At 37.6% G+C, this 72,089-nt stretch overlaps 2 protein-coding genes across 4 annotated transcripts; both read left to right on the top strand.

Moving 5' to 3' along the window:
* The first annotated feature begins 17,267 nt into the window (after positions 1–17,267).
* nkx2.2a (NK2 homeobox 2a) lies at positions 17,268–19,787 on the top strand. Of its 2 annotated transcripts, none has more exons than XM_072690401.1 (2): positions 17,268–17,679; positions 18,333–19,787. In XM_072690401.1, exons 1-2 carry the CDS (start codon positions 17,424–17,426, stop codon positions 18,884–18,886), a joined length of 810 nt encoding a protein of 269 aa, XP_072546502.1. In that variant the 5' UTR covers positions 17,268–17,423; the 3' UTR covers positions 18,887–19,787. The 2 variants fall into 2 exon arrangements, with proteins under 2 accessions (XP_072546502.1, XP_072546501.1); XM_072690400.1 differs by having other exon boundaries at positions 18,303–19,787.
* Positions 19,788–49,291: 29,504 nt separating this feature from the next.
* On the top strand, positions 49,292–50,697 carry nkx2.4a (NK2 homeobox 4a). Of its 2 annotated transcripts, XM_072690399.1 has the most exons (3): positions 49,292–49,661; positions 49,997–50,426; positions 50,511–50,697. In XM_072690399.1, exons 1-3 carry the CDS (start codon positions 49,292–49,294, stop codon positions 50,695–50,697), a joined length of 987 nt encoding a protein of 328 aa, XP_072546500.1. The 2 variants fall into 2 exon arrangements, with proteins under 2 accessions (XP_072546500.1, XP_072546499.1); XM_072690398.1 differs by having other exon boundaries at positions 49,997–50,697.
* The last annotated feature ends 21,392 nt before the right edge of the window (positions 50,698–72,089 follow it).

Genomic DNA, 72,089 nt, shown 5'->3' with positions numbered 1-72,089 from the left:
GAAGAGACTGAACTCCAGAGGCTTGGTGTACTTCCTGTGGAGGGTCATTGCTGGGGGCACAGATCCATCCAGCTATTTCCAGTTCTTTACATTAGCTGGTAGTTTGCTGCGTGTTAGGTCAGTGCTGTTGGGACGGGGGTTCGTCACACAACAAGGCGGTTTTGTTGCACATCTAATTGAGTTCAGTGATGGCAGGCTTTGTGCGATTTTATTGTGGTTGCGCGTTAAGTCCATCTCTCGAGCTTGAAAAGACTCGCCTGATTGATGTAACTCAGTCGATGAAAAAAGGCCCAGAAATCGTGTAGGTGGGATAGGGTTCACGCAGGTGTCGCTGTGCTTCTCGCGTCCCCCCGCCCTCCCCATCCTCTCTGAAAGTCAAGCAAATCGTATGACACTGATCCTACTACTTTCTGCGCCTCCTAATTTCATTTCGGTCGCACACGGGAGGCAAAGCGGGGGAGCAGCCGCTATCTCAGCTCATCTTGACAGACAATTGTATTTACTATTTTCTTTTCACAAGCCAATAAAGGCTAGGCCGTTATTGCATCAGATTAAATGAAAAACTGTTTAATGATTCCAATTTATAACTCTAGAACGAATAATGCTACGTTTAAGAGCTGACAGCAGATGATAAATGGGGCCTCATATAAAACATATTCCGTGTGAAGAATGGCTGGAGATGAATTGCACACTGATACAAACCCCTGATAAAAAATCCCCCAAGAGCCACTAGAAGACTTAATAATGTGCTATTCATTTTGAAGTGATTATTCCTGCTTAATAAAAGTGCATATATATATATATATATATATATATATATATATATATATATGAAACAAATACAAACTGCACTAGTTACTAGAGAAAGCAAGATCTATAGGCACATCTCTCCAACACAACCTCTCTTGATGTATGACTGTGTGTGAAGGCTGGACCCCGTTCATGTGATTTAATGAGATGGCGATTTCCACCAGGCCATCCATCAATTGCTGGCCCTTTCCTCCGTGCTTGTCACAGCCTTCCCTACAACTGGGGTTTTGATCATATACTATGAACTAAGCACCAAAGCATCAACAGCATGGTCTCACATGCTAGGTGCGGGGGTTACAAATGAAGTTTGCATCAACACTGAGGACAGTGCATAGAGCTTCTTACATTCTTCTTTTTTTGCTTGTGGTTTCATATCTATGCTACTTCATTTGTAGTAGAGATTGTAAAGATTCAGTTGGAGGAAAATTACATTACATTAATTACATTAATTATGTTGGACATACAGTAAACTCCATTTTCAAACAGAAATTCCATTTTCAGCCAATGGACAGTCTATGAATCATTTTTGTAAATGTGGTTTATGAGTGGGAAGACCCTTTTAAAGTTTAGAGACTACACATATAATGTAAGGTCCTAGATAAAAGGGTTTTCTATATTATCTACATGCAAGCTAAGAATCATTTAGGAACCTTTACCCAAAACTTTACTCAACAGTGAAACATTTGGCACAGGATCAGGCAGCTTCAGTTCTGTAGAGTTCTGTCTGCCTCACGCCCCACCGTTTTGTTGTCAAGGGCAACCTGTGTTCATTGGTAGGACATGCGATAATCTACAAATTTGAATGATAAAAGTGCCTGCCTAATGAGAAAATGCTAATGCAGGGCCGTTTGATGAAGAAACAAGAGAGAAGGACCACTTTTTCTGTGACACCTGGGTGGCAGATGAGGATGGCAGCATTGTGAGCTGAAAGCCAGCGGTTGGGTCTCTCTGGATAGAGGAGAGGTGGAGGGTGAGTGGCCCTGCCTGATGTAAAAGAGGCCGTGTGTAGTCTTGAAGAAGGGCAGATTAAAAACAGAGAGCCAGAGGTTGACAGCACTCTGTTCCTTAGTGTTGGGAATGCCAGGTGGCAGCACCTTGGTTAAAAGGCAATTACTGCTGAGAACGGTGAAGGGTATTAAAGGACTGTTTCTTCTTAATCAGGATTGACACCTAAACTTAGTTGCTTACTGTGGAACAATAACTTGGTTCCATTTTTTTGTTTTCTATTTTTATCATTGGAAAATTAAAACTGCTCTTTTTTTATTATAATTGTATCAATTAAATTACTTGTGAGAGTCTTAAAATTGATCAATTTAGGATGCTGGTGTGTTTGCTGTTCCATGTGAATAGGCAACACCTATCTAGCAACCCCCATCAGCCATCCTTGAGCCATCCACAATAATTGCTTGACACCTCGATTGTTGCAAAGAACAAGAGTTGGGCCCTATATGTGTGCTACATCCTAGCAACACCCTGTGTCCTCTTTCCAGGACACTCGTATTCCTCTCCCAACACAAACCTTCCTCATCCCACCCACAGCCCCCTCTCAACAACCCTCTTAGCCCTTGTAGAAGACCCCTGGCCAGTGCTTGAGGAACGGGGTCCTGAATGGGCCTTGCCCTGCCTATTGTCCAGGGCCTCTTTCTATGTACACAGCTTTTACTCTGTGTGTTTTCGTCCCCTTAATTGCATCTCTTTGGTCAATCAATACACCCTGGGGGTGACATCACACATCTCCTTTCAGTGGCCCCTGGTCCAGGTGATAGCTGTGGAGGCTAACTGTGGGAAAGATTCAGTTAGGCCACCAACTTATGAACCTTGTGTGAATATGTTACACCCCTTTTACTCTTTCTTCCTCAAATATGCATACACACCTCCCCCATGTTTTCGTTCCACAGATCAGCATTCAGCAGTCTACAATATTGAAGATTAGAGCAATAAAATAGCATTTGTACTCTAAATATTATGTGACAGCAACCAATGATGAGTAATTAATCTACAGCATAAATTTTTAATTACCTGGAAACAATATGATTCTATAACACAAAATGTGGCAAAAAATGTTTAGTGTTCCAGGTCAGACCATATCATGTGTTTTAATGATTTCAATTATAGATGTTTTTATTTAGCATGTGTGGAATTTTATGAGCAGACAAACAATTAAGCTACGGTGTAGCGGCCTAGAGGCTTAAATAAAAAGAATGAAAAGAAATGTTGTCTGTTTAAAATGGGCAACAGGTACTGAAGATGCACAGTGTGGTATGACCCTTTGGGCTGACCCATACTTCAGCAAAAGATGACTTATATGCAGTCATACCTTCACAGAGAAAATAACAAGATGTGCTGTTGGAGCACAGTATTGTGTGACAAGTGACTTAGATACAACAGCAGAACACTTCTCATGGTAGAAAGAAAGCTTGTAACCTTGCCATCTCAGACTGGTATTACTATACCTAATACATCCATAACAGCATAATGTAAAATGCATAAATCTATGCATGGAAAACAATATTGACACCTAACGGATGACAGTATCACAGTTGGTCTCTTGTGTGATCTGCAAGGTTGAATATAAGGTGTCTTTATGTCTTCACGTGTAATAAGGTCATGTTTGTTTTACAACTACATACAAATGTTTTTTAATTCTTGGTCAGTCTTCACCAGTCTGACCACACTCTAAACCAGGGGGGCTCAGTCCTAGAGGGCCAATGTCAACCAAACCTAAAAATTAACAGATGAGTTTAGCATGGAAACCACAGAACTGTTGACCTCCACACTGCTCAACAGTTTGAGGCCCATGCATAACATGTAAAACAGTCCTGCCTTGAAACACAAGAATGCTCCTTTAACTGGAGTTTGACTGAAGTATATGACCATGTAGTGAGCCATTGTGTTGTTTTCATTGCAGCTATGAGCAATATTATACTAGCACTTACTTTGTGGTCAGATACATAGAGGTTAGAAACGTGTGGTCAAAAATCAAAGTCCTATGTGTAATTCAAACCTATCATTGCAGATGCCAAAAATACAGCAGTTTCATGTAGAAGGTATATTGTTTACTTTTCAGAAAACTGATGAAGGTAGAATCAAGCAAAAGTGAATATGGCAAAGAGATCTGCCCTATTCTGCTAAAAAAAGCTTGGAAAAAAGCTCACTGTTCAGCAGGACAATGGTACAGAACACAGTACCAAACTAACTTCATTGACTGAGAAATATAAAAGTGAACAATTTACGCTGACCTAGTGAACACAAACACCATATGCCTTGCAAAATGTTTATGTTGATTTTGGGAGTAATTTTGTCCCATGTGTCTCAGGAAATGACTCCCAAATACTTTAAAAACATATTTTAACAACTTTCAATGAACATTAACACTTTGCAAGACATATGACAGATTTTGTCTGTCTGCTGTTCTTATTGCCATGTTGTGTATGCTAAAGCATAGGATTATAGAAATATGGGAGTTGTAGCATCACAGGTAGAAGAAGCCTTCCATTATTCCCATTGTGTCTATAGGGACCTTCAAAGTTTAATATATATTGAACCCTGCATTATTTTAACCCATAGCAGGGCCTTTGTTTGTGGGACCTGTTCTTCTGTTCAAAAGCATCTTTGGCACTTGAGCGATTCAATGCACTGAATATTCTGAAACTGTCATAATGATTAATTGGTCGCAATTTTGCCAGTTGTAACATTGTTTCTTTTTTCCGAAAGGTTACTGCAGTAATATGTGAATTAAAAGCTACAACTGTGTTTGAAAGTGGTCTTATGAGTGGATTTACCACTAGGATAGCCTATGCCACAGCTTTACATGGCTATACTGTAAGTATACTTACAGTCAAAGGCTCCCTATATCTGTTGGTGTGAGCTGTATTCTAAATAAGCCTACAGTGTAGGTCCCTTCATGTCACTTATAGAATTACCAGCTATAAGTGCCAGCAAAACAATTTTCATGACTTTTGACACTACACAAGTGAGAGGGAGAGGGATCCAGACCTACTGTACACAGAAGTGATGAAGGGAACTGCTACATTATCTCTGAAGGGCCATATACTCGCCAGCTACCATTTCAGCAATGCCTTTTTAAGTACCCACCGCACCAACGTTTAGCAAGAGAACATATAATTATCTTTTTGTTTACTTTAATCAGGAGACATCCGAGTGCTCCAGCTTCAAGCACGCGCACACTCTCACACACTACAAAAATAAACCTAAACCAGCAAGAATTATAGTATCCTATTCATGTACTGTAATTAAAACATTAGTAATTAATTGCCCTTAACTAACCTAACTGCTATGCAAATGTGGGTGTCTGAGAGAGTTGCGAAACACAAAGATGTTTTTTTTTCCTCCCCTCTGGGTTGCGGGCCATTTGAAGTTCACCTCTGAAAATTTTGTTTAGAATGTGATGTGATGGTGCTGTTTTATTTCAAGAGGTACTTATCTCAAAGTCAACATCTTACCTCTGTTTTCCCTGATGCCATGCTTCGCCACGTTTATTAGGCAGTAGCCTGGCAACCACAAGAGTGTGGCTTTAGCAAATGGCTAAATTTGGGATGCGCCTGGCCCGATGTGACCCTGCAGCCCTGACCTTCGCAGCCATTTTGGCTCCCTTTTCTTTCAGTGCCCTAGAAGGTGTCAGTGATAAACGTTACCTTGTCTCGGCAGGTGTGCCCATATGGAGAGGCCCATCGCTCTAAGGGGGTCGCCAACCCCATGCCATTACCCCCATTTATTTAAATAATGGCCCATTACGTGGCAGCCATTGAGAAAGTGTCTGTTTGTGGCCTGTGAATAAAGGAAATAATTACCTGGGAGACATGGTGCTGCATGTAATACTTCTGCTGAGCAACAGTACTTTGGCTGAGCATTGGGCCCTGTGCTCAGAGAGTCTACAACCACTAGATGGCAGCAAAGAAGAGAACCCATTAGATACATCAAACGTCTCTATGGTGACCCAGACCCTAGTGCAGGAGACACTTTGCTTTGTAGGTGAACAATGAGCAAAAACGTGGTTATTAAAGGGTTTACTTGTTATGCTTACATTTCATGATCTTAGATTAATCTGAAAATTCAGGGAGCTAAAATGTGTTCTTCCACTGTTCTGAGATTTTTGATTGCTTGTTGAAACTCTGAATAGCTTTGAAAAGGTATAAATAGTTATGTTTTGAGAGATGCCAGTTTTAGAGTCCAGTCTATTGGACGGGACTACTGTGTTTCAGTGAAAAGATTCACCCAAGCTCATATTTCCATATCTGGGATCATCTAGGACCCACATTTTCACCCCAAGTATTAGTCCCTTCGAAATTTCATCCCAGTAGCTAGGTGTTCTACCAGTGCAGAGATGGTAAAGCATGTGCTTTCTTCAAATCACATGAATTAAACTGGCTCCACATCTTTTCAATCCGCCAATAATGCAATGTAATTGGACAGCTGACAGTGCTTGGAGTGGAGCAGTAACTAACAGATCTGGAAACAGACTTCCGTGCTATACATGATGGAGAAAAACGAAAGACCATTCCATTATGCTCTCTTGGACTTCCGGCCACGGATGGCTGTGGCATCGCCAAAATTGAACTATTGATAAAGATAGCACCACTTAGGAGCCCAGGTATACTCTTAAAGAAAGATTGAAGTGTCATGGCAATGTCATGACAAAGCCAAAATATAAGAAATCATATTATGAAATCTATGTCAAATAAATAGCCACATGATGCACCATTATAGGATCATAAGATTTATTTTGCAAATATTACAGTGTGGTTAAATTGTGTCATGGAGACATAGTGAGATACAAGTACCCAAAAGCCTTTACTGTTATTCTTTTTTATTTCTACTAATTGAGTCTAAAGTGTGCTTTGTAGCATGCTGAAGGGTAAATTTGGATGAGATATTTGGCCTTCATTGTGGAGTCGTGTTTATACGCTTTAAAATAAAGAGAGGGCCAATTAAGGTTGCTTGAGGATGAGTTCTTCATTGGTCCTTTGCAATTTTATTCTTCAATTGATATCACCTTATAAAAGCACCCTTTCAGTGTCGAAGAATGGCCAGCAAATTTGATTACCTTCACAAATGGACTTCTGTCATCGCAAATTGTCATCTTGACCGCTTTAGAGGAAAGTTTTCACCTCTTGACAAAACATGCTAATTGCCATCATAGTCAGAGTATAAAGAGTATATTTACTACACAATTATCCTGAAATATGTCTGCCCATCTGTAGAAGGCAAATTGAATTTCTAGCTCTTCTTCTCTGCTTTTATTTTGGATGTTTTAATTAAAGGGCTTCAGAAAAAGCAGATGGGTAATGCATGTCTTTCTGGGGTGATGCCTAGTTCAAGGTGAGTCTTACAACCGTCTTAATACCCTGGTCTTCTCCCTTTGTATGGCCCTCGTACCTGGAGAACACGAGCCCACCCTTGATTCAAAAGAGAGTACACTCTGGCTGCCTAACAAGCGGACCCAAGCTGAGACACAACCACAGATATGTCTACCCACCCACACTGATCCACACTCACACACCATCGAACACATAATATTATGTGCACATCATGATAAATTTATAAAGTCATATAAGCAAGTAAGACATTACCAACAAAGATTTATGTTTGTTTTTTAGTGCATGGAATCAGTGCTTAAAGTATGTTCAGTATAGAGAAAACTATACTGAAGAGAGATAATGGAACCTAAAAGCAACCATTGCCTCAGTGCACATTCAGTGCACCAATGCAGAGCAAGGGTAATGATTATTAGAGAATTTTTACTGCAAGTTTCCCGATCAGTCAAAGATTTGCCCCTCAGATTGATTATGTACTCTCTTAAGCTGGCAAGATTCTTTGTCAATCTTAGATGTGATATATCTTAGATGATATATCTCAAAAAACGATATTTTAAAAGTAACTTTGGAAGGACTTGTTGCATCTTTTGAGTTGAAATACTGTCAAGGCATTTGGTCCTTTGCTTAAAAAAGACTTTGAAAGAAGATTGATATATTCAAGAACATCAGAAGTGCAAGCTAGAGAAGCAGAATGAAAGCTGCTTTTGAAATGTGGAGTAAGCCCTTGTTACACTTTGATGGTGTGAAGGATGGCTACTTCACGTCTTCTTTTTGTGCCACCACTGCAGTGCTTTTTAATTTAAACATGAAACATAATTATTTTCCTTTTCACGTTTTAGGCTGCAGCATGCTAAAAAAGAAACCTCCACAACTATGGCATCTTCAGGAAATCTAACTGTCTGGACATTGGAGGCAGTTATATCAAACTGCCAGAGTACCTGCTTGCAGTCTGGAGGATTGGCAAGGGTGTCTGAGGGAGATCTATCCAGGCAGATGGAGAAGAACTGCTCTGTCTGCAGGAGCCGAAGTCTGCATCATAGTTTAACAGGAGCAGTGAAGATGCTGGGTGCCACTCAAGCCAAGGTAGAGTTGGTTTGCTGTGTGACGTGGCAAAAAATGCCAGGCCAGTGAATCCAGCAGCTCTGGCGGTTTTTGGGCATAGTAGATGGCAGACATAACGAAATGCTAATTAAAGTGGCATGAATTATGTAGTAGAATTGTTCATGATTCCTAAACATAAACAGGCAAAAATGTGACTGAAACTGTATCCTAAATTAGTTGTTTTTCCCCTCTATTATCTCACAGGTCAAGAAGAGGATCCAATATGAAGTGGTATGTACAGTACATTTGCAAAGTGCAAAATATTGTAAGTACTTGATTTGGACCATAGCTTCACTTGAATCTGTTGATGTGTGGAAGAGTTGAGTGTTGTCTAGTTTTCATTGCCAAAACTAACAAAACTGATTTGAAAGCACAAAATTGAGCTGCTTGGGGGTGATTGTAAGTAACCTAATTAATGGTTTAGCCTTATCCAGATGCTTACTGATGCATTTTTCTGATTTTTTTTTTACTGATTTTTTCCTCCTCAGTGTCAAAATGGTACAATCATGTCAGATGTCAAGTATTTGCAGCATTTTGTTTGTGTTGGTCATTTCAGATTTTTATATACAGCTGAAAAACTATCATGTTTTTCCTCTCCCCCCTCAATAATACCCTCTTTGTATAATTGCTCTGCACTGCCTTGGTCCGAATCACTGGCTTTAAATTGGCTTATTGCGTCTAACATTTTTAAAGCAGTGGCAGCGTACGGTACACTCTATTGTACAATAATATTCTACAGCAGTTGAAATACATTCAACATAACCTTCTTTGATGACATCTGAATAGTGATGTGAAAATCTTCTTCCACAAACTCAAACTAATTCATATTTGACCTCCAACTTCTATAACAATATCAGTTTAACTGAATAAATGTTATTTCTGGAGCTTTTATCAGGACCAAAATCATGGAAAGAAAGCTTAGGGAGAGAAATGAAGAGGAAAACTGTGTTATTAGGCTTTAAGAGAATGTTTTCAACAAATCCCACATATGTAGCAGCTGATAGTTGTGAAAAAGTAAATACATTTTAGTTTGTTACACTATTTTTTCCATTGGGTTGATAGATCACAACTAATGTGTAGTTTCCTTTATTTAACCTTTCAGTAGTAACTTGCTTTCCTGAGTTGCCTTCCTTTGACTCTTTGGTTTGTTTTGAGAAAATACTTCACCATTGATAAACACCTCTACTTTAGCAGGCATTCCCATGATCACCTCACTGGGATGAAGAGTCCTCTCTGGGCTTGGCCCCAACCAGTATGGATGCTCTTTCAGCTTTAGGCTCACTTTTGAATCCACCACTTTTGTCTGGTTCACAGAGAATCTGCTTTTCTGTTTGAGTCATCACTCTAGGCTCTATATGTGCTGCAGAATCCTTATTTACATGACCTGACATCTTGAGGCACCATTAAGCAGAGATTTCTTGAAATGTGTTTCAGTGAGCAGAGTAAAATGGTGCCTTTTAAGTGGAAAGTGGTGGCCATCACTCTAACCAAAAAAAGTAGAGTGAACAAGTCCCTAGATCAGGAGTCTCTTTCGCACTAAAAATGCACAAGGGTGCCCGGGTGTTAATTAAACATTTTTCTCCAGAGTACACCCTTGTATGAGAATGCACAAAGCTCTCAGTTGCATTTGTGTATAGAGGAGCATTCCTTCCTCATGAGTGTCCTTATTTGAGTGGCTGATATATCGAAACTTGAACTGATAGATTGAAGAATGGCACGCCATTGGTGTCTTTATGTGCTCTGTGTGCTCTATGCGCTCGTCCAGTCCATCTGAAGTGTCTCAGTCATCAGGCTTTGGGCAGGGATGAGTTCTAATAGCGTGACCGCAAGGGTCTATCTTCCCCATCCTCTCTCTGAAGGTCTTTTAGTTGGCCCTCTGAGTGGCTTTAATGGAACTCCCACAGCACAAGAGGATTCACACGCTGGGTGAGTGGAAGGGATTTTTGTACTGACTAGGAGCTGCATGAATACATTGCAGATCTTACAAGCTACTTTAGGTTAATGTGGAATTTGAATGCTGTAATGAGTCCAATTTATTTATTTGTGTTCAGCAGGCCTCAGCAATGATCTTAAGACGAGAGATAGCATCAGGCTAATCTTGGTCTTTCATCAGTAAAGTGGAGACCCACAAAAACGCAGTAATACATTCCTCTTTCCTCACCCGCAAAAATCAGTAATGTATTCCTCATTGATTGATGCTTGCCACCACATTACTTGGCAACACCATCATTATCGTGCAGGGATTCCAAGCTGTCCACAATAAAATCATTGATTCAGGTTGTTCTACTCAGTTATCACAGCAGCGCAGAGGATAGCTGTTGAATGTTCTGCTCTCCACCAAATATTGCCCAAGAAAACAAACAAATACATTTATATATATTTAGATACATAACGTTTTCTTCTGTGAACATGGCTTCTGGCCCACTGAAGTGACCTGCATAACTTTCCTTGAATCAGCATAGAAGGTTTAGGGAGAGATATTGGTTGAGTAGTACATATGACGGCCCCTTTGTATCCATATTTTCATCGTTACGGAAGCCTGCTTTTTAAACCTAGCGTAAAGAGTATCTAAAAGGCGACAGCTTTCATATAACGATTATATATATATATATATATATATATATATATATATATATATATATATATATATATATATATATATATAGCACGTATTTAACCACGAAAAAAACTATAAATAATCTGTGTACATGTTCATTTAATGCAAAAATACGAACTATTGTCTGTGCTACACTAAACTGTGAAAATGGCCTGGCAGCAAGATATGGATGACTCGACTGAATGATAAATGGCTCAAAAATTTACAAATTCTATACAAATAAATACCAAATATACAAAAATATTTAAGCATTGTTTGTACAATCCTTTCGTATGTTTCAGTTTAAGACCCGTCTACAAAAGATAATTAAATTAATTATATTGTAGTTTGCATATAGGCTAAACAATTACATAGAATAAATAGCCTAAAAGGCTAATAGTGTTACATTGTATATGGAGCCATCATGTACAACTAGGCTATTTAAAGCAAATATTACTGCGAGTATCTTATTGTTTAAAGTCTCATAAAGCTTTAAACCTTTCATATAAGATACTCATGTTTAGATCACCTTTAGTTAAGCAGAACTAAGTTGGCCTCGGATATCTACAATTAATTTAGGAGTGTCTTAAGTACACGGTGCTTTCCCTCAAAAAAAACATGGCACATCTGGTCTTTTGACTGTGTAACCCCATGGTAACCGAGCGATTTATTAGAGACTCTCTCTGTGGTAAAATAACAATTTATAGAAGGTGATTAAATTAGAGTGGCGTGTGTGTTTAAATAACATTTGTACGAGTTTACAAAAATGTAAAACCTCGATTTAAGAGTCTCGTGCAGAAATGAGAGATTTGAGAACTGGTGCGCCACGAGTTAAGTCGAATCGCCTAAAAGCCCAGTCAGGAGGCAGCCGTGTTTGCTCTCCTGACCAATTTATTGCCGATGAACATATGGCCAATATTTTGCCTCACGTCATTGCAGGGGGAAAACAAACATCGTGCAATGTTAGCGGGCAGCTAAAGCAGAGCCACTTCGCCAGCTATGCAAACGCACTTGGGCAAAATCAGGAGAGGAGCACTTGCTCCCTGGGTATATAAAGCACATCAGGCTTATCGGTGCGTGCACTCCTGACTTCCATTTGGAGATATTTCATTAACTGCTCAGTGTCTTAACTCGAGCTACACCACTTACCCTCTTCCGTCAGACGCCAGGTGAGCACATTTACCTTTATCACTCGACCTCTCTCTATACAGTGTGCTAAAGTAGTCTCTCTCTCTCTCTCTCTCTCTCTCTCTCTCTCGCTCTCTCTCTCTCTCTCTCTCTCTCTCTCTCTCTCTCTCTCTTTTCTATCTATTTATCTCTCTATATATACCGCTACCTCTCTCTTTCTCTCTCTGTCTCATGTGTGCATGGCTGCGATTTGCAGGTGTGAGTGTAGGTGTGACATAGTCTCCTATTAAATTGATTAGAAAACTAATTTATATAGATTGTAACTTTTCAATGCAGCAAAAAAAATGTAAATAGAATATATGCAGAAGTGATACTATTACCTCTAGTCCAGGCTGTCTGTTACAGCACACACAGCGCGTGTTTCTCTGTGAATTTAGCCTAGCCTATGATTTTATGTACTAATTAAATACATTGCCCTTCCATAGGTCCACAGGATGGGTGTTCATATGGGCTGTTATGCAAATAATACGTACAGTTCTTATACATTTTAGTAGTAGTAGTGGCAGTAGTAGTATTTGTTAATAGTTGTATTAGGTTAATTAGAGGTCAATGTATTTTGACACTGGTGCTGCTGCTGAACAGGATTGAGCTTTCTGCAGATGTGAGTGTAAGTCTGTCTGGTGATTCCACTTCTGTTACTCTCGACAAAACGGAGATTACGTTTCTTGCTTTTCCCATCAGGACAATACGCAGTTATGTCAGTAGAGTTCGCTAGAACACCAGAGATGCATCGGACTTGCCACACTGAAAGAATTGGTGTCCACCACGTTCTCCATGGCAATCTCAAAACAGATGGAAGGGTTGACTCTCTGGTGTAAATAGTTTTGGCCTAGTTTGTGAATATTTGCTAAGAAATCCACAGTTTGAGATGAATGGTGATTTTTTTTGGAGTAAAAAAAGATCTGTAATTAATTAAAGAAAAGGGCTGGAGAAACTCTAAGGCATTCCCGTTTCCACATTACGATATTGAAAACGGGAGTGATTAAAATGATAATCCTTAAACCAATTTGTTTCGGCGGCGACGATAAAGGTGCCAAGACGGCGAATTTAGCGCCATGAAATTCACCGTTACAAATAAACTGGTAGCTGAACAAATGAAGCCATGTCCTCAGGCCAGAGGCACGGCGTTAATCTCGTTGCGACACGTTTAATCATTAGACGGGTTGGGACGAATAAAGGCACAGCGTTTGCCTTTTAGCCAAAGGTGCCTGGATTTGGAGAATCAAACCGCAGCAAATGATTTGAGCCTCGGGCTGTTTTCCTGGGGCAGTGGCTTAGTCCCACAAACCACCGGCCATTCTGCACTGACGGCCTTTTAATCAGAGAGGGAGACGCGAGGAATCGCTCTTGTCAGTTTATACATTTGTCATGAGCACCTAAAGGGGAAAACGAGGTTATATTATCAAAGCCTAAATGCTTGCCCAAGGCGCAGGAATGCACTGAAATAGAGCGATTAAAGCAACAACAAAAAAAAAAAGATCAACGGCATTACAGGCTACACTTCTCCCCCGGCTTATTGAACGCATTCAGTATGAGGATTTACTGTTTAATCAAATGTATAAAGGTCTTTCCCCCATTTCCCATTCATCAACAATAGTTGCTTCAAAATTCGGACAGAGTTGATGTGAATTATCTGTAAATTCTTCTGACAGTTTCGTTGTTGTGGGAAATTAATTAGTGAAGAGCGTTAAACCCCTTTAATTCTCTCTGTTTCTCATTGTAACCCCCTGTATTCATAGATAAGCCCATACCGTTGCACTACCAGTCCGCCTGCTTATGTACATCCTTGCAGTAAATACATCCTTTCTGCAGAATTTCTGTAGTCCAGTGCTGTTCATTGTATTTGCACGTATATAAGAAACTTGAAGGCCGTGCTTCTTGTTGGTGTCATTTTAACACAATTGCACAATGCGCTTCACTGGGATAAACTAAATGTCTTTTTAAGTTGGCAGTAATATTATCCAAAGCACGCAGAGTCGTTTTCATGGCTTACATACGTGGTTGTCTTCTTAGCCTTACTAAACACAAACTATTGAAAGAGTTTACAAGTTGGCCCCGAACGGTTGCAATGCGTGGTAGGCGTATTTATTTGCAGTTGGCTGCAAGAAATATCTGTCCCTCAGCCTTCTCTCTCTCTCTCTCTCTCTCTCTCTCTCTCTCTCTCTCTCTCACTCCCTCTCTTTCTTACACACAAACAGGGCTGAGGGTGAATTTTATTAACCCAGTGCACCACTACCAGATTACTCCCTGTATCCTTACGCTAGTAATGATTGAACCTCGACTAATAATAACGAAACATCTCTCAGCAACACTAACGGAATGCAATAATAATAACAATATCAATAATAATAATAATAATAATAATAATAATAATAATAATAATAGTAATAATAATAATAGTAATAATGCGTTACGATTATTATTATTATTACTACTTCATATTGTTACTTCTGTCAGCTACAGCCCTGCCGGTGTGAAAGCCTAGGCTACTCACTTCCAAATGGTTCCAAAAGGCTATATGAAGTTTTTTTTTACAGCCTCCTCATCGTTTCGTGCGCGTGGAGCAGAGCAGAGCGGTCAACGGTGACCTTAAGTGGTGGGATGTTTGGAGAGCAGGCGCCATGTAAACATTGTTGAAACCACTCATCGGGATTTACACGAGTCGAACTAGTTAACTGAGCTGCAGCTGCTCTGTGAGGGTATATGTTCCCGGAGGCGCGGGGAGGAAGGCGTGTGGCCTGTTTGAGCTACCTGCGAAAGTAAACAGGTAAACAGAAGGAGATGGCTCTTGAAGTGAAGTATGGCCACTTAGCCTGTGCACATTTACCTCCACTAGCCCAGTCCTCGGTTCAGTTGTTCGGCTACGGCCGCGGAGTGCAGTGCAATACAGGGATGTTGTCTAAACTTGCCCAACGTACACACATACACAAAGATATACATACATATATACAGGGCACTGGTGAAATATAGCTGCTTTAAGACTGTTAGATCTTTCATTGCATACACAGATGATTGCTGAAAATGAAAGCAACAGTAGCGTTTTGTCGATTCCTGGACTGCGAGATGTGAATGACCATATTATTATTATTTTTCCCTGTCCAGAATGCCTTTGTATATTGGAGATATTTCTCCAGCAGACCTGTGTGGCTTTAGATGTGCTGGGACTGACCTTGCGAAAGCGCGCAGTGTTCGACTTTGCACCAGGCCCGGCCGGTTCAATGCTGCTATTGTCCTGCATATGTCGCTGCGTGATTAATTCCGAACAAAACTCTAGTGAAGCATTCACATTTCAGGTAACTGATTATAGGGCAGACTGAGTAGGCTAGAAATGCGGGTATTGTGTACAATTCCACAAGTTTTATAAAATGTATTGAAAACACATGGATTACATATTTCAGAAATATTATTGAGACCTTCAACAACCAATCGAAGTCACTGTTTAATAAACATATGCATTATTTTTTAAACGATCATTATTTTATTGTTATTATTGCAACGATTGTATTTTATTATTATGAATAATATATTTTTTGTTTGTTGACGGTGTGTTTGTGTGTGTGTGTGTGTGTGTGTGAGAGAGAGAGAGAGAGAGAGAGAGAGAGAGAGAGAGAGAGAGAGAGAAAGAGAGAGAGAGAGAGACAGAGAAAGAGACAGAGCGAGAGACAGAGAGAGAGAGCGAGAGAGAGAGAGAGAGCGATATGAAGGAGTTTCCTTAATATTGTGGAGGGGCTCAGAAATGAATGAAGAGATAGTCCATTGAATGCAGTTGAATGCCATGACAACTAGGAACAACCTCAGATTTATTCCAAACAGTTAGGACGTATTGTACAAGGGCGTCAATCATCTATTATTTCGGCCCTTAAATAAATGCAAAAACTGCGACCGCACAAAGGCTTCCAACAGGAGCCGGACATTTGTCTACATTTCCTCCATTGTCTGCAGCTTAGCAATCGGTTTGTATTTGTGTTTGCCCGGGTTCGACCACCCAGGATGAGCAGAGGACTGGCTAAAAACGTGCAACATTGTCACCCACATCACATACTAGATAGGAGGCACACAGGCTAGAAGAAAAGAGAGGCAGGAGGGGTAAAAACCGAGAGGAAAGGACACTGATCAACAATAATGCTCTGCTTTTCTGGAAGCGGGAGAACGAAAATAAGTTTAAGAAAAAAATAAAAAAGAAGAACGATTTAGCCTGGCTTCCCTTATAGCTTATTTGCGTAGTGCCGAGCGCTAATAATAAAATATAGGTGTTTTAAACTGCATGACACGGTTTTGTTTTTGTGGCGATTCAGAAAAAAACTGATTTTCATGTTACATTTGAAATTTTAGTTTTGTATTTAATCAGAAAACAACACGAGGATAATGGCGTTATTAGTAAAACTCAACCAACAGACCACAAATACAATCATAGAAATAATAATAAGTATTATTATTATTATTATTATTATTATTATTATTATTATCATTATTATTTCACTGCCTGTCCTACTGCATTGGTATTTGATGACTTAATCACGTCCAGTGAAAGCTCCATCATCGTAATCCCGAACTAAAATATTGACCTAAAAGGTTTACATAAATTACCCTATTGCCAGCTAAAGCGGTCGTCTGAAAGAGAAGCTGGTTGAAAATGACAGAGCAACAACAACAATATAGTCGCTAAAATCAAGCCTGGGCTGTCCCGGTGGTGATTTTTCAATCTATTTCAGTTTTATCACGTAGAAATATGTGATGATTATTTTCACGAAATGTCTTTTTTTCAGGGGCAGTTTGCTAAAATGCGCTTTCAAGTTGGTCCGTGTGGTGTATAAAGCTACTTGGAGGTCCTTTGTATGTAAATAGGGTGTAAAAAGGCCCTCCCCATCTTTGTAATTAATTGACACGTTATACCACTCATCATGTTCTGAAGCACCAATGGTATAGGCTCGGATCTCCCCAAAACCCACAATTTCACATCGGCAAACACTGTCTTCATCCACTTGACTCCCAAGACCCGCCCACACGTGGCCAACCTTTTGCGTTTTTAATGCTTTTTCACTGCAGGTTCATGTGTTGAGACCAACCTTATATGGACTGATCAGTCCGGTAATGGCTTATTTCCCCGTAACACCCAGCGCTAGCACAGTATCCATGAAACAGACATAGCTCTCCAGTCTCTTTGGCATTCTTCCTGGACTTACAGACCTGATTCCTCCGCTACTTTTTAGGCAATGCTCATCGACCGAGCCCCATGAGTCGCCTCCACTGTGCTACGCGTTGAAAGACGGCTCCGACTCATTTTTTCACCACGTTTCGTGTCTTTTTGTGTGTTTCTGTTTTTTTTTGGAACAGAGGATTGCCAAACTGGTGCAGCAACTTTACTGCGTTCCCTGCATCCACTGCCCCAGAACATGTCGTTGACCAACACAAAGACGGGCTTTTCAGTGAAGGACATTTTGGACCTCCCTGACACTAACGATGAGGAAGGATCTATCACTGGGACTGAGGAGGATACGGAGGGCTCGGAGACAGCCAAAACGCCCGGAGTGCTGGTGCAAAGTCCGCTTGAGAATGTCCAAAACCTGCCTTTAAAGACACCTTTTTATGATAACACTGACAATCCTTATACCAGGTGGCTTGCGACTACCGACAGCATCCAATACTCATGTAAGTACCGTTTAAGAATGCTGAAAGTGAATTTCTTGCACCACTTTATGTAAGTAGATCGAATGTTTAATGAGTGTCTTAAATGGTAGAACAGTTGTGATTTCCGCTTTTGGAGCCTTGGTGTTAGACTGAGTCTGATCGTTTTCACTGTCTTAAGGCGTAACCCCATTCTTAGGTGGGTTGCGAAGTAGCTTCAGTCTATGCGTGTTCTATGTATGAGCACTGTAGTTGGCTTTGTAAAGCACTGTGTACAAGCAAAGAGTGTTGAAGTGTAGGGGTTTAGCTGGAGTGTGTATAGTAGTATTTAGAAGGCTTACTTTGTCTTTGCTGTGTATGTGCCTTTTGTCAGTGGATACATGTTGATGCACGTTGATACACGTTTCATTGGATAATGAATCAGGAGACGTTATTGGGAATACGTTTTGTTTAGTTCTACTTGCGCAATAGCTAGTTTCATTAGTTCCATAAAAAGAAGCGAAATGTATAGTATTCATAGGGATGTATAGCTCTGAAGTAGGTTTGATTTAAATGACATTTTAGACAAATGCACATCACATTTGGTGCTAAAACGCACGATTTAGCAGTTAGAAATTACACAAATGTTGTTTATATTGTTTATATAGTGACGTTCCCTCTACTGTTCCACTACGCAGTGCATGGGCTCTCTGCAAACTCCCAAGACTCTTCTGCAAAATCCCCGGAGCCCTCCGCGGACGAGTCTCCGGACAACGACAAGGAAACTTCGAGCAGCGGCAGCGACTCTGGTAAGAAGCGAAAAAGGAGGGTGCTCTTTTCCAAGGCGCAGACGTACGAACTCGAGCGCCGGTTCAGACAGCAGCGGTACCTCTCGGCACCCGAGAGGGAGCACCTTGCAAGCCTGATCCGCCTGACGCCCACCCAAGTGAAAATCTGGTTCCAGAACCACCGGTACAAAATGAAGAGGGCTCGCGCAGAGAAAGGTATGGAGGTGACCCACCTGCCCTCCCCCCGGCGGGTGGCCGTGCCTGTGTTAGTCAGGGACGGCAAGCCGTGCCACACACTAAAAGCTCAGGACCTGGCGGCCACCTTTCAGGCTGGCATTCCGTTCTCGGCGTACAGCGCCCAGTCTCTCCAGCACATGCAGTACAATGCACATTACAGCGCCGCCACCACGCCGCAGTTCCCCACGGCGCACCACCTGGTGCAGACGCAGCAGTGGACTTGGTGAGCCGTTAGGGACTCTGCCAGGGCTGCATTTTAAAGACCTCGTTAGGGAGTTTTCCAAAACAAAAAAAGAACAAAAAAAAAAAAAAAAAAAACGAAGAAAAAGAAAGGGAAAAAAGAAAAGGACTTTTGGTTTCGCAGCTTGACCCATCCTCACCGTTTATTTTCGGGGTTGATGTGTGCGCCGTGTTTACATGTTTTCGTCCAGAAAACCGGGTCCAGCCTCTCTCCCCCAGATCTAAGAATGTTAAAGCTCTTGTGAAATTTTGTAAAATATGTTTGTGTGTTGTAGAAATGTTTTCTTTTTTGTCCCTCGTGTTATAAGCACGTACAAGACCACTTTATAATTATAGAAAATTTTATTTCTTGTTTTTTTTTTCCTCCAATGGACCGAATATATTTATGGCCATGAATAAAACATTGGCAACTTTTAGCATATTTTATTTGTTTTTTCTTTTCTCTGTAAATATATGTGGTAACTGTATGCAATGCAGATATATTTGGCCGCTCAGCTAGTCATAAAGATATAGTGCACCCGATATTTAGGGCAGGAAAAAATGGATCAGCAGTTGTAGATAAATATCCCTCAGAAATATGTTGATAGCAGTTGCAAAGCGCGTTGATGAAAGAATACCCCAATTTTTATAAGACTTTTAATAAAATTATGTGTTTCAGAAATTTCGCTTGGGGTTGCGTCTGGTTTTAACGGAAAGGGCGAACAGGAAAAGAAACAGAATACTGGGAACTGTATTGGGATTTTCACATTTTCACATAAGAGAGCTCTTAAAACTTGGACTTTAAAACGGCGCGACGTTTTTTTTTTTGTTTGTTTGTTTGTTTGTTTTTATCGAAATGCTTTCACTAAATGTTAGAAAGATATTTAACACAAACGCTGCCAGATTAAGTATAGATTTATCCCACTTTGCATTCATAAGCGGCATTAACTGCCTTCATTTTTCCGAATTTATCTGTATGATCACTTCAAGAATAAGAAGCCTAAAGTCACTTTGTGAGATGAGGGTAAAAATCCACTCACTTACTATAAGAGCTTCTTCAGCTAAGCAGCCTTTCATTCGCCTGCTCTCGTCTTTTCAAGGTCCGAGAGTGAGTGCTCCTCACGTCGGAGGCTGAAATGCCACAGCGTGCTCTGTGCCAGTCTGCTTTCACTTTTAACCATATTCCATTTACTCAGTCAGACAACGTGTTTTAGAGGCGCAGTATTTTGCGGATTGTTTTATTAGCTAACGCAACCGAATATCAATTGTGGCTGATGTAAAAATGCGGCTTCATGACGTAGGTATTGATTTATTTTTGCGTGTGTATTAAGCGCTAGGTTTAGAGTAGTCTGTGGGGAAACTCGGAAGAAGAGCGCAGTAAGATATTGACATATATACCGTCTCTCGCTCTCTCTCAACGGAGGATTATCTCCTATCTAGAGCAGCTATAGTCCACATAACTGCGCCTCGCAACATCCTAAAATGCTCGTTTCCCACCGCAAATAACAACAGATGTTAGAGCGACCCCCACTATCATTAAACAAACTTTAGAATTGACGCACTGTGCTAATTATTTACAGAACTCCATCTCGAGGGAGCAGAGAGCTGTTTCCCCTGGCGAAGTTTTACTTATGCAACATGAAACAATGTTTGTATTGCAAGGATTTTAGTCATAGTTCTAAAACAAAATTGATTCGTAACATGGATTCATATCATTTTAGAATTTTTGTCTCCTGGAAAAACAAACCAACAAACATGATGTAAATTCGTTTACAAACAGCATGGTTTATTGTGTGCGCTTGAATCTGGCGTTGTGCGCAAAATATACGAATGTATTACATTAAGATCAGAACGTTGAATAGTGATTCAAGTAAACAAGGATAATCCAAAATGTACTTGACTTGCTAGTTATTATTTTTATTGTCGTTGGTATAATGATATTTATTTGTTTACTTTGATTATTTATGTGCAAGTTTAAATGTGTAATTAATGCTATTTTTATAGTCTGTTGTATACAATTAAATACAACAATTTCCTTGTAAAATGTATTTTAAAAGGGAAAGCAGGAAATGTCTCGGTTATGAATTAGTGTATAAAAAGCTGTTAGTCTTCAATAATCGACAGTGTGACACAGTGTGAGATAGAAGTCTATCGTTACACAATATACTGTACAAGACACAAAAAGCACAAAGGCAAAGGGTCGGTGGTTGTGGATGTCAGAGGCGTGCATTTTAACAGGGGGAGTGTATTCTTTGTTGGCTAGAGAGAGAGGAGAGAGAGTATGTGTGTGTGTGCGTGTGTCTCTCGGAGTTTCTTGGTGCTATTCAGTCCCTTTATCTCGGCCAGTGCATCCCGAATCAGGGAGATACATCCTTGGTTTTTTGTGGGCCTGTCTGTTGGTGCCATTGTGGTCCTTGTTGTACACGTCCTATTCCATATGGACAGCTGGGCCCACGAGGAGAGAAAGGGATCCTTCACAAAACCCAAATTGTGTTCAGCTTTCAAATGCAGCATTGTTGTCTCTCAAAGAAAAACGAATTAAAAATTCGTGCTATATCTATTCTGGAAAGAGGCAAACCCATTCACAGATAACAGGGAGTCCTTCTTCCTTGATATAGCAGTGCTAACAACAGTTCTCTCATTGCTTCTCTCTCTTTCTATTTCTCTCTCTCACCCCTTTTCTGCCTGTTGAAAGAGAATGATTATTGTCTGTTCTGCAAAGTCTGCGGCACAACTATTTAAGATGTCAAACTGTACGGCTTTTTAATCGGTCTCCTCGCTGTTTGCCGTTTTGTGAGTATGGAACAATCTCTATTTATCTAATGTAAACAAGACTATTCATTTAAAATTGAGGATTTCACTTTAGTTTAGATCCTTATCTTTATTTATATTAATAGGAGTTACACTAATATCAGGACAAAAACGAATAGTCGTATTCAGACTACGTCGGTTTCATCATATCATTTTTCATCTATTATCTTAAAAAGTTGATGCGATTTGACACAAGTCACAAATATATCAGAAATCGATACCCAACATAAATGTATTTTTTTTTTTCATTTTCAAATGACAAAAAGAAACTGAAACATTGATTTACAATCATTCAATTGTAGTTAATAGTAACATAAAATGCTTCAGACTTTAAACGTCGAAACAGGTGTCGAAATGTCTAAAGTGGTCCTTAAAAAAAGATACACACGTTCCGAAGTAAGAAGGCAGCGCTCAGGTCTAGCTTACAGCATCACTGACCACTATTCACATGGAAAAACAGCACAGCTCGTCCGTGTCATCTCTTCAAATGCGCTTTATTTATCTGAAATTGGTTTCGCTTACGAAGTATAGGAGAGAGATTTTGTAAAGAAAAAAAGTCTCAAAAACATTCAAGCAAGCAGCGCCAAAAATGAGCTCGAGCTAACCCGTGGATAATACTATTTCATGCCTCAAAATAGATTTTTTCAGGAAATGTGCACTTGGGAGTCCATGCATCTCAGTAATCGTGCCCATTTGAACCTCAACATAAATCATTTTTATCACGAACATCTCCAAATAACGAGGGTTCTCAGTGCCATAATAAGAGGGACTTTTATTTAAAGGAAGTAATCTAGTCTTTTATTGCCTCTCAGAAGATACAGATTAGATTTCCCCACCGTCATGAAGGAGATATTGAACGCACTGCTGCAGTGGGCCTGCGTGGTACAGCGTGATGGAGGTAGGCCAGTACAGGACCACAAGATGGCGACAGAGCCCTTCACAAAGAGAGGTCTGGCTCAACGCCCCTGAAAATGCGGTTCTTCTAATTGGTCGAGTTGCGCTTCATTCATTAAACGATATAAAGAGGTCTTCAGTGGTCGTTTAAATGAGAACATTGCACTTTAATGGTGAAGGTGTTTTAAGGGTTAAAACACTACCCAAGCTAAATCCACAGTAAATGCAGACAGTGTTAATGACCGAAGAGAAAGCAAGGTGGAGGTGGACGGCACCTTAGCAGTGTAGATCCACAGAGAGGCGCAATTGGCTCGTGAAAAGAAATATCACTTACCTCAAAGAAAACTCATGCACTTAGCTAATTGTTTCCCCTCAAGCTACTGTCAGGAAATTGTTTACTTACTTGTATAGCTTACAGCTGTTTGAAGCGTCCGAGTTTCCTAACAGTACAGTAAAGGTACACAGTTTATGTTTATTATTCCAGCACCACTGCGCATGGTCATAGTAGACGATGATGGTGGCCTGAATGTGATTTCAAGATCACAGATCTTCTTGTAAACAAGCATGCATAACTTGGCCTTTATCAAATATTTTCTTAAGTGTTTTTGTAATGCTCAGGTTGCTTCCGTCTAAAGTGTCTGAAGTGTCTCAAATAAATAGTTGAAATTCTACAGTAATGTAAATGAACGCCTGTATAAAGTAGGGTGGCGCTCTTGTCACACTGATAGTTCACAACAAAGACAGCCTGTTCGTTGACTAGCTGAACTGGTTAACCTTACCTTTGAATGTGTTCATGCTTTGGAGCAAGTTTTTGCTTAATTGTCTGACGTATGTGGCTTCATTCACAGGACAAGTAACGTTAGAGCAACAATAAAGTAAACTAGGAAGGGCCTCATTTTACTTTTGACATGAAGTGTTCAGCATTTCACAGAGAAACATACAGTTTAGGCTCGTTGGTTGGAAAGGTTTAAACATTTTTTGTTAATATGAAAATAGTTTCTCAAGGTTTTATATGAACAGATAGAATTTAAGAATAAGGAAAGAAGTAGTAAATAATTTTTTTCTGAAAATACAAAAACCTAAATGTAGACAACAAAAAACAAACAGAACCTCAGAGCTGTCATGTGTCATTTTTACATACTATATATATATGTTCTTTGACATAAAAGTGTTAACAACAGAGTTTGATTTGTGAAGAACTGATAAAACAATCAGTCAAATAACTTGGGATGCACTCTTGGATGCTGGAAGTTCTCCTAGGTCAGACTGGTGAAGAGCTCTTGTCTCTGCAGTCATAACAGTCTCGTGGTTCAGTGATCACTCAAGTCTCCCCTTCTGTTCTGGGATCCATGCTTGGACCTGGTGATGTGAAATACTGAACACACACTGGACATCACTGATTTGTGATTTGTAGGTACATGCATGATATATGATATTGTGGCTACTTTTTTTTGTTGTTTTTTTGTCATAACCTAGAGGAAACCTATAGGATAAATGATTTAGAAACATTTATAGTTAGTTAAAAGAAGAAAACACTATATGACAATACACACAAAGTGTAATAAAACACCCATTTAATACAATAAAGCATTTTTTTAGTCTAATACTAGTGTATAACGAAAATGAATCATCATATAGCACATGCATTTCTTGTGTGTGTAAATTTCAGCCCAAAACGTTTATTAAATTGCATTTTGATATAAATGCTTTATAATCTAAATAAGACCAAGGATGAGATCAGGGAATATCAACATAATGAAAACGTCTACAGTAACCTGCTTTAGTGCAGACAATGCCATTTATGTACAGCTGCACATTTTGTCATTTTACTTCATTTTACATCAAGAAGTAGTGAACACTGTGCTAATGCACAGTCATTATTTCTGCCTTTCATAAAAATGACATGAAACATGAAAAGATATCAAAGTGATGTCTGTAGCATGTTGCCATTAGCAATTAGTAATGGTCAGCTGAATCAAATTTATAACCATAGGCTCCTCTAAGGATCTGAAAATTAAAGTATTGAGTTCCCCACAACGCAAGTGAAGGCTATAAAGATATAGCCAAGTGTATTCAGCTTGTGATTTCTACAATATTATACCATTAATGTTATTAAGAAATGGCAATTCAAGGAAACTGGAGGTCAAGTTAAGATCTGGAAGACCAAGAAGCCGAGGTAAGAGTGGTGGTGCACTTTTCCATTGTGCAGTGTTGCTTGAACAAACAGAATCTTCATGGAAGGAAGAAGGAATGTTTTTCTATGACTTCATTACATAACATTTAAAGTATGCTACAAAACATATAGACAAGCCAGATAAGTTTTAGAAATAATTTCTATAGAATGATGAAGTCAAAATAGAGCTCTTTGATCATTCATTTTTCTTCCAAAGAAACATTTGGAAGAAAAAAACAATTAATGAAAAGAACACCCTTCCAACTGTGAAGCATCATAGCTTTAAAAAAGTGTAGCCTTGCTAGTTCCATGTGAGAACAACAACAGTAAACATGTGGCAAAATCCAAAATATCTCAAAAATTGTGGCTCAAAATTGTGTTTCAGACAATATGTAAAGGAGGAGAGTAAAATTAGATTATTGGAGCTGTAAAGCATTATAATTCTAAAATAAGTGCTCCCAAATATGTTCAGGTGAGAACTGTTTGCTGAGAAATGTTCCTGATTAACAAAACAACTTTTGTTGTAGCGTTGGTGAATTTGTGTCACATAAGTTGGAATTTCAGTTATTATCTGAATTCCTGGTCATAACCTGCCCTGGAGCTATTCATGTAGTATTAAGTATTAAGCTAATCAGTGAACATTGATTCACTGTTAAATGACAGACAGTCCAGACTTACATTAAATTAACATGAATATATCTGGCTATGCAACTTTTCTGCCATGTTTTCACTACGTCACTATGATTTGACTACTGTTATTAATTGTAACAAATACATTTGGCCTCATGACAAATTAAAACTAGTCTTTAACTCAACATACAGAGTCAGTTTCATGAGTTTTCATGTTTTGATCCTGCAGTGCTCTAAATGTGCTATCTAACATCTCTAAAGGACATCAAATAGGCCTACTATTTTAGTGGGCAGCAGAGAGTCTGTGCATAAGTTTACTAACTAGATGAATGTTTTTATGTAAGAAAAAAGAAGCAAATACATACTAAAATAGACCTGAAGTAAAATAAGCACACAAAATGTTAAAAAATACTTTTCTTAACATTTTGGTATGTTTAAGAACCTAATACTTTACATTCAAATGTTACAGATTAACCACCAACATCAATCATGTTCTGATGGGTGTAATTTCTGCTCAATTAATCAGTTTTCAAAATATTTGAATCACTGTTTAACAGATATGAATCACTGTTTGAAAAGATCCAGATCACTGTTTAAATCATTTGGATCACTGGTCAAAATATTTAAAGAGCCCTGATTTAAAGAGATCCAAACGATTTAAACAGAGATCCAAATCTTTTGAACACTTTTGTGATTTGAATATTTTAAACAGTGACCAGTTTAAGAGATTTGTTTTGTTTTGTCATTGTTCTAAAACTTCACCGTTTGGGAGATTTCTTGTCTTCTAAAAATAACCACAGTTCAAATGATTATAGATTATGGTAAATGGTAAATGTTTCCTATTATGATATGTCTATGTCCTCTTCAGGATTGCATTTATTCCCAGAGCACATACAGAAGAGGTACTCAGTCTGGATGCACACTTACCAGAGGAAGATGACCTCAGTTAGAAATGTGCCCTGACTGCTGGCCCCAGAGGAAAAGTGTGGTGAAGCAGAAGGCATTTGCAGAAAAACACTGATATACAGAAGAATCATTTGAAACACTAACTATTTTTTTCTCAATTAAATCTTATAAGAAATAGATATTATAAAAGAGGTTTAAGAAGTTTAATTCAGCTAACTAAAATCCTCTATTTTCACCTAATGCCCAACACCTTACACATTATTGTTCATTATTGATCAAACAAGCTTGATTATTACCACACAAGGACATGCCTTATATAAAGCAGACTACTTTGTTACTCCAATTTCTAAGGTTAACTTACCAGCTAGCCATACAACATTCTTGTTCATAATCAGACAATTTTAAAATAATTGAATTTATGTTTTCAATTCTGTTTTTTTAAATGTACCTATTCAGAGTTATTTTGCCAATTGTGTTGAATATGAATGGTTAAATATGACCACTCATGTGTGAAGAAACAAGACCTCTAATAGATCGCATGATAACAACAATATGACAATGGCAATTATCTTTGTCCTATGTTTTTCACATAGGGGTAGTTCTCACACCCTTGAGAGGAAATTGAATGAAGCTTTGACCTCCAAGACTAGAAAATACTTGAAATAGTAAATTTCTTCTTTCAAAGTATTGGTTGTCCTGTTCTTAGTTTCCACTGAATATACTCACCAAGCTCACAAAGCTTATAATTAACTATACAATATGTTTGGGAACAGTTGTAATACTTCCTTGAAATGTTCCTTTAACATCAGTTTGTTAGTAAGAATGGCAACAAATTTGATTCCAGTAATGGCCAAAATGTTGTTGATGTTGAAATGCTATGAAATAGTAATTTAGCTGGGGTTAACAAAAATAGGTTTTCTAGTATAATAATGTGGCAAGACCATATAAAATATGTGCTGCCTTAGTTTTCAAGTCAGATTTCAAATATTATGGAGAACTTGTGGGACGATTCTGGGAAATGCTGGAGAAAAAAAACATTCATGTGAAGTCTGGTCAGACATGAAGAATGTATGTAAATCAATTATTTTAGAGCTAGCCTTTAAGAAAACATTGAGAAAACATGAAAAAGCAGTTAGTGAGGTGGTCCAGAGGGGGGTCAGCAGAATTTGAAGAATCTGATTTTCTTATTGTAAAATGCATGTATTATAAAATGCTCAAAATGCATAGTATATTAGTGGTATTACAAATGTTTATTGATTGTGTCTGTATGCAAGATACACACTGCAATACTTATGGTAGTGTGGTAGACCTTAGAGTTTGTTAACATTGCTAAACCTTGACCTTCGAAAACAGATTAGGTTTGGTTTGGTTTGCTGTTTAGTTCCTGGGTTTTTTTTTTTTTTTTCATTTTAAGGACGTTGAAATAGAAGAATTTAATTGGTGATATGTCCAGATGCTGTCAGCGGCTGCCAACAATTAAGAATAATGATACTAGTGTCAACACAACAACTAAGAAAAATAAGTCTTATTTGACTTACTATAGAGAAGATAAAACTTCATGGAAAGCAAGTATGTGTTTCCACCGTCCAAGGGTAAACATACATTTATGCAAATGTAGGAGTGAGCACAGTTAATGAAACCAAACAATTACAGAATAACTACTAAATCAATTCTCCATTAATTTGCCAAAGCACAGATGTGTCAGGTTTGAGGCCCTGCAGTAAAAATATTCTGAAAAATATATCTACTATTGTTATGAGTGGAATTAAACTTTATTAGATCTTGAGTTCATTAAGTACACTGGAAATATACTTTACAGTATATATTTTTAAACTTCAATCACAGAAGTCAATCAAAAGAATTTTATAAAAATCAATCAAAGAAACTTTATAAGAAAGCAGGGTGCTCATTCAAGTCAAGTCAAGTGTCAAGTCAAGTGGGTTTTTATTGTCATTTAAACTATATACAGAGTACACAGTGAAACAAAACAATGTTCCTCCAGGACCATGGTGCAAGACAGACACAGTGCATACAGAACACAAGTGCAACACAGTACAAGTGCAGACAGACAATTTTTTCTTGTGAACTGTAAACTTTTTGCACAAACCCTCCACTGTGAGTGTATACATGGGTTGATATCTGACTTAGCTAGGGACTGACCATGAGAAGGACGAGCAGAAATATAAATGGACTGAAGTACAATGGTATGTCTGTAAGGTGTTGTACTGGCGGTGTTGTATGAGCCGAAATATAAATGGACTCAAGTACAACGGTATGTCTGTAAGGTGTTGTACTGGCGGTGTTGTACGAGCAGAAATATAAATGGACTCAAGTACAATGGTATGTCTGTAAGGTGTTGTACTGGCATTCTGTTCACATAAAATATATCCAGTAGCACTGTAAAAAAACCTAGGAGTTGTTTTTGACTCTGTCCTCTTGTTTTATGCACACATCTGTTACATAGTTAAAACAGCCTTCATCCACCTACATAATATTGCCAAACTGCGAAATTTACTCTCCATACATGAGAAGCTGGTGCAGGCATTCATAACTTCAAGATTTGATTATTGTAATTATATATTAGTTCCATTCTCTCGCCCTTGCACTGGTTACCAGTAAAATTCCACAGTGATTAAAAAATACTCTTTCTGACTTATAAATCACTAAATGGTTTGGCCCCACAGTATCTTGGGGAACGTCTTAAATCATACAATGCATTGCGAACACTTCGTTCGCAGGATGCTGGCCTTTTGTCAGTTCCTCGCTTTCAATGCTGGAGGAAGTTTTTTTTTCTTCTGAAGCTCCCCAATTCTAGAATAAACTTCCTTCTGGTGTTCGGGACACACTCTCTGTGACTACAAACCTACCTTTTTACTCAAGCTTTCAGATAATACATCAATGCACTGTACTGTTATCCTTGAAGATGTAGCTTGTATGAATACTAACGCGTTATCCTTTACAGGATGTACATCAGCCTATTCAAACTCCTAAACACATCATATATTTTTCTTTTCTTTTCTCTCCCCTATGTGCTAAGCTATGTTCCCTGCTGACTGCTTGCTGCTGATACAAGTTAATACAAGTTAATTTATTGGATCCTATCACGCTATATCCCCCCCCCAACATTGTCCTGCGCTCCTCCTAACACCTTGTGTTTTTTCATCCTTTCTGTTTTCTTTCTGTCTCTTTTACATGTAAAGAGATGCTCAGTTTCAACTGTTTCATTCTGGTTCCGCCTGGCCAGGCTCTCCACTACCCTCCTGCCTGCTGTCCTGCTCTGGGGCCTCACACTGATTCAGCCTCACCTCACTGCATAGCTATGTTTCTGACTGTTTATCTGCATTATCATCTCACTCACATTTTCATCTTGTTTGGCTTGATGCCACATTTATCAATTAATTTTTCTTGATTCAGTTTTGTTTTATTGTTGTCCTTATTCCTGTTTTGCTTTTTATTATTATCCGGTGTCGACCTGAGGAGGATGGGTTCCTCGTTTAAGTCTTGGTTCCTCTCAAGGTTTCTCCTTGCCACTGTTGCCACTAACTTGCTCGAAAGAGGCTTGGACCTGAATCTCTTTAAAGCTGCTTGGTGAAAACATTTGTTGTAAAAAGTGCTATATAAATAAAATTGAATTGAATTAAAGATGAATATTTCTCCTGACCACAGTAATGGTGGCAAATTATGTTGAGTGGAAGTTTAAAAAAAAAAAAGATTATTTAAGCCTCAACTGTGATGTTCTAATGGTGGTTATTAAAAAATAACTGAAGAATGCTGTGAGGACATTTTACTTTGTCACTGTGGCTGTTCTTCAAGTGAACACAATAAAAAATCCTTTGTTTGATAGCATATATACAGCTGTCTGGCATCCTGAGAGTTAGGTTTTTTTGTGTTTTTGTGTTTTATAACACACACACCCAGTCACTTGCAGTTCTCCCAACACTAAGGGTAAGGACAAGTACATGCATGCATGCATGAAAGCGTTGGATCCCCCAGCTCTGATCTCTTTTGTACCTCCAAAAACCTCATGGTCTAGTAGCCTTTTGTGTTTTGTTTTATTTTAGCATGACGTTAATGTTCTAGAATGTTACAAAAATGTCTTTTTAAAATAAATATGTTTCAGAACATAACTTCCACATTCTAGTCCATACATGTATGAAACTTAAGTTGCAAACACAGTTAATTTAGAATTCATCATAATCCTAATGTCACAGTCATGAACATATTTACATATAATTGCTTCTTGTACAGTTTAGCCATTACTCAAATGCTAAAGAGACAACACAATCCAGAGTTAGAGTGGTAGATGTGAGAAAAAACATTGTTAAGCATTTGTTGTGTTGGTCCAGATGTTAAGTAGCAAATATATCATTGCAGCTTTCCAAAGGATCCATTTCTGATGTTTTTTCAGAATTTCAATCTGAACTAAAAAGTTAGATCCAGCCAATTATAACATAGGTTATTTATATACAGTATCTCAGTAAGAAAATGATAAAAAAGAAGGAAAGGTGGAAATGGTAATAACAATTCACTTTTGTTTACAATAAAAACATTAGCAGTCTCATTCACTTTTGAGGATAACACCATTTATAAAATAGGGCTCATAAGCAATCTAGTTAAGTGTTAATTATATTGTTTATAATGCACACACACAAATAAAAACAAATTTCTCAGATGTTTTTTTAGATTTGCAAAATTTAATAAATACAACAAATGACTAGAATGCATGTTTTAGTTTTAACAGATGTAGAAATAAACCAGTAAACCAATGGGGCTTTTGCTGACCACAAAGGACAGCTGTTGAAGCATGTACAGATAACATTCACACTTTAGATATGCAGCTAAAAATTGAGAATTATATATTTTTGTAAGTTTTATCTAGTAGTTTAGCCTTCTGATGTGACTGAATATGCATGTGCTCAAGTACTTGGTTGTGCATTTGGTACAAAATTCAACTGAACTGATTAGACTACAGCACTGTAGCCAGGGAAAAAACACAATTACCTTACAGTTACCTTTACAGTTAACTCCAGCCTCAACTGTGAAAAGCAAACTCATTAAAAAATAAACCTGCAAAGTCAGTTTACTTATGTATAAGCATGTAGTAACATAACATACAAAACATAGAATTTATTTACAATACAGACCGATACAGACAGATAATGACATTCATATACAGTGCATCTTAACATAAAATGGATTAACTAATTGGAAAATAAATTCAAAAGCAGGACTTTACAAAACTAGGGTCGGCAAAATGCTTAATGTTTGTTTTAACATTAACTCTTGTTTTTAGTAATTTTTGTATTATATATGTCATATGCAACATCAACATCACTGAGCATTTTATACAAAATACTCTACTTACTGTGTCAATTATTCAATGGAAACTACATTGATGTATGCTTAATTTTAAACAAAGTTTACAATGAGTGTACTAGAAATAGCCAACGATTTAAGGATTGTTCACTTTTGTTTTTGCCATGTAGAGTATTTGGTGCTTGTGGAATCCAGTGTTATCTGTCTGTAGACCACTGTCTTCAGATTCATAGCGGCTGGGATCATGAAACTAGGAGCCACTCTAAGTAAGCAGTCTAGTTTGTTTCTAGATGCGAGCTACTACATGATGAGGATGAGACTACAGGAAGAGACTGAACCCCCAGAGCTGAGTGCATGAGAATTAGAAAAATGTCTGATGTTAATGAAGTGACCTCTGATCTAAATGAGTATACTGAGGATGGTGTTAGTATTAGTATGGCTAGTTTGAGATATGGATAAATCAGGTCTTACATTTACATACCTGTGGAAAGACAAAATCATTAGATTGGTAAGAAACATTCCAGCAAATCCAACAGTGTTTACAGGACTACTTTAGCTAGGGTGGATGAAAGGAACGCAATATAAATACCTACTTCCTCAATTCATACTATAATGGCTACAGAGCCTAAAGATGTTTACCAACAGGTGGGAGTTGCACACTTCTGGAACCAACATGTTTGCCCTTGCCTAATGGCCTATGTCTGGTTACCTCAGTCAGTTGTACCAAGATCAGTTGGCTTCAACCAATCACAGGAGGACGTGTGATTACAACTTAGAACCAGGTTATAACTTGGTGGTATTCATGAGATAAAAGCAGAGTGGATCAAGGATTGACTATGTTTTCTATGTTTTATACTTGCAGATGATAAAATGGTGAAATAAATAAATAAAGATGCCTTCTACCTCAGTAAAGTATTACAACCCTACAGATGCAAGTTCAGTACAGAGACGTTAGTGAGAACATATCTTAACTTTGTTTTAAGGAAAGCTCTAGTGTATATGCTTCAACTATTGTTTTAATCAGAAAGTCTGATATTAGTCTTAGACATAGTGTATAGGACTATCTAGAATCAACTAGAGTGTTGATGCACCCTTGGGAGCAAGGTTCTTTTCCATCACATACTTCCAACAGCATTTACCACTCCTTTCCGGATCCAAGATGCCTTTTGGGGTTGTAATGGTCCTACAATGGAGGTCCACAATGAATAACATCATGTTACAGCTCATGTTATTATACTTAGATGACATATTGGTGTACCTTTTCAGTGAGCACTTGAAGAGGCGTGAGATTGTCTTGACATTGCTAAAAGAGACAGGTCATAATGTGAAGTGTCACTTTCAGCAAGAGCGAGTCTGCTTTCTAGGTTATGGAATATATTCCCAAGAAATTGGTTAAGATCCTGATAAAAGCAATAAAATAGGTTCCCAATACAGTTAAAGAGTTGTGCTATTTCTTACTTTCAAATGGTCCATCAATGAAAAAATCCATAGGCCTTCCAATCTATTATAATCAAAATGTATTGTCTATACAGACAATGATGCCTTGCACCACTTTAAAACGGCCAAGCCTGGAGCCCTCAAGCAGAGATGAATGGTCAGTTAGCTGTATTTGATTAAGTATTACCCAGGAAGACTAGTGACAGAGATATGTGATGCAGTCTTGTAACTACTGAAGAAAACGATCTACAAGACAACACCCCTACTACTACACTACAGTTGAGCTTTCAGGCTAGGGACCCCACATTGAGTGTCTTTAGAAATTCTGGGGATAGAAGAAAAAAGCCTTGTATGATAAATGATGAATGAACACAAACCAAAAAAAATAAGACATAAAAAGAGTGAGCCCCCACTTTAAAAAGAAAATCTATCAAAAAAATACAAAATATAAAAAAAATAAAGAAGACCAAGAAAATACAAATCAACTTCCACTTAAAAAGGAGCAACTAAAATATAAAAAACACTAATTAAAAAACACAAAATAAGGAGAGAGAAAACAAAAAGGGTTTTCACTTAAAAAAAAAGCTATTAAAAACACACAATAAAAAAATGAGAAAAGAAGAGTAAGAAAATCTAAAAAAAAACTTCACAAAAAGGAACAGTTAAATGTATGACTGAGCACACACAGAGAAAATAAAGAAAATAAAAAATAAATAAACAACCAAACAAATAAAAAAGAACCATTAAAAAGAAGAACTCAAAAGCAGAAACAAACATTTAAATAGTGAAAATAAAGAAAAGTAAATGAATTAATAATCAAACACTGAAATAAAAAGTACAGTACACAACAAAACCTTTTAAATTAAAACACAAAATGCACAGATACTGTTTCTCCAAGAAGCACCATGTTTCTGCAGAAAGTTGTTGCAATACAAACATAAAAGAGAGCAAGCCAATTGCCAATGGATTTTGGGAGTTTGAGTTTAGAAAGCCACAATGAGAAATAGCTATTATGGAATTTACTTCTCAAAGAAAGTATATTTCTTATTTAGAAAGTTAAGCAACATCATACAGTTTTACCAGACTTGTGTAGTTTAGTGAGGTGGTTAGTATACATGCTATTTTTGGTAGTTTTGGTAGAAATTAGAAGGTTAGCGAGCTCAGGATGTTTTGCATAGTTTAGTGAGGAGGTTAGTGAGCTGAGGCTGTTTTGGGTAGTTTAGTGGGGTGGTTAGTGAGCTGAGGCTGTTTTGGGTAGTTAAGTGGGGTGAGTAGTGAACTGAGGTTGTTTTGGAGAGTTTAGTGGGGTGGTTAGTGAGCCGAGGCTGTTTTGCAAAGGTTAGTAAGGAGGTTGGTGAGCTGAGTCTTTTTTAAGTAGTTTAGTGTGGAGGTCAGCGAGTGGAGGCTGTTTTGGGTAGTTAAGTGTGGTGATTAGTGAACTGAGGTTGTTTTGCATAGTTTAGTGGGGTGGTTGTGTAGTTTATTGAGATTATTATATTATACTTACCTGAGAAGTAATTTCAATAATAGGGCTTTCTCATGGTGGTCATGTTTGTTTGTATTGCTGCAGGGAAATTGTGTTTTTTATTCTGGAAGAAACAGCACCCCATCTGTGCAGAAAGAGTACTGCCTTTTTTCATGGCTTTTAAAATATGTTCTAATTTTAAGGTGTAATTTTTGTAGATGTTTAAAATAGATGTCTCTCTGCATTTTTGTTTGACTCTTTTTCAGTGGGGAACCTCTTTTTCTTCTTGTTCTTTTTTTTGTTTTTTCTGTGTGTATTGTTGATATTGGTGGTATTGTGTATTGGTGATATTGTTCATTGTACAGTGACAGGGTGTTTTCATGTGTTTTATTTGTGTGTTTGGTTTTAAGTTTTAATTGCTATAATAAATGTAATTGTTATTTTTTTTATATGTCTTATGTGATTTTGCCCTTCGGGGCCACTGTAGCATCTTAACCAGGATGCTCTAACCCAAGCTTATCTTTACATTCATTTGTGTGTTTTGGCATTGTGTGTTGACTTTACTGTTCTTAAACCAGCCTTAGATAGACATGAGAATGTATTAGAATAACTAAAGTTTTCAGTCTTCTGATCCTATTAACGATACTTATAGGATAAAGAGCTCTGTCTCAATCATCCTCCAGAGCTCTATATATGTAACATCTATGTCTATAATACAGCACATGCCATGATGGGGTATCACCATACTTCTTACTTTCTGGGATTATGCCTCATTTCCCAGATGCCTTGCTAGGTCATGGACAAGTGGTACACCAGAAACATGCCTAGCTACATATTCTCTAAAAAAGGTTAAGTGAAGAAAAGAATATATGGTGTACAAGCAGCAGAGAGAGAATATCCTTGTTCCCACAATATATCATGTGGTTGAGATTTAGGGCACTACACATGCAGTTGAGTCTGTTGAAGATAGACCTGGAGGAGGGTGCATAAAGTAGATTTGCATCCTTTCACGAGCCCTCACCAGGTTCAAAGAGGCAGTACAGACTCACTAAATCTTGAGTGGATTGCTGAGCCTGTACTAGGTCCAGTAGTGAAAGTCTTAATACCTGCACCAATGCTAAGTAAAATAAAAGTTATTGCATACAGTATAATAAGTGTCTTTAAGCTCTAAAGTGTTCCGCCAAGTCTTAACAATCATTGGTACTGTCATTGTAAGACAACAGGGGAAAATGTTGCAGAGTGGCAAAATATAATTTATTTATATTACTTGTTTCATTATACGGGCTTTTATTTTGACACTGTTCTGTTAAGTCTCTAATGGGCTGATATCATATGTGCACCTTAGACTTGTATTGTGGGAGATACAGATACAAATAACTACAACTGTATTTTTATTCTTACTGATTTTATGTGTTCATTTTAGTGCATAGTTCAATACTAATTTCACTCCTTTCTTGACTAGTTTTAGATGAATTGAGAAAAAAAAAACACTAACCTCCTTTCAACCACTACCTTTTTAAAAGGGTAGCCATCTTGTGACTTTGTGAATATACCCTTTCCAAGAAGGTTGGAACACTTGGTTTGAGATACAGATGGATTTACATAAAAAGAGACTGATATAGTAATGCTTTGTGAGGTATATTATTTAAGACAGCTCAGAGTAATCTTTACAATGAATGACAACTACAAACAGAATTCATACAGAATTCCTCCATGTTTAGAATATAAACGTTTTATTGTAACTGTAAGCATTACATCCATGTCTGTTTTAGGACTTTTAAATACATGACAAAGACAAAGAAAATGGCTTTAGTAAACATATATATTGAGCAGCTGTGTGGAGAATCTTGTCCATTTTGTGGTCCTGTATATCTGTGAAAATCAAGGTACAGCTTAATATTGTGCAGATTAGGCTGACAAAGTAATAGTAGAACAACAAAATCCCTTTACTAATATATCCTTTTCACTATTCTCAGGGGTTACAGCTATACACACATATTAAGCCTGTAAATACTTATCTTTTATGCAGAGCAAGCCTACATGAGTGGAACAGGGTGGCAGCTGGAATGCTTGAAATAAGCCTTGCCATCAATTCCACCGACTCCAAACCTCAGTTAATAAAAAAAGAATCATATTAGTGTAAATGCATATGTAAACATATATTTTGTTGTCCTCTTTAAGCAGAGCTGTTAACCATTTATTTACAAGTAAGCACACAGATGACACTGCTATTTTTTCATCTGACATGCAGTTAATCAAGTTAAGTGTAGACTTGCATAATGCATTATATAGCCTTGTAAGTTAAATATGCAAATCAATATATGTTCATATCTTTTATAATACTTTTTAATGTAAAATATCACTACCATTTTCTCAACTTCCTATATGATATTCACACTGGAACTAACTAGAAATATCATTCATATCACCAAGTGCTAATTACACAAGTATAATATCACTGTTAGTAATCATGGTCACTCTTGGAGTGAGCAGCTGTTCATTATTATTATTGAATGAAATTACCAACATTTAGTGTAAAATAAACAGATATGTAGTGTATTCACAAAGGAGGCACTGCCGTAATTACTGTATTTTGTGATACAAGTCATGCTGTCAAAAAAAAGTTGCATTTTACAATAAACAGTTAACGGTTGTTTTTCAGATAATATTGTGGGGCTTTGCACAGTCTTGAGCAGCCTGTCTCTGAATATTGTACTGGGGTGTAGAGTGTCCCAGAATATTTGTTGTATTCTGTTAATTAACTTACTTTTTATCTACAGTCATTCTTACATATATTTTGTAATAGACATTGGGTTGGAGTTCTAAAGGGCAGTATATGCATTCAATTGCTGTAATGTGTTATGTATGTGATATATTAGCTTATAATGTAAAGCTGTTCTCATTATTAACATGATCAAACTGTTGGCTTTAACGCCTTATATTTGTTCATATAAAACTTCATGTTTGAGAGCAATAAGACAATTACAATAGACTATTATATTACATACGTATAGCCTTGCTCTGAAGAAAGGAGTGTAGTGCAATGTACTTGCGTTTAAATAATAAATAATACTGCCCTATAAAATAGTACAGTTAACTTCTATAACAAAACATACCAATCTATATATTTATATTATAACATGGTTCTGTAATTGTGACTTGAACGATCAGTACTGCAAATAAACAGCATACTAGAGAAACTGCTGCCAGTAATTATTGTATTTTCACAGGTAATTGTGTACAGTGTGGACATGGATACATTGCATGAGGATTAAACCAATGTTAGCTTTGTCTAATATCGTATTTCAAACACAAACTGCAGGTATGTATTCATGTAATACATTAAAGGGTACATACCCTACATTGGTCCTGTATGTGTATTTTTCTTTTTAGGTTTTAGATGCAGTAAGTTATCTTTGTTGAAAAATATAAAATGTCAGTACCCTTTATTGTTTTTCAAATCTACATTCAGGATTTATTGTAACAAAAAAATAAGCTGCTGAAACTACTTTATAAATTATGTAACAATGGGCATGCATCTTTTTAAGTAATTACAACTAGAATGCTGTTAAGTTGAAACTACAAGCCTTTCCTTGTTAGAGCAACTCAACTACATTGCACACTGCCAACATGACAACCTTCAGTACCAGAAAGTTATTTTGAACCTACTTAATATTTATTCCAAAGTTTTGTTCGTTTGACTAACACAGCTAAATTAAGTTCCACCAACATTATATTTTGTTTAATATTATAAAGCTAATATAATTTGAACCTAATTAATATTAATCTCATTGTCCTGTTTGACTAACACAACTAAATTAAGTTCCACCAACATGATTTTGTATTGAACATTGTAATGCAAAATTAATTTGAACCTACTTAATATTTATTCTGTTGTGTTTGACTAACACAACTAAATAGATTTTGTATTGGACATTATGCAGGTTCATCAATTTGTCCATACCTAATAACTTAATTTAGTCTAACTTACTTTAGGTTGTGTAAATACACATTTGAAACTCTCAAAGGTCAAAAGCAGTAGTTTTGCATGTAATACAAGCCAAAATGTCACTGCTTTCCTTCTGCCAGCTAACTACATTATAATGCCACGTTATTCCTGCACAGCAGTTTTCTGGCAGCATAAAGTCATACCTAGCAGTGAAGAAAACAATATGCTCTTACAGCCTACAACACTGAGGCCAGGCAATCAAGGTATGTGAGAATGCTGTTTGAAGACTACAGTTCAGCGTTCAACACCATTCTCCCACCAAGGCTTAACATCAAGTCTTGACATCAGCTTACAAGGAAGAAGTTAGCTAAACTCTCTCTAAATGTCATTAAGACCAAGGAGCTGACAGTGGACTTCAGAAAGCAGGAGAGAGTGCACACCCCTATCTCCATCAATGGGATCACTGTCATCAATGGGAAAAAGGTCAGCAGCTTTAATTTCCTTGGTGTTCACATCACTGAGGAACTTACATGGACAGAACACACCACATGGGTGGCAAAGAAAGCAAAACATTACACCTCCTCTACCTTAGACGGCTAAGTTAGTTTGGTATTAATGCCCGCATCCTCAAGACGTTCTACACCTGCACTGTATCACCACCTAGTATGGGAACTGCACTGATTTTGAGCGGAAATCTCTGCAAAGGGTAGTGTGCACAACTCAGCACATGACCATGGCGCTGCTTCTAAACCTTCTGGATTAATACACCAACTGCTGTCTGACAATGTCCCCACCCAGGCCACTGCCTGTTATCACAACTACCCAGTAGCAGGAGGCATAGAAGTATGAAGACCAGAGACAGCTTTTACCCCAGGCCATCAGGCTGCTGAACAGCCTGTATTACAGTGTATCAGTCCAGTCACAAAGCTATCTCACTGGTCTCATCACACAAAATATCTGATCAACCCTTTACCCCATACAAGCACACTCTGCACCCTGCACTTACTTACTTATTGAAACTGTGACCAACAGCTCAGTCACACTGCACCCACCAAGACTTCTCCCCACTGCATTCAAATTTACATCATATCCAGTGTCAATATGTAAAAGTAATATAAACATCTCTGTATTTTACATAATATATATTAAACCTGTACATTATAAGTGCAATTATGTAATGCATGTATAGTGTAAGTTAATATGAATATATTCTGTACTTTTTTATGTATTGTGTTTTTACTACCCTGAGGGACTATGCACCTTTTTCACTATGCATGTTTGTCACTTACCTTTTTACCTGTGTTGATGGGATTTGAATAAATGTGATTTGATTACATTTAAATATGACTGAGCACCTAAAGAAATGTAGCCTGGGGGAAACAAGTACATACTGATGGTGAGTGGACACACACACACAGTTATTATTTATTTTAAAATTAAATGATGTCAGGAGCCAATAGAAAAGATTTATGTTTGTCTCAAATAGGTTGTATTGTACAAACAAGATTGCTGTATTTTACTGAAACGGCACAGCTGACTCAGTTACTGGACCTGTTGAGAAACATCAATTTGAGAGAAAAGATTAAATCCATCAAAGTGTGCTTTTAATAAACTTGTAAGGGCCAATCATCAATTTGCCAATGTTGACAGACTCAATAATAAACTATAAAAAAACTCAATAATTTACATTGACTTAGTATATTACTTTTTATTTACTAACATACTGAACCATTTCTGAGAGTATACTTAAACAATACAGATCTAATAATACATTATCTAACATTAATAACATTTGTCTACATTGAAGATTTCTTTGATTTTTAATTGTGGCTGTTCCTGATGCTTTGTCAAATAAAACAAATTGAGACCAGTAAAATGATTTACCTTTAGTAACATCTCCTCTTGTGAAACATTTTCCCTTAAATAGAGTAAACAGTTTTAATAATACAATAAAGTTACTCATCATAGATTATTCACCTTCGTGACCACTGGCATGCAGCACCAACATGGGAGAGGTAATGGTTGATTAACACCGCTGCACTCTCAACACTGTTGTTATTAAATGCTGGAGTGACACTGCAATTTGGCTTAATTGGAGCTGTGAAATGGTCATCCATGTTATGGTCCAAGTTATTTTTTTCTTTTCCAGTTCAATTCACATCTAAAATATTTAAAATGATAGGTTATGCAGCAGCAGAATATGTGTGTGTGAGAGAGATTTTAAATTTTGGGAACTTTTTAGTAACTTTCAATAAGGTATTTAATAATGTGACCATGGGCTTTTACAAATTAATGGAATTCAAATAAAAGGGTCAAAGCATTACATATATTTATCATGTTCTGTTTTTGTATTTAAGTTGTAGCTTTTAATCATAGCAGAGATCTTGGGTCTTGAGCCTGCATGCACAGCATATATCAATTTCAGATATAGATTTACAGGGTCTATTGTGGAAAATTATTGTGGAACTTTCCCCCAATTTTTTTGTTTAAATAAAAGTAGTATATAAATATTGTTAACATTTCAAATAATATTACCTCACCTGCTACTTAGTGTGCAAGCAATACTAAAGTTCTCAATTGTAGTCCTGGTTATACTGATGCTACTACTTTTCCTGCATTGCAAATGTATTTTTTCGTTTTGAAATCTTTCATTCAATTGAAATTATTTCAAGTTATAACAACATAATTTAAACAATTACTTACACACAGCCATTCATTTATTGACAGCATTTATATAAAGCCTATAGTTGTTTCAGTTAAGTGCTGAATAAACTGACTCTAGTTTTAAGACTGTAAGAAGTCTTTGGACGTTCACTTTGCTTTCTGGGGCAACTGTAGTGCTTCTGCACTGCTTCCTGGGTGAGGGAAATCATGTATTCTGACACAATAGACCTTTCCGTGCTTTGCTGTGCAATCTTTTATGAAGGATACAAGCTTCAGTTTTACAAGATATGACTTCTAAAAATAATATAGTAAAAGATGTTTAAGGTAAAAAGTATTAAGACCCTGCACTTTTGGACTTAAACCCAAGATGTTGCAGACTAAAGAGACTGAAGAGATGTCTGATTCAGTTTCCGTTTAATAAATGCTTAGAATTTGTGAGAATGTGCCATTACCATAAACATTGCCTCATACTATTTTTAAGTCAGTATGAAGTAGAATATTGAGGAAAATTACAGGGTAATCAGATCAATTTGTTGAGCTCATTTCTCTTGCTGGATACACATGGTCAAAGCAGGGCCTGTATTAAATGCAAAAGTGACCAAAGGGAATGAGTCTGCCTATATAATACATTTAAGAGGGAGGATGTTTAATGCAATTTAAATGCATTGACATGATGTTTACACAGTCAGGCTGCTTAGATTTATATTGCACTTTTTATATAATGCACAACCTATTTAATAGTTCATAACCAGATCCTGACACTTAGCAGTTTTATATGCTTTCATATACTACATATTTGTACACCACATATAGATAAAGTGGAGATATCATTAAGTTTAAAGATATCCCATCCAAATATCTTTAAACAACATTTATGATACTGACCATGCATAATATATTGGTCTCTTATTTATTGTATCATTTTCAGATTTATAAGCAAAGTTGCCATTTTTAACAACTGGGAGCATCTAATTTATTTACATTATACAACATGACATTTTACTGTATTAAGACACATCTCCCTACTCAGTCTGTAAATTATTACCATAATTTATTCTGATCAACACATAAACAATACTTACATATGTATTATACAGAGTTCTCTTTCGGTGTCCTTAATTTTAACATAGGCAAATGTTACATTAAAGACTTTTTGTTTTTTTATATGAAACAAGTTAATCCTGCTGTTATGAAAAATGTTGCACAAATTATTCAGCAAGCTACAGACAACAGTCAGATGCTTTGTTTATTTGTAGACCAAAAAGTGTTTTTGTGTTCCTAAACAGTTCAATACACAAATACCCTGAACAGTATACTTTTACTTTTTTATTGTATGAAACAGCACTGTAACATAACATATGCACTGCAGGTGCAGTATGTGCAGTACATAACCTGTAAACAGGGTTCTTTGACTCATATCATGTGAATCAACAACAGTGGAACCCTTTTTGTTTCATCAAATAACCTACAAAAGAATTCCACCAATCCAAATAACATTTAACCAGGCAAAGCGCCATGTGAGCATGAAAATGATTCTTTGAGTTGTCATGGTTCTAAATATAACAGGAATCCTTGAAGAACCCATTTTTAATAGTCTTACATAAATAAACTTTTTGTTCCACATTATTATTATTATTTATTTATTTATTTATTTTACATATTTTACATAGGTTTGGTTATTTTTTGTGTGAATACATAGCTTTAAAGATAGATTAAATAGAGATAGATGTTCTTGTGTAAGACGTAGGTAATAAATGGGTAAATAGTGTGGAATTTTAAAAATTCCAGCATAACCAGATTGTTCTGGAAACTAATTCTGGGATTAATAGAACAAAAATCTATTAATTTCAGTAGTAACTGTAATGTAACATCTTACATTGGGGTCAGAGCTGTCAAGCCTAGGATCTGCTCTGTAAGGGGAAATTAGTGAGCTATTAGCTCTGTAACCTATTATATTTATTGCAGGTGTTTCTTTTTTGTTGTGTAGTCAGTTAAAGGTGTACTTCTGCTCTGTTACATCAGACGTATAGTTTGCATTAAAAACATGCAGTGTGTATCAGTTCTTTGTCTTGTTTTTGGTGTCTTGCTCAGACCTTAATGCTCAAAAACATGGAGATGTAAATGTAGCTAGTCTGTTTGGAAATGCAGTTGGAATAGTGTACCTCTGATAGTCTATCGGAGCTCTATCACTGAGCTAATAGACTTTGAGATTTCATAGGATTCCTCTTATTTTCATGTTCTTTGGTGTTTTATAGCATTAATGTGATCCATTTGGTTCATAAATAAGACAATTGGAAAATTGAATCAATACTGGTGTTTTTGTGGACAGCAAATTTGCCAGTTTTAAATCAACATTGACACTGAATTAACTTTAATACACGAGGTGTTGCTTTAACACTCATGGTGTTCACTTAACACTGGCTAATGAACGCTACTAAGTTGTAATTGTGATATAGACCGGATTTTAGATCACATCTTTAATGCACAGTACTTTAATACAGGACGCATGAATGAAAATTATAATCTAATTTATTTGGAGATCTGTAATAAATCCACCTGTAATAAATAATAAACTTTTTTTTCTTCGCTTAAATATTACAGATCTTTGAATTGTCTCGATTATTTTCGTTAATCCGTTTAGGGAACTACTGTGTTTTGTTTAATAAATAATAATTTGTTAAGTTATAAACAATTCTGCAAACTGGTCTATATATGTATTATAATAGTCACAAATGGTGTGACATAACCAAAACAGTAAGATATCACAGTAATGGTCAACAGGATTTAATTGTCTCAATTCCCACTACAGTTGGAAAGTTAAAGTTACCTGTTGCAACAGTAGTCAGAAAGGGATAAGATTTGACATACTCACATAAATGCACACCATTGAAGAATATAAAAATATCCTCTGTGTAAAACAAGACAGTTCTTCGCATCGCAAACACACTCTGATCACTTTCCTCATCGCTAAGAGAAAACAAACAAAATCAATTCCTAAATTCGTCTCTGTTCGCTTTGCACGAAAGGCTATGTCATGCTATAATTTAAAAAAGGTCGAAAAGCTGGAAAAAAAACGATTTCATGTACCTAGATGTCTTCACAGATGTTTCTCTCTCCACACCAATGTGTTTTTTGCAACCTATTAGCATCATTTCGTCCATCGAGCTCCATTAATTGCATTTGAATGAAAACTTGGACTGAAGAATAAGGTTTTGGAGAGGCCTGTCAGATACTTGGTACTCTTGGGAGGACCTTTAACCTTCTTAACGGTGGGTATGCACTGCTTAAGGAGTGCTTTCTAGGCAGCCTGGGAGCTGGGACAAGCACCTGCCCGCTTTGGCACAAAATGGTTGACAGCATAATAGGTGAACATGGATTTATATGAAACCTTTTCCAATGACATCTCAATTAAAAAAGGAATTCTAGATTGAGAATGAAAATAACAACAACAACAACAACAACAACAACAACAATAATAATAATAATAATAATAATAATAATAATAATAACAATATTATTACTATCTGAGAAATAAACAGTTATTTTGACAAAATTAAAGCATGACCATACTGTGTTCAAAATAATGTCACTAAACGCTAGCGACGAATAAAAATCAGTCAGTTGGATAAAAATCAAATTGGAAAATAATGCACAGTAAGATAATTATTCAGATGTTCTTTAGCCATAATATATCAGGCTGTGCTTCAAAAGTAAATAGGGGTGTGTGTGTGTGGGGGGGGGGGGGGGGGGATATTTAACAATGTTTCAAGTCCACGCTGGAAAATGACTTAAAACGTCCCAGTCTAAATTTGGTTGATATTCCTATTTTTGTCTCGATATTTTATATAATATCCTTTTCTACGACATAAATAGCCCAAATAATCCAAAATAACTTTTAATTCTTTGTGTCAACATACATGCATAAAACAAATGTATATATATTCGCAAAACAAGGGACTAGCTAAAAAAATAGATATAGCCGAGACAATCCTTCAGCGTTAACAATTTGGTCATTAAATGTAGACTTTTCATTATTAGTATTATTATTATTATGATTATTATTATTGCATTTAATAAATGTGTCATTTATTTTACATTTAGAATCAAATTGTGACCATACAAAGACTAAAATTGGATATAAATAGTAGGTCTACTAGAAATATTGCCCGTATTGTGAATTGTATTGATTATGGATAAATAACGTGTATTTATGGCCAAACATTAAATTAGATTAAATTAAATTAGATAATGCACTGCAAATGGGTAGCAAGTACAATGTATTATTCTGAGCACAGGTTTACTCCACACGCGAAAGCTTACACCGCGCTGATTGCAAAGCATTCAGATACATTGCACCATTTAACCCGATCCAGGAGCAAATGCTCCACAAGCTATTTACATTAAGGTGCCTAATAAGATAAACGCGCTTCGGCCAAGAAGCAACTTTAGCATTTCGCCAAATGGGTCCTGTCCTCTTACGGGTTTCTTGCAATTAGAAAAGGTAACGGATTTGATATGACGATCTTAATTTATGTAAATTGTCCTCTAAATTAACAAAACAAAGAGGTCGGCGTGTTGGCTGTGGATCTTTGGTTCCGGATCCTCGCTGCACTTGGCACAAATTGTAGGATACTCCTTGAAGTGCGTCTGGATGCATGCACTGCATTGATTGCGCAATTCAAAACGATCAACACAGCGTGAGTTTTAAGTTATTGTTTTGTTTCCGTGGGTGTTTAGCTTATTGTGAAGAGGTTGAAGCCTGTTAGAGTCACGACTAACTCCGAGTGACCCGATATGCACCTTAATGCATATAATGCCTCACATTGTCTATAATGAAGCTGTGAGACCACGGCATGTTCGATCCGCCCAAACAAACATGTTGCTGCAAACCGTCGGTGTTTGGTTTCTTTTGAAATGTGCTGTTTTTTGCTCGATCCGGACCATTTGTTCCTATGTTGGATCTTTGAGATGGTGGGTCAAGACCCCAGCTCTCACTCCAAGCGCTCTTGCCCCTTACTGACCCCTCAAACCTCCCGCTCTTCTGGTTAAACTCACGCGCCTTCGTGCACATGGCACTTTATCAGACCGTGGTGCGTCCCAGACTTTTCCTTTAAAATGGGACGGCTTTCTTTGAAGTGTAACGCCGCGAGCCTTCATATCCTAGATAAATCAAAGCCGGCATACATCTGGAATAAAAACGAGCACCAGTGTTTTCAATTTTGATGGATGGCCAATGATGCTTAACATTTCTGTTGCCTTTCTGAAGCAGGAGAGTGAAAAAAGAGCTGGAGGTGGTCGGAAAATATCATGCCAACAACCTCAAGGTCAAGACGAAATGCCGCTCTCAGGAATTGTGCGGTTATCCATATAGTGGCCTCGGTCACGTCACTCTACTGCGTAAAGAACATGCCATTATTTGGTACTGGCTGACTGTTTACTGGGTATAATTAAAGTCATAATTTTTTATTAACTGAATGTTTATTTAATGATTTTAGGTTAACAAGACCAGCATACATAACACAAACGTGAACATACAGAGTTGACAATAACAGTGTCACAAAAAGATATTCCAGATGCAGCCACTGGTTCATTTATCCCAACATAAAGCCAAAATCTTCAGTAAACACCTTAAAATTTCAACTTCACATCTGGCAGGCATTCAGTGGCTTTATTGTATCAGATGTTGCACTCAAACATTAAGGTCTGTTTATTGTGAAGTTTGTGATTTCATTGTTTGTTTGTTTTTTGCACGAACGTGACAGCGCGCCTAAAAACACACGCACACACATACATACACACACAAGCACATACACACACTCATTCGTGAGCCAACTTGAGTACAAAGCAATAGATTATTTGCTACGTGGTAGTTGGATTCCATATATGACATTACAACATAGGCTACTGCACTGATTATATGCACTGTATTGTATGCTATATACTACCTTACATTATATATAGGCTATATAATGTGTACATTCTGTACCTCTGTGAATGCTGTCCGGTACGTCCCAGTCCTGTCTGCACTTGTTTATTCTGGTGCTCTGCTCCTTAATGACGCATGACTTGCACACTGGAGAATTAAGTAAACTAAACTGTTACACTTAAAGTCCTGAGCGGTGAGGCAGCCCCTGGCTTCTCCTGCAGCAGAGTGAGGCTCGCTGGCCCGCGGTCATGCTCTCTGCCTTAATATTCCACAAGGTTGAGTGGCCCGGCTCATTTACCTAATGGTCGAGACGCACAGATCCCAGCCAAGTTTCTGGGAGCAACCAAGCAGTGCAACTACAGTCAGACTGATACCATCGTTAAAGGCATAAACAACGGAAGTTTGTTAATCATTCCAGATTATATTAAAGAAATTCTCGGTACTTTGTAAAGTTTAAAACATATACATACATATATATATATATATATATATATATATATATATATATATATATATATATATATATATATATGCTTATATATAAGCTGTGCTCAGGATTATTGACATTTCACATACGGGCTGGGATCTAATAAGATCTATAAGAATATGACACGTTTCTTTTTGCATAAAAATCCCTCTTTTAAATTTACACTGGGAAGCAGTATTCCTTTATCGCGCGTGATTGTATCTCATTTCTGAACATCTAAGATTCATTCAGCACCATTCAGACCTTTTAACAAAAAGTGATTTACGCAGAATCGCACCACGCATAAAATGTAGGATACAATCCGTAAAGAGTTTCAGAATTCCATCTTTAAAAAAGGAAAACGTGAAAAACTGATATTATACTTACAATAAATAAATAACAAAAAAAAAAAAACACGGCAGTTTCAGGTTTAGGCCTGCCACTATTATTCATTCTGCCGTCTTTCACAAACATGTTTTACATGATGGTCTATTCGCAGTCAGTCCAACATGCCAACATATCTTAACTATAGCAGATAAATGCATATAAGCATGAACAAAGGGCGCGCCCTTTGTTCACGAACTTCTGTTTGTTGAAATAATTGTTTTGGCGTATTTTTTACTTTTACAACAGCAACACCGATATCATCAATTGCAACTACTGTTAGCACAAAAATAGTTAAATGCAGACATTTGTTTCTTTAGGCCTAAACGCTACAAACACAGAATGCATTATGGTAAGAACAATAGCTTAATAATACCATCAATATATCAGAATATATTTCATATTTTAATACATAATGCATGTAAATATGGCCAGGGATAATTTGCCAGCCTACTCGCTTTCAATGTTGGAATGACAAGTGTGAAAGAAGCTTCATAAACCTCAAGGAAATCCATAGGTTTTTCAGAATAGCCTATATCTGTATGATCCATCCACACTAATGACAGTAGAAAATGATACTGAAAGCCTTGAAATAAAACAAAAAAATAAAGATTTACAATGCTCACCGATTGTCTTTACAACGATCCTTCGATCTTTGATGCTTAGATGGAACATGTGAAAATGAACAGAAGGTGGTCTTACATATATAAGATTTCTAATGTCACTTTTCTGTAGTCAGGATTTTTTTTACCTTGAGTTAATTTGGAAGAGCCCCTCTCTGGTGGCGCAAAATGATGCTCAAGACGCACAAATTAGGTCATGCAGTGGAGGGGGCCTTCATTGTGCCTCTTTGACGGTACTCGCTGGCGCTTATGTCTCGTCAAAGTGCTCTCAAACTTGGGGAAAAGTATGGAAGTCCCTATTGACGCAGAGCAACAGAGCATAGAAGAAAAAAAAGAAAAAAAGTCGCACTGGACTGGATGAAAACAGTGGCTGAAAGAAGGGAACCCTCATTTAAATGATGCTACAACCAGTGCGGAGTTTTTTTGAAAAATGGGAATTGTGGGAAGGGAAAGGTTTCAGCTGGCACCAATGCTTAAGTTAATATGAAACTAACAGCATTTTTTCTCAATTATCTTGCTGAGATGTCAATGACTATTGTTTGGCGGTCCTGGACGTCGCTCCGCCCCTCCTGTTTGTCGTAAACCTGGCGCCTAGCTACAATAAACCCGAGCTAAAGAGTGGCCAGGGCTCGCCTCCTCCTCGAAGGCGATCAATCGGATCTCAGGCACACCACAAGCACTCTCTTACGTCGACGTTGCACGAGAACGGCGCTGATTACAACAACATCGGCTGAGCCGCACCACCAAACATCCACCTGCTCTCTGAACCATGTCGCTGAGCCCAAAGCACACGACACCTTTCTCAGTGACAGACATTTTGAGCCCAATCGAAGAGACCTACAAGAAGTTTGGTGGCATGGAGAGCACGGGGAACCTCGCGTCTCCGCTGGGAGCGTACCGGCAGCCTCAGGTGTCCCAGACGGGCATGCAGCAGCACTCCATGGGCCACAACGCCACGGTGGCCAGCTCCTACCACATGCCACACTCCGTCTCCCAGTTCTCGCACAGCGCTATGGGGGGCTACTGCAATGGCAGCATTGCCAACATGGGGGATTTACCCTCTTACCAAGAAACTATAAGAAACAGTGCTGCAGCGACAGGGTGGTACGGCGCCAACCCCGACCCGAGATATTCAACAAGTAAGTTGCAATTTGTTTGTTTTATTAAAGTCGTGTTTTTAGACTATGCTTTTGGTGTACTTTGCAGCGGTGCTGAAATGTAAACTATTGAACAGTTTTAGGCACCAACAAATACTTTTCACATACATCTTATGATATTATTGATATTTATCGGTCAATTAATGAAGCTAATTTCTCAGCTATAATTTAGTCTAGTTTAAATGCGCATATTCCACCTTTCAATCTAAAGAAAAAGAAAAAGAAATAAACTGCATACATTTGCACAGGTGAGATGATATCCGCGCTTATTCCTGCTGCTGATTGAAAGGCCGTACGTGTTTTATGTATATTTTAAGTTTCTAGATTCATGGGACCTTCCACAGGTATGAACATGACTGGCATGGGCACGCTGAGCGGCATGGCAGACGCCTCCAAAGCCATGACCCCCCTGCACGCCGCCCCGAGGAGGAAGCGGCGCGTGCTCTTCTCCCAGGCGCAGGTCTACGAGCTCGAGCGGAGATTTAAGCAGCAGAAATACCTGTCGGCACCCGAGAGAGAGCACCTGGCCAGTATGATCCACCTGACCCCGACGCAGGTCAAGATCTGGTTCCAGAACCACCGCTACAAGATGAAGCGACAGGCCAAGGACAAGGCGGCACAGCAGCTGCAGCAGGACGGCGGCCTATGTCAGCAGCAGCAGTCGCCCAGGAGGGTGGCCGTGCCCGTGCTGGTGAAGGACGGCAAGCCGTGTCAAAACGGCTCCAACACACCGACGCCCACCCAACAGCAGATGCAGCAACAACAGCAGCAGCAACAGCAGCAGCAACATCAGCAGCAGAACGGTTCTGGGGTCGTGCTTCCTGCTACGAGTAACCCTCTAAACCAGCACCAGAGTCAGCAGGTCAGCGCGCTGGTACAGGCCCAAGACCTAGAGGAAATGTCACCCAGTCCTCCATCCCTCCATTCTTCACTAAGCAACATGGGACAGATAGACACTTCCGTTGATTACACCAACAACATGGTCACGTCAAACCTGCTCTATGGCAGGACGTGGTAGGACTGGTCACCAATTAAACACTTTTTTATACAAACATTTACTCTAAAATTCTGAACTGCAACTAAGGCCAAAAGCAGACGAGGTGTGAGAAGGTGAAGCGAGTGGACGGATAAAAAAAAACAGGCTTTTGAGACGAGCATTGCCCCACCTGTTCTTTTTCGAGGGCATGATGATGATTTTTTTTTTTCTACACGAAGCCCTTCTGCCAGTGAAGGACAAGCTGTTTCTAGCCTTATTCTGTGCGTTTTGGACTCCCCTTTATTGTTGTAGTAGAAGGTTATATGTTATTGAACAAGGTCGCTGCTCCTCATCCATGGTTAAAGGCAGGGAACGGGATGCTAGGATATCAGGTACGAACTTAAGATCCACGGAAAATCCTCAAGAGGCCCGATCTCACAACGATCCTCTCGCAATGAACACCTGAACCTTTTTTAATGATATGACTATTGTAAGCTAATGTATCCATTTAGATTAATGAAAAGTAGGGACTGTATATTTGGCTAACACTTGACTTTCTGTTTTACTTGTAATATAAATGTATTTTTTCTGTTGTTTATTTTATTTCGTTTTTTTGGTAAGTTAAGACAAAAACACATACACGATGGCTGCTGTATATGTTTCAAACCAATTGAACGTTAACAATAAATGAATTGAAGTGCAAGCCCATTCTCCGGGAATTAATTTGGAGTGCGTTTTCATTAGGCCTTACACTGCGGCTCAAAACAAATGGAAGGGAAAAGCAAGGTCGAAGGAGGTGAAGTTAACATTGGCAAATGATGAATTTTAAGAGCTAGCAAAAGAAACATATGTGGCTGCCAGCGCAGTTAGTTTACCACAGTAAAGCTGAGCAAAAATGTCATGTCAAGCCCACGTTTTTTATACATCCATTACAAAGCAAAAGTTGCTGTATTACATAAATCAAATATTTACAAAATCTAGTGCGTTTCATATTATAGCAAAATAATACAATTAAAGTTAAAATTGTAATAATAATTATTCTGTCTCAGGTTTCTAGTTTTTTCATTTTTACAAAGAACTGCGCTTTTATTTAACACGTGTCAAGTTAATATTATCTTTTTAATAAAATAATTTAAAAAATAATTTACCTGTAGACTAGAAGGATAGAAAGAAAAAAACTGAAGCCACATCTGACATAATATTGAAATAAAAGTTATGTTTGTAACTTGAAAAATATGTATTTTTCCTTCATATTATATTACACCTATCATAATGTTATTCATTTTTAAAATGTATTTAAGCCATTAGAACATGAATACAATCTTTTTTTTCCATTTACAGAATATGTCCTACATAATATTTCCATGTTAAAAAAGTTCTATATAGGTCTATGTGAGAAGGAGGGAAAATATTGAAAAGTTATATCCATTTTATTATTCTCGCCTGCAGTATTCCTATTATTCTCACCTGACATTACTAAATAACTACTGACCTATACAATACAATGTGCATGCTTAGCTATTGAAAACTCTCTAAAACAGAGAAATAACCTCAATCCAAACAGTTCACAAAAGCAAACATTCTAAATAGATCTACATTACAGAGCCAAAACTCCACACATGCTGTGCTCGACGGAAATACATCAAGAACGCCAATGTTACAGAAGCTATTTCCCAGCCAAAATGCCTTCTGACTTACTTTTACTGAAAATGTATTGTAACGCAGTACTAAACAAGGAATACGTGTGTTTGTGAGATTTGTACATTAAAAAAAATTAAATAGACTGATGATGGAATTCATGATGTGAAGTGATGTAGAGCATGAACCGTGTCACTAGCGAGTTCACCTATCATTCAACCTTTGCTCCAACTTGGCCAAACAAAATAGACTCAAAGTCTAAACGTTCTGTTTTGACGCGTTGTGTGTGAATGATGGCTGTAAGTTGGCGTATAGGAAACCTTATGTTTCCAACAAGTATTACACATACGGCAGGTGAACAGGTAGGCTTATTTTCTGCAGCCATTGAACAAGCATACCAACCGAATGTTCCTCACTTCAGCTGCATTGAAGTTCATTCAGAAGTGGTGGCGAAACCTCGCCACAATAAGGTGTGTTATGAAGAGACTGGTCAATGGCAGTGCTAACTTCATATCTAGCAGCAAACTCGATGTTTTTGAGAGTGATTAGCGGCCATTAGGAATGTATTACAGTCCTTGAGCACCTTAAGCATCTTTCTCTTGATGGAAAACAAACTCGAGTCCAGTTACTACCTCACAAGGTTACGTCGTCATTATCAGGTAGCGGCTGTCTGATAATGGCTGTGCTGTCCAACATTTCTGAAAAGCATGCTTTAACCTGTTGCCAGCTGATTATGATATTGCTTTAAGTGGCCTTTGGAAGATTGAATGCATCTGCAAATTGCATCCAAATAACATGGTACTGGAGGCAGTTGCTGCATTTAAATGATAGATTATGACCTTGTTCTGGCCTCATTATTCTGAGTCTTTGGCATTATGCTGCAAGGACTCTTGAAGTTCACAAAACTGCGAGTGTTCTTACAGCATAACATACATTACACCTCTGTTTTGATATTTGCACAAAAGCGTTGGATTATTATGTAATCCTCATTTTCCATAAACAAATATGGGTTATTATTTTACCAGTCAGAATAGTGTGATTATCTCCAATGATAACCCCATGTAAACAAGATAATATTCATAACAATAAATAAAAGCGGAAACTGCATTGCTTTTAGAATTTGCAACTATGTATTATGCCACCATAATTGTTTATTATTTTCCATGTAAACATATATATCAAACATGAGTGGTATTAAATTAATTGCATTTAGGTCTGACTAGAGCTTGAGATTGTTATCCAACTGGTCTGCATCACATATGTTTACAACCTGGATGGGTGATTAGCCATGTTTCAGCAGAGGTGTCAATATGTCATCTCATGACTAGGTTTTACTACTATAAGTCTATTGTATTTTTTTCTTTCTGGCTATTCAGTACTTGGAAAGCATGAACATAAAGGTTCAAAGAGATTTTAGTATTTCTACTCTCCATTTCTACTCTGACCTGGATTTCTTGGAGCTCCATTCTTTGCTGCTAATTGCAGGATCCAAACAAATTCTTAACAGCGAGTAATTTGAATCCAGGCTAGAGGCCTTGTCTGTATTTTCCCCTGCCATTATTCTACTTAATATGTCAGAAGGTCTGATCGCAGAGAAACCTTTTCAAGTTCTATTGATGTGTCTTTCAATTGACCATGGTGACCTAGCAACCTGGCCAGCACTAATTGGAATAGGCCATCTGACGTCAGCATTACAGTTTTTGTGGGAACAAATGCAGCGCTCATGAAATAATTTACAAAATTATAAGGACAATAGCCTGAGATAATTTCTACACTAAACAACGATCATGATCCTGGTGGAAAAAAGGGAAAAAAATAAAACATTAAATACAGTGCTCAAATAATACATGCTATAGGTTTTACCGGAGCCTGGAATATAAATAGTCATAAAAATGAGACTTAAGAGGTGATAGCAGAAGGAATGAGCTTGTTGATTTAGTTGTTGATGTACTGTGGTTTGCAAAACATAGCATCTAATTATTGTACACCTGCTTGTAAGAAACAGTTAAGTTTGCAAAGTTTACATTTAAATTTGAAACATTTTATGGAATTGTGTTTTTATGTTGCTTGTTGTAGTTTTTTTTTTTTTAATTCCTGGAATCCTTTGGATTTTTTTTTTTTTTTGAGAGAGAGAGAGAGAGAGAGAGAGAGACAGAGAGAGAGAGAGTGAGTATGAGCTCCCCACCCCCACTGCAGCACGCTAAAGCAGACTGGAGGTTGTATGTCCCCAAACACAAGAGACACTTCGGTTACCACCAATTCAGGGGGTCTGAAAATAGTTTATTTCAGTCCTTGGAATGCACACCAGAAAAATGTGTTGAATTTTAAGACCCCTTTACACCATAATTTAACTAGCACATAGTATTTGAAGCCTAACTGTGAAGCTGTTAAGATGTGTTTCCTAAAAAAGTTAGTGTCTTTATTGGTCTCAGACCTTTTTTTTGGAACCCAATTTCGCATTTTCTTTGAAAACTTTGCCAAATTTAGTGCTGCCATATTGCCTCCTCAGCAACAATTGAAGAGGAAGCATTGCTTTTGAGAACACTATAGCCAAAATGGCTTGTCTAGGTTTTACCATTCTACAGACTAAGGCAGATATCCATTCAGGATCATGTTCAGTTAAAGACATTGAATCAGCCATTGGGTTTTTCAGGCTGAGTTAATGCAGGTCTATTTTATGCGACTGTGAGAAACTCTCTTCTTTTCCGGGCTCGAATGAGATTGTGCCCCAGGAAACACAAACTTTCCTAATTCTAGTCATTTCAAACTGGGAAAATAGCAGGCAAATAATCATCCTCAGGCAGAATGAAAACATTTCAAGGAGGTCAGAGGACTCAGAAAGCAATCCTCACTCTAATAGATTTCCATAAAATTAAATAAATGACAGTGCATTCCAACAATCCCTTTGCTGAGAATTATAGTACACACATACAGCCACAAATACACACACATACACACAAAGTGATACTTTTCTAGAGCTGTCTAATTTTGCGGCTTAGTACATGAGTATGTGAGTATATGTTGTGAAGGCAGTTCAGTCCTCTGAAGTCTGTTTCACATCTACAGGAGGAGAGATGCAGAGAAAGAGAGTGTGTGAGAGAGAGAAGCATCCCTTATTACCAAACCATGTCACATTCTCCTCAGTCCCTGTTTGCGCTACTCTGGCCGGTCTGTAATCCCCCCTCCAAGTTCCCCATGCATCTTATTCAGGCTGCCCATAAGTAGTTAAAGAAACTGTTTTCAGTTGCCACTAATAACTACTGACCTAGAGTGACACAGACCCACAATGGCTTTGGAAGGCCTGAGTTGCCGAACCAAAGAAGCTGATTAGTACTTGAAGAGGTTTGAAGCAAGAATCAATGGTTGGTCTGTCTCTACCCGCCGGGTTTTGCCTAGCTGTAATTGTGGCGGCTCACCATTAGTTACACCTCATTAAGTTTAGCAAACATCTCTCAAGGAAAATTTGTTTACCATCAAACAAGTAATATAATTTATATTAGGAGCCATATTGGGCCAGGATGGACGGGGCACAGGGAATATAAAGCTAGGCATATGGTGAGAAATTGGAAGGATCCCCTCTAAATGTGAATGGTTTGGGAGGCACTGGTGATGTTCACACTTAGGCAGTGACTTTCTCTTATTGTGATTTTGCTACAATATTTAGTTAGTCATTTTTTTACAACAGTGTTAAAATACATAATCAACAAATACAATATATGTTTTTAGACACATTTATGAGTCTGTATTTTTTATATACATGGAGTGAACAACTTATAATTTAAGAATCTGACCACACTGTAAGGGTTTTAGGACAACCCTTACTTAGTACATTAGGCTCTTTAGACTTTAAAAAAGTTCCCCTCATTCACAAAAATAAGATTTATAGATGGAAAACATGGCACATTACTTCAACTTGGATTCACATTACATCTGAGGAGCTAGATTTTACCTTACCTTACCTCTCCTTATGATTGTCAAATGTTGTAAAATGAATATAAAATGAAAAGTGAATTTACCAGCATGCAGAAAAAAAACTTTTTATTTACTCCAAGGGTTGCAGAAAAATTTCATAAACACATTTTTATCACTTTGATGTCTATGCACTGGCTATTCCTTAACATCTGATTTGAATAAAACAACTGGGAGCATTTGTATGCCTTGACAAAAATGCTTCAGATAACAATAGTATTCTCAAGAGACATGAGTGTCCGATTTGTATTCGCTCCCTAAAATTCAAATCGGGTTTGAATGGGTTTCATTGTGAAGTGCTGAAGTATTCCAGGTCTCTGCAAGGCCTTCACAATGCTACACTTTCTAACTGGTCCACAGCTTCGGCCCAATCCACAGTTGCCAAGGCGATAGCCAGCTGCAAGGCTGTGCCTTGTTTGTTTATAGGGGCAGGACTGGATAGCAGTTCAAATGGAGCCAGGCAATAGCATGAATTGTTTGTGTGTGACCACTTCAGAAGTGTGAGAAGGAATGAATGAAGTTGCATATGTTCGGGTTCTGCTTTATTATGTGTGCGGCATTGTGAAAAGAACTTAGCCCTTTGTATGTCCACGCTTAGGTGCTTGCTTGACCATGCTCACAGACACACATTTTCACATGCACAAGCACATGCATGCGTGCACACATGCAACTATATAGGCCTAAATACACACATTTACAGAGACATAGTAAAAGCTCCAGGCACATCCAAACACTAAAGATCTTAAATATTCGTCCATAACAGAGAAAGTACTGCATCAAATGAGGACCATTGCGAAGGACTGTTTAATGAATCCCAAATCAAATTATCCTGTTTTCTCTCCTCATAGGACCAATTGGGTTTGTGAACATATGTATATTAGCCTAGGGACAAATAGGTTAACATAAGCTGTTAACACCACAGTCATATCCTTACATTTACCCATGGGATAAGTCCACTAATAAGTTTAATCATCCTAATTAAGACAGACAAATTAAGTGACAAACGTCTGCCTCATTAAGTGTAGATGAACGTAAGTATTTTAAACGCGTTTGTCATTGTGCTATCCAGACCCCCCCCCCACCCAACAAACAGAGCAAGGCCAGCCTAATACACTGACTACACAAACCCAAAGAGCTGAGCAGGACCACCCACTTTCTTTCCAATTATCATCTTGCGACTACCTGTCTCCTTTTCGCCATTCATCAATAGACATGGCACTCCAAGGAAGGCATTACAATTAGATGCCTGTTGTTCCTCTTAATAAATTTCTAGACTGTTGCGTGGAATCAATAGCCTGCAGCCCATGTGCCCCTAAAGACAAACAGGATTACACCCCAAATCCCACGTCATACTCCCACTCCTCCTTCTGAGTTACCAGGGGGGGCAGACACTCCGAACTGGTATGTAAGCAATAGATGTGCAGAGTGTATCCTTCCATTCATTCATTCATTCATTCATTTATGTGCATACATCTAGACATACTTTTCTGATTCACTAGGAAAAATGCTAGCTACAGTAGCAGCAATAACCTGGACATTATAACTACAACTAAAATAGAGACATTTACATGTGGTCTATTTACACAAATACACAGTGCAAAGACATCAACGCACAAACATGACAAAGTGCCCAAATACCATTAATTGAAACATTCACTTGTGTGTGGGATGTATGCCACTGTGTTAATGAATTTGTTAGTGTGTATTTGTTTGTGCATGTATATTCATGTAGGCATGTTTGCTATGCAAAGACAACACTTCATTTACTGAACTTCTTGTCAAAGCATCCATTAAGTAGGAGTTATTCATTTTTCAGCAGATATAGATGAGGAGATCACATAAAAAATGCACAAGGAAGGGGATAGTAAAGGGAAAAACTGGAGGTCAAACCATCATCATTAAAAAATAGAAAAACTATTGAACTCCAAACAACTGTGCAAGACCTGGAAGAACATCTTCATTGCCACCATCAGATAAATAGCACCTAAAGCTTTCATCTTTGAGAGATAGGAGAAAATCAAGCTTCACTTTCGCTTGAAGACATCCACAGGTGTTTCTGTCCATCCTTCCACTTTGAGAAGATGACTCAAAGCCTTGGATCTGAAAAGATGGGGAGATGATCAAGATGCTCACATTGAGAAAAGGAAACAGACGAAAAAAGAAAAGCATTTACAAATGAAAACAAGATCCCAAACATATGATGGGTTTGGGATCTTGGTTTCATTTGTAAATGTTTTTCTTTGTTCGTGATTTGGTTGGAAGAAGTAAAAAATGCATATTTCTAAGACTTATTTTGAAGATGTGGAAAAAACATCCTGTAGATTTCTGTCAAAGTAAGAAGTCAAAGCAAGTATATCTCTCTATCCATCCATCCATCCATCCATCCATGGAACTGTCTGCCTGGAAGTGTCTGTCTGTTCATATTTGTCTCAGTTTCAGTCTATCTGCCGACTTGATCCCAGGTATCACTTTTTATGCCTGTTCCCTGATGCATTACCCATAACCTGCTTAATATGATGCACACGGTCCATGTACATTATGCAAATGAAGCCAATTAGGCCAGGAAGCGCATGGGACAAAGGTGTGTTACAGCTGGCTGGCCTCTTGGCCACAGCAGACGCTGGAGTGTTTGTTTGGCCTGATTTAAGCAGCTGGTCACAGAGGTTAGGCCTGGCTAGAGAGAGAAAGGACATATTCATTCTGCCCCATGGGGGGTACTGACACACTGAAAGAGAAAGTTAACTCAGTTTTAGCTCCCTCTCCACAACATCCCTCCTGGAACCTTTTGTTGAGGTTGGTATAGATGGGGGAAACAGGGAGGAGATGCACGGCCATCAGTTCTTTGCGTTTTCACCCGCAAATCCTCAGTCTAGCCACACTTCATGGCTAATTAGCAGGCTTTGGACAGTGTCCTAATCACAACAGCACATTAAACCTGTCCTAATCAGGCCTAATCCTGGAGCTGTGCTCTCACTCACTCTCTCTTACTCTCACAGCACACCCATGGTCTCTAAGACTATTGGTTAGAATAAGTCTCCAAAAGCTGCTGGGTGACCCATGATTGAAACTCCTGATCATGTTAAGCATGTTAAGCATCATTATTGCTCAGTATTGTAGCTTGTAGAAGCAGATTGGAAAGAGCTGATTAAATATGAAAGCATTTGTTTACTGAGAATAGATTGTGGAATACACATATTATTGAAATATAAAATATTTTCACTGTCTTTCATTTTAAAAATGTCATGAAGTAGAGATAGAGATGGAACCAATAATTCAGGAAGTAGGGTGTTTTTATTTGGCAAAATAATATCAAATTATGTGAAAAATGGAACTGAAAACTGTATGGCACACAATGAGAGTAAACCAATAAACTACTATAGGACATATCACACACAAGTTAACACAAAAAGCCTTCAGCAACCCCAATTTTTTTTTTTTAAATTGACATTTGAAATTGTAGGGCATATCACATTGCATCATATCAAATCATATTGTATTGCATAATTTATCAAAGCATATTGTATTGTGTGTATCATGTCATACTGTATCCTATCATATTCAATAGTATATTTCATCATATCATGTTCATCAGTTCATGTTTACTGCATTTGATCATGGTTAGCATATTGGTTCATGGTCAGCACACTAGTTTCTGGTTAATAGTCTGGTTTAACAGTCAGTGGACATAGACAGTGCATGAACAATACAACTGGTAATGTTACTTTTTTGTTTTATTTTGTTTAATATTATTTTTTAGTATTTTTGCTTATTATGTATTATGTTTTTTGTATTTGTATTTGTTGTATATCTAAGCTTCAAAGTAACCACTCTGACTTCCTAAGCTAAAACGTCATGATGCTCCTTAATTAAACTGATAATGGAAACATTAACATATCAAAATTAACTTTGTAAAATAGATATTTAGTAATATTACATTACTGTTTGTAGGATTCCTATAAGAATCTTACAAAAAAGTCTGATTATTAAACTGATTAGTATTATTCATTATTTTAGTTTACTTAAAGCTACTGCACATGTAAATATTATATAATCTAGTTCTTTTTAAATTAAACATCTTTATACACCACTGAATCCAATCAAAAACAAATGATTATTTACCCAACATTGTTACCACACACATGTTTATAGATATTACAAATAAAAAAAGTAGTAAAAGTTTCAAACTTTCTGTAGCTTTAATTTAGATTCATTATGTTTGCATGGTTCCACATAGTTTTTTTGTTTTGTTTTGTTTTGTTTTGATAAATTTACAATGCATCTGTGTTCTAATCTGAGCCCTGAGCTGCAGAAACCAGATCAGGTAATTACTGTACTTTTCAGGACTATAAGGCCATAAATTAAAATCTTCAACAACTTCTCAAGTGACAACTCATCTAATCACAAGGACAATCATGGAGAGGCCATGCTGTTTACTGATTGCACTAATCAAAAATGGCTTCTTCAAACAGCTCTAATTGGTAAGTTTATCCACAGAATCACATGGCAGATATACAGGGGACACTGTCGTGCTTCGCCTAACCCAAATATCCCATTTGCATTGAGTGCCAGCAGAATGCTCTTGACTCCCACAAGTTATCAGCAAACCAGACAATTATTCATCAGCCACAAATTGGCACATCAAAGTCAAATCAGGGAATTATGGAGAGGAACACCAACGTCGGGGCTGAGAGATGTAAGGTAGCCTTTGATTGACCGCATTGCCCTTCCGGAGTCTTTGCGCACATTACCATGTTTAATTCTTGACTGAGGCCAATCTGACTGCCGGACAAGTGCTAAACTCAGATAATGGCCATTTAGGTAGATAAATGGAATTTGGTCCTTTTCCCCTTGTCTCATAAAATCAAGACATAATGGAACATCAGGGAGGCCTAGACAGCTCAACAAATTCATAACTCAAAAAAAATTGAGTTCTGGGAAATGTACTAGTGTGATCTGAATTCAAGTGTGACACCGTGTACAGTGGAAATAAGTCAGGAGCAGGGGCACCTTATTAAATAGACACAAGAGCATGATTGATATTCATGTGGACATAACACTATATCATAGGTTACAGAGTGCAGAGTTGTTTTAGTTTTCACTTGAAGCCAATATGTGATTTCTGGATTTCTATCTGCTGTGACATCTGTAGTAGAAAAACAGAAGTATGTAACACCTCAGTGCTTTGAGAATGATCCCCCCTTAGATCAGGCATGTGCAATATTTTAATTCACCTAATCTTAATTAAAGAGAAATTCTTCACTTGTTCTGGCCTTCACTTGTTCCATTGAACCCTAGACCTTTCCTTTGGGCAACTTAGGAAATAGTGCAGAATTTCATTGATTAAACATAGCAGCTCTTACTGAAGAAGCTCCATATTCTCTCAATTAAGACAGATATAGACAGGTTAGTCAAGCTCAACATGGGTGCAAGGGCAAGAGGCACTTTCTGCAGCTTAAAACAAAGGGCGAAGCCTTTGAAAAATGTTAATTGTGACAGGGTGTAAATCAAGGCAAGATTAAATAGAAAAGGAGAGAGCTGTACAGTTTTTCCACAAACAAAAAGCTTGAGTTGAAAGGGAATTAATCCTATATTATTTAGAGATCTGTTCAGCAGACAGTCAGAGCAGCAACCAAATGAATGTGGTTTGGCCTTCCTTTGCTTCAACACTGCTTGACGGCCTTTTGAATCATCAACTGAATAGCACGTGTTGCTGCACTTGTAAATGTGTCCTACATTAATAAAAGGTGGAGGTGCTTGCGTGAACAGACAGACACTCACGCTCGAGGACCAAGCTATTCCCAATTTTCTCACTGCCAAGTAAAACAAACCATACAGCTCCCTATTCAGTACTGGTCATAAAGGAAATGCTTCAAAACAGTGCACTCTAGGACACCCAACATAATTTAAACATGCATTACGGATCAAAAATGAGTGGCCTTGTAGCAGTTTTATGTGGATGGAGCTGGAGTTGAATACTGAGCAATTTGTCTCAAATTAGAGTGATATCACTATTTCTGGTCTCTTTTCACTTTAATTCCACTTTAGCCATGTAGTCATCTGCAGTCATCTGTCAAGAATTCAGTTTTTTATTACAACTGTTACATTTTGACTGGATAATTACAGAATATATACGGTATAATATTGGTTTATATCAAGAATAGCAAACTGGTGACGTCTGTGCTCTTAACCACTAACAGTACACATGGTTTCACTGATCAGAAGCACTAATTAGACAAATCAGGTGCTAAATAATAATAATATTGATGCCTAAACTATCATCACTGAGCACATGTCATATATATATACTGAGGAAATCTGAGAAGGATGTCACAATATGCATATATATATATATATATATATATATATATATATATATATATATATATATATATATATATATATATATATACATATATATATTTATATACATACATACATACATACATATATGCATACATGCATACATGCATATATATATATGCATATTGTGACATCCTTCTCAGATTTCCTCAGTATAACTTGAAGAGCGCAGATATCATTACCTTAAGAGATGATAATACTCCTTGGGGAGAAAATTGATGGCCCTTCCATCTTACATGAAGAATGAGATATTGTCAAAATACTAACTGTCAGAACAGTTGGAATGCCATACATTCAGACAGCTATGGAACTTGAGAGCACTCCCCCTTTTTAAAACACAATCGAACAAGACAGCATGGCAGACCCTGAAGTGGTCCGAATGCTCTCCACACATCTTTATGAGGATTCTTTTTTCTTTTTTCATGAAGAGAAGAAGTCTTTAAGTCAACTGAATGAAGGTCAATGCTTTTATAACACATCATGTGGTGGAATAGAGCAGTATATCATAAAGTCTTTGTGATGCCTTATTTTGAGTGATGTGCTTCACAGTAACTTGGTTTGTAGTGTTGCTCAGCTTGTTCTTTTTTCTCTGACAAGTAGAAATTCACACAATACCCATGTTGTATGTACAGCATACATCATATCAGCCTGTGCCTAGATTGCAAACAAATTCATTTTTTCGCAGCAGTTGCTCAGAGGTTGTAAAAATTACATTCAAGTGGGTAGATATGATGTGAGAGTTTACAGCACAGCTTTATGCATTATTTAACCAAAATTGGTTGCACTGAGCTTATTAGTTATATAATATTTTTAACATTTTTGCCTCACCCAGAACAAGCAAAGCAATTCAACAGAAACCATAGAAAAAAATAGACGTTTATGTTTATTTCTTGAGACTATGTGAATAATTAGTTTGTTTTACTTATACTAATATACTTTACTAATAATACAGGTTCCCGCTCCTACATAATGTCAATTCCCCGCTGAACGTGCTTAAAGAGAAAGCAAGGGTACGGATGGCTATGGCATCGCTGGGGATTGAACTTGTGATTTTACTTTGTGTGAAAATGTTCATTGTTATAAAACTACCATCACAATTAATGTTACTCATAATTCTAGGCCCACGTTAAAATGTTTTTTGAGCAGAAAACCTAGACCTATTAGAGATTTTAAAGTAACCTAACCGATATTGATATAGTTTTAGTCAAGTTACTGAATTGATGCAGTGGTACAACTGTCACCTGTTACTTTAAATATCTTTACTGTCTTGAAACACAGTGTTGCTCTGGGCTGGGATCTTTCCCCATGCCTCATCAGTATCTAAACAGGACTGCTGTTGGGGAGCAGGTGTCTGAGATTCAGCATTAGCATTTCCCATTCATGCTAATGGCTGAACCCTGTTCCCCCCATGAGAAGCTTTGAGCCTGCTCTCCTCTCCAGAGCACAGTGCATGCTAATAAGAACACACTCTAAAATCCCCACACTGTGTGTCTTGGCTAATCTTGTTTTATCACCTTTGTTAACATCTCCATGAACAACAGATTTAATCCAGCCAGAGATTACCGTAATGTGACTTCTGCTGGCCCAGATGGAGCCTATGGCCAGCAGTCTATAAACATTTGTATTCCCGGAGGTAGGACAGACAAAGAGGGATGAAGTGAAATGTTATGGAGGTGACAGCAGGTTATGAACTGAGGTTTGATTATGTGAGCACGTAGGTTAAGAAGAGAGATACACACACGCATACACATGCCCGCGGATACTGGGAGGACATAAATTGGGATTCTCTTCTGAGTGAAATGAGAAGCATCCCCTCTTCAGATCATTTGATGCTGTATTGAGTATTCAGTGAGTCAGTGGATGTGTGTCAGGCAGAGAGAAACAAGACAGCCGATCTTTCCTCTATCCACAGGACGAGATGATGAATAATTCTGTCCATCCCTGGAGATTGCCTTCAATCATAGAGCATAAGGTGCCAGCGCTGTGCCCCTGCATGCAGCGAGCAGTGAATTAGCTCCTGACAGATTGCTGAACAGGCTCTAATAAGACACTGTTCTGGCTTAATTACCCGATGGGAAGTCAGGACTCATGATCCGGGGCCAGGCTTCTCCACAGGAGAGCAGCTAGGGTCAGCTCAAGAACAACACAGGTAGCAGAAAACCTAGAGTAAACTCAGAGACAAAAAGGTCATCTTGGGGTTCTTTTATTAAACTGTAAAAAAAAATGTAATCATTAAACTGGTTAGGTTAGCAGCATGTCATTATGTCATTGAAAATTAGCCAAACCTGTTATTCTACACAATTAATGGACTTCATCAATGTCAGCAGAGAAACCAATAAGATATTCAATAAAACACCTTTCAATAACATTGTGACAGTGTAGCATTACACTACTGTGCATGATGTTGCTAATATAGCATAATTTCTTGGGGATGGGGGGGGGGGGTCAATAACCTCTCTAAATATTATCAAATATTAACTCATCCAACTCCTCAATAATTTTTTTTGGTCATAAAATATGACAATTTATTTTTAATTTTTAAAATAAACATTAAAATAATGAATTGTTACCCCCATGTTTTAGAAATTTGGATGAGTGCAACATGAAGTCCCCCAACAAGCGCATCATATTAAGTTGAGTCATTTGTGTCACATAGAAATCTCCAACTTTACAAGAGAAGGAAAAAACCTTCTAAAACGTTCAGTCAATTTCTAGTTTTAAGTCAACATTAAAAGATTTTAAGTGATCTGAAGCATTTATTTTGGTCCATTGGTCATCCGGAAGTGTTGACACAATGGAAAGAACAACGACCAAAAGTGTAGAGTGCATAGTGGCTGGGGTGCAGCCCTGTAGCCTACACCTCCAGAGAATTAAGTGTAGACCTTTGATCAGATAATCAGTAGCTTCGTCTTCACTCCGTCTTTGGCTTTGACTATGACCAAATGTTACATTAGTATTACATGTGGTTGTGTATGCTAATAGTCAATAGCCAATTTACACGAACTATCAACATTGAAAAACACAAGCTGATAACAGTCAAATTGAATAATATTTAGGTTTCAGTATTCAATCTTTGGATGATTACAGCTACTGATGGGTTCCCTCTTGAGTATACCTCAGATTAAATACATAATGTTTAGAAACTACATTAAAAACATTCCTAAACATGTTAATGATAATTCCTCATTTTAAAATGCAATATTTATTTTTAGCACTGAAAATGTTCAAATTAGTATGCATGCTCCCAGAAACCCTTTGAGAGGCCTGTTGTACCCCGCTAAAGTTCAATCCTATGTTACGCCCCTGATAATTATAGACAAAACATTCAGCTCTAAATTAGCAAAGAAAGTGTTTTAACCTTAAAGTTAAAACTCTTTGATAACCATTTCCATTTCCATTTCATTCTCTATAATAGCTGGTTTTAAAAATCTACATACTAATCAACAGAATAAACAAGTGTAGTTAAAAGTTCCAGTGCTGTTATACTCTGTATCAGCACTTATGGAATGTTGCATTCAATCAAACTACTTGGTTGAAACTAACTGCTGTATAACAATTCACAGAATAAATACAATAAGAATATGACCAGTGCATTAAACATAGTATTTATATCAGAAGAATTTCCATCATCTGTATTTTCATTTGTTTGGTTCTTTGAACAGTTTCATAGACCACTTTTGGTTCCCTAAATAACCATTTTGTGTGAGTGTCAAGAACCTTTAAATTGGTAACGAACCTTTACATTAAGTGAAGGTTTTTCACACTCGCTGATGCAGAAATTGTACAACAGGTAATGGCCACTAATCATTCAAACTCAGAGTGTGCCTTTTATTTTGCCCTGATGTGTATGAGGTTAAAGAATCACACAGTCGTTCCGTTTAGCATATCACAGAAATTGATTTGCTGTCTAAGGGACGTAGTTTTGCTTCGCGCTCATGCTGCTCAGTGGCATTCTGCTCACATAATCAAGGATGAACGTTTGTCTGTCTACCCAATCTAGCCTTCGGTCCCAATGGGAGAGGGGACTTGTAGCAGGAAAACCTGCATGAATACTAATTCAGCCTCTTGGCTTTAACAGCTTTTGCAAGTCTATCTCATAGGAATTTTCAGAGCATGATGCCTTCCCATATTAATTACTCCATGGGCATGAGGGGGGGGGGAAACATAGAGATCACAGGAAAACCTATAAGGAGGGACTTGCTGCTCCAACTTAAATGTGGTTAATTATAATTTGATTTTGTGCATTAGACACAGGGGCCCAGTGGTCTAGAGTGGAGCTGTCTGTAAAAATCTCTCAGTATGATTCATCTCAAGCACTTCGTTTTGTCCCACAATTTGGGGGAGTCGCACCTTACTGATGCTAAGAAAGTTCAGTTCAGAGCTTATAAGTTGTCTTCCAAAAGTGACATTTCTTGCTTCTTCTGTCTGAAATAATAACCGATGTTCTTTTGATAATAAAGCATACCGTATAAAGTATAATATGAATAATGGTATTTAGAGTCTTTTGGTGTGTACTACTTAATGCTAGGCTAGACAGGTTGTTTGGGGATCCTCTTTTGGCCCTGAACATCTGAAATACAATCCTACGTTAGAATGAGGGGTTAAATACAAGGGGTTAAAAATAAAGGGTATTAGAGGGGTTTAAGAATTTTGATGGTAATCCAGCTACGGTGGAATGCCTGGTTGCCTGGTTAATGGCTAGCCTGCACTACTCGAAGCTATTCTGCTGTGATTATCTGATATTTGGGACAGGTCTGTATGGCACATGGAATTACAAAGCCTGTTGGAATGTCCTAATCAATCAATGTAACTGCATAAATAAACATCTAAATGAATAACTGTTACTAAAACTGGTATAACAATATTTATGTAGCCCCCATGTTTTAGAAATTTGGATGAGTATAACATGAAGTCCCCCGAAAAGCACATCATATTAAGTCATTTGTAACTGTCATATAAAAATCTCCAACTTTACAAGAGAAGGAAAAATCTTCTAAAATGTTCAGTCAATTTCTAATTTTAAGTCAACATTAAAAGATTTTAAGTGATTTTAAGTGATCCATTGGTCATCCGGAAGTGTTGACACAATGTAAAGAACAACGACCAAAAGTACAGAGTGCATAGTGGCTGGGGTGCAGCCCTGTAGCCTACACCTCCAGAGAATTAAGTGTAGACCTTTTATTATCAGCAGCTTATACTTATATACTTATACTTATACTTATACTTATACCAAATGTTACATTACTATTACATGTGGTTGTGTATGCTAATCGTTAATAGCTTATTTACATGAACTATCAACATTGAAAAACACAAGCTGATAACAGTCAAATGGAATAATATTTACACCGCATATTAACTGCATTTATCATATACTAATATTCAATATGAGATGCCAAAATAAACTGGTTTCAGAAATACCCCAAGTTCAAAGTACTGGTTCTATTCAGTGTATTTGTAAGAATCTTTCTAATCCACACCAAAATAAGCAAATCAAAACAAACTGAATCATGTCCAAAAGATTCATAATTGAATGGAAATATTGTGAGGTCTGAGACTGATATGCCTAATAATTAGCATTCATACAGCCTCTGGGGCTCATAGCATGGCCTTTCAGTGGGAGGACCTCACCTGGACCAGAGCAGACCTCAGTGCACATAAGCCTTCGCCCATCTTCACTCTGCTTTCACATGCACTATTCATGTGCAAATGCCCTCATTGTCCCCATGCTCTTTCAGATTCTTGCTGAATCAAGTTCCATTTTAATGGCAGGACTCAAGATAGTCTGATTTATTGGACATACAGTGATACGGTATGTCTTGATTGTGGATGCACACGTTGCCCCTGCATTAAAACACTAAACTACTAAACACACTAAAATACTGTATTCCCTTAACCTTTACATAAAACCACACCGCATACTCGCAGTCTTCCTCTCTCTGCCTCAGCAACAGTCTAACCCTATGTATGAGTGCATTAGTGAATATTGAAAGAGCAGATACATGTAAAATACTGTGCAAGATACAGACAATGCTAAAACATTTGGGTCTTTAAAAACCCACCATAGTCATAAATAGTCAACTTTTTGCAGTCCAAGTAGTTTTTTGGAAGATAACTGTTCAGCCATCCATCCACATATATCTGAACCATTCAGAAAGCTCATGTAGGCTTGAATAACAAAAAGCTTCGCCTTTGTGTCTTCGCTGCACTCCCTCAGAAACCCTGTCAGAGAAACCATAGCTGCATGAATGAATATTTAATTAAGGCCCATTGAAACAGAAGATCAAATGACCTTGTTTTAAATCATTATTCCCTGATAAAAATAAAAGTGGAGAGGGGGAGAATGGAAGGTACACACTTCAAACTTCAACTTGCCCAACAAGCGAGAATAAATTACACAAACATGCAATATGCAAATGCCGCAATGCTGCCATATCATTGTTAATGAGAGTGTTTAACTTCCCTACTTGCTTTCATCTGGGTCTTCCTTTCTTTTATTGTATGAGTTGCTGCAGCAAAAGACTCAAATGCTTGGTTTTCATTGCAAAGAGGTATAATAGAGTGCTTGGAGTGGAGATGCAAGCAAATTTGAACTAAACTAAAGCTTCTTGCCATATAAACTCTGTAATTTGCTCTCTATTATTGGTGGTACAACATATAGCAAAAATAAACTTTTTAAAGTATATACTTAAGCAGAAGAACAAGACCAATAAGAGTGCTGTATACCATGATCTAAGCAAAGAAGCTTTCGTTGTTAGATGTAAGGGTAAAATTTTGGTCCACAGTTGTGTGCAGTCCACAGAGACCAGTAACAAGTGGGTGTGAAAAAATCGACAAATTGATATATACTGGTCTGCATTCATGGTTACTTGAGGAAGCATTTCTATCTGAGAGTGGTACTAAACAATCAAATCATTAGTATAGTTTCAGGAAGTTGCTGCTATGGACATTTCCCTTTCGATATTTTGAAGATATCTGGCCAATTACATATATAATTTGAACAGTGGCTGGCATACAGCTGTAGACAAAACCTAGCTATAATCCGATCACTGCCATTGCTAACACTATCAATGAAGCAATGCATGAAAAAGTTAAAAATGTGACATGGATCACTCTCATGGTTGATGAGACATTTGGAGCAAAGCAATGAATGGACTTTATCTTTAAATATGCCTGATGAACTGGTAGGTGTTGAATTTACTTTATTTTTGTTGCCCTGGTATACCATAAGCATATAATAATTAATAATCATATGTTGCTGGGTGGTTGTACTTGTAAGATTTGTGGAGTTAGTTATCAGCTGAATGAATGAAGGGAAATGTCAGACTCCGAACTTTAGTTTGAAGAGAAAAAAAAGCTGTGTTGTTAGTTGTAGTTACATTTTGAGGGCATTAAGCTGCATTAATTTGACACATTAATGTTTGTGTTAATTTTATTGAGTGTGAAGGTGTGGGTAAAATGCAGAAGGGGCAGCTGCACTGCACACTGCTGATTCATGAATTTAGCACAAACCTACAGTGACATGTAAAAGTTAGGGAATCTCTGGTCGAAATTCCTGTTACTGTTATGTGAACAGAATTATGTGAGAACAATATTTTTTGTTCCAGGACTTGCCCTTCAGTTGCAGAGTGTAATTCACTTTTACACCACTGCCGTGCTGTGAGCTCCCTCTTATGGACAGCTGTAAACATGCATTTGTTGACAAGCTAAGATATATAGAACCAGTACTAAAAGTGAAAGATGTGGACTGACCAGGTAGAATATTACTACTGGATTTTACACAAACATGTTGTTATGCAGTTCCTGCGAGAGGTCTTATGCAGCTCCACCAAAGTTGTATAGTGCAGTAGCTGGTGTGCCAAGCCCGGAGCGTCAATGACAGAGACGCTATTCTACCTATTATAAGTCAGTGGGAGCATTAAAATGATTTTTTTAAAACCACGTTGTCTGACCTTACTAGGCATGTAAGGGCTATGGCTTGTTCATAATCACTGTCAAATCACTGTCAAATAAAATTTGTGCCCAAGCTTTTGCACAACATTGTATTTGTATTTAAAAGTTATCTGCTGTTTAGCAACTACCTATGCGCACAAAAGGCAAACGCTTCAGGGCAACTGCAGCAACTGCAGAAATATCTGGTGTGTCAGTCCACATAAAAACTGATATAATGAGAAGTATTGCTGCAGTTGCCCTGAACCGTTTGCCTTTTGTGCGCATAGATAGTTGGTTCTGAGATGGTTCTGAGATGCTTGCACAGGTTTGTATGATGAGCACAGCTTCCCAGGCTAAACTGCTTGAAGAGAAAGGTCCTTTAAAAAGAGTTTATCGTGTTGTTAGAGATCAGCACAATGTTACTCTCTCATAGTGCTATCTTCCACCACATAAGTATCTGTTGACATGATCCTTAACATAGACATTATGTGAGGGGAGCTTTTTAGCAAACTCCAAATGATGCAGACAGGTTTTTTGGTGTGTGCGTCGCTCCAGGGTCAAGGCTGGCTACCGCCATTACAGCTAATGAGTGTGGAGTCCTACTTTAGCAGGTTCAGCCTCATAAAGTCACCTAAAAGCTGACTAATGGAATCCTACTGATGGAGTGAATGCCAGTGCTTTTATATTATTACAGGATTCCATGCCTTTGCGCATGCTAAATATGTTACTACACTGATAGAAAAAAAAAAAAAAAAACGAGTGAACTTTGAGGCAGAAAAGGATTGTAAAGCAGACAAAACACTCCCACCCCACTGGATGCAAGTCACAGGTGATGAGGAATATTGATGTTCAGGGAAACCGGATATCAGTCTGTGGAAATTTGAGTGTACTGTTATTTTCAAGTCCATTAAAATTGTCAGACCTATTATCAGTGATTAGCAGGAAATAAAATGCCTACTATTACAATAATGTTATTGTCATGCTGGATCGGCTGTTTAAACCCCTATTGTATTACTAATGTATATTTTTGCATAAACAATTGCTATCAAAATACACAACCAAAAGAGAACTGTCTTCCAAAATAAACACAATAAAAAATATTAACAGCTTATTAATTGCTATCAAAATACACAACCAAAAGAGAACTGTCTTCCAAAATAAACACAATAAAAAATATTAACAGCTTATTAATTGCTATCAAAATACACAACCAAAAGAGAACTGTCTTCCAAAATAAACACAATAAAAAATAACAGCTTATTAATTATATTAATAATTATCACATATATCACTTATACATCTCATTATTGCAATCAATGTCCCTTAAATCAGTTTTAACAACACATCTTCAGCCCTGGTTGTCATTTGAATGCAATAAAAAGGCATTATGTACTTAATTATCAAAGCATGTGAAATATAAACATATAGTCTAAACGTTTTTCTAGTTTCAATAATTCAAAGTACATGCTTTTATATTTGAATCAAAAGTAAGGTCTGCAGACTAGAACGCATTGTCGCGTTAAGCCATCAAATAT

Source organism: Salminus brasiliensis, chromosome 10, assembly GCF_030463535.1.
Source record: "Salminus brasiliensis chromosome 10, fSalBra1.hap2, whole genome shotgun sequence".
Lineage (NCBI taxonomy): Eukaryota > Metazoa > Chordata > Actinopteri > Characiformes > Bryconidae > Salminus > Salminus brasiliensis.
The sequence above is the reverse complement of the archived record's forward strand: the minus strand, read 5'-3'. Positions and strand labels throughout refer to the sequence as shown.

Excerpts from the sequence above, each read along its gene's own strand:
- nkx2.4a (XM_072690398.1), top strand. The coding sequence starts at position 49,292 with ATGTCGCTGAGCCCAAAGCACACGACACCTTTCTCAGTGACAGACATT. Across the intron at positions 49,662-49,996 it reads CGACCCGAGATATTCAACAA|TTTCTAGATTCATGGGACCT; the intron begins GTAAGTTGCAAT and ends GTATATTTTAAG.
- nkx2.2a (XM_072690400.1), top strand. The coding sequence starts at position 17,424 with ATGTCGTTGACCAACACAAAGACGGGCTTTTCAGTGAAGGACATTTTG. Across the intron at positions 17,680-18,302 it reads CGACAGCATCCAATACTCAT|TGACGTTCCCTCTACTGTTC; the intron begins GTAAGTACCGTT and ends TTGTTTATATAG.